The following is a 67593-nucleotide window of genomic DNA, read 5'->3' on the forward strand; positions in this document are numbered from 1 at the left end:
TTTCCTGTACTTTTGTTTGTGTTTAAATTTGATTGGGTGGACAAATGTATTAGTGTACGTGTTATGTACTAAAAAATCTGTGCTTCATCTCCTTGTTGAAGATGGCTCTAATCTTTTCATTTTTAAAAAATGTGACTTGGTAAATGAATGTTGGCCAATGCTGAAATTTTTGGTCTTCCTCGGCTTCGGGAGAGGAGGGTTCGTGCGTAGCTTATTGATGTTATAGTAAATTAAATTTGATCATAGTTCAAAATTCTCGTAAATACTTGTAGTACAAAGTTCTCGTAAATATTCTTTGTGCAAGTTCTCGTAAATTTCATAGTACGAGATATTCATAGGATAAAAATCTCGTAAATATTTATACAGTATAAAATTCTCGTAAACATTTACCGTACAAAATTCTCGTAAATATTTACAGTTTAAAATTCTCATAAATATTTACAGTATAAAACCCTCGTGCTAATTATTTGCGTGCTAGTTAATAACTAGAGTAACCAGAATATGTGCGAATTATCGTAACAAGATCATTTGCGTGTGCCTGGAACATTTAGGTGCTAATTATAGTAACTAGAATATATTTTGTACTATTATACATACTCTCGTAATCTTTGCATGCGCATGAATGTGTTCTCGTAATCCTTGTTAGCTTTTCATGCATACCGCAGGGACAACTAGAGTTGCCAAAATGAACGTCAGCAAATCAAGGAGATAAAGTAGTAACTCGACATCCTAATTACCATACTAGCACGTGCATGTATGCCTCCTGTTACCATACTAGGAAAATGAAGTTACGAGAACCATATGGTACCCCAGCGTGCAGCACGGAGGCTAGCACCGACGGTTAATTTTTTCCATTATCATAACTATTTAACTATGCAATTAATTCCGGCTAGCTCGCTCCATTTATGAGCTTGGCTGGCTCGCACGTGAAATCAGCATCACGCAATTACGGGAACCCACCAGCGCAGGATCTCAAACTGAGTGCGAGCCCGGTGCGGTCCGACGGCCTGGCTACAGAATAACCTATTCTATAGCCAGCTACAGAGTATACTCTCTCTCTATATATGGCGATCTTCAAATAAAGCTATAGCTAGCTAAGAAATAACTAAAACGAGCTAGTATTTGTTGATATGTTTATTCTACATATGCAAATTATCCAATGTAAGGTACACTTCAGTAGTAGGTGTGGGACATATATATCCATCTTGTGAAAAAATTCCTACAATATATCGGACCACCATGACCCTAAGTGAAACCAATGTTATATGTAAAAAAAGTCCTAGCTACCAATATGGGGACACAGCCGAGAGGAGTGATGATGTGAATAAGAAATACCCGATCTACTCACCTCATTTCTAAATTATATATGCCATTTTAGCTATGTTCTAAGTTAAATTTCTCTAACTTTGACCATATTTTAGAACATATATTTATGCATTATGAATGTAAGGAGAATAGACCCTAGGCCCATTTACTTTGAATTTTGGTGTTTGATGACCAACACAACTAAATTGGACTAATGAATTTGCAAGTAATTGTTTTGTAGTTTAATAGTGTCGGGTACCATAAAACGGGGTACCCCGAGCGTACACCAAAAGAGGCATTAAAATCCTGTCAACGGCAAAGTTAGAGGGAAAGCCATGGGCTCATAATCGGCCCCGTCCGAGCCCACCCGGCTCTTTGCATCGCCTCAGGCCTCTCACGGGAGGTCTCGGCAAGGAGACGCAATCTCCACCTCGCGCGAGACCTCTTGCGGAAGGCCACGGCAAGGAGACGCAATCTCCGCCTCGCGCGAGACCTCTTGCGGAAGGCCTCGGCAAGGAGACCAATCTCCGTCTCACGCGAGGCCTTATTCTCCGTCTCGCACGAGGCCAGCTTATCCATAGCCCGTCGCCCCCGCCTCGGCCGGTCTTCCCGACAGCACGTCATGTCCCATTAATACGTCAACCACTCCCGCAATCTCAGCCGGACAACGGCTCGACACCGCGGAATGGCCGACGGGACATGTGGTCGCATCGGCGCCATACCGGCTGAGACAGGGCACGGCGGGGATTACCGGTCACTGTATTCTGACGCTATGCCCACGATCAGCGCCCGCACTACACTGTGCCCCGCGATCCCCGCCTCGAAAACAACACGACATGGACGGCCTGGCCCGGGTCATCACCGCCTCCGAGCCAGAGCACCAAATCAACCACTCTCTCAGGGCCTCGGCACTATGCACAAAGGTCTCGGCTATCTCGGGATTCGTGTCCGCCGAGACCCCCCCTGCGGTGCAGCCTCGGCACCGACCTAGCCTCGGCCTCGTGCACAGTCAGTCCACAGTGACTCGCACGCTGACCGCCGCACCCACTTCGAGGCAGCCCTGGAGCTCCCATGACGCACAGGATCGGATGTGACCAGCACGCCACCCCAGTGCTCCAAGGACGGACCACTCCGACGACTACGCCGCCACAGGGCTCGGACGCGCCACCTCTGTTTGCACGACGCCGTATAGTTAGCACATGTACTGTCCTTGTCCTCCCTTCAACTATAAAAGGAGAGGACTTGGGCCATTTAGGGGGGAGGGACGAAGAAGAACACCCTGTAACACACACATTTCCCTGCCGCCTGAGAGCAACGACTCAGGCAGCCCACATCACACCACGCTGAGACCTAGGACTGGCTCCCTCTCTCACCTAGCTTGTATCCCCCTACTACAAGCATTTCGGTGCAAGAAATACAAGATCGATCCCCCAGACTGGACGTAGGGCTCGAATTGCCCGAACCAGTATAATCCTTGTGTCTCTTTGCATCACCATCTAGAATCGGGAACACGTAGGATAAATTCACTAGTTGGTTGAGGACCTTCCGGTCCGAAACACCGACAGTTGGCGCGCCAGGTAGGGGCCTCTGCATGTCAGCGTCATCATCCCAACAGGTTCCGGATGGCAGACCCCGTACGACCGCTGCGTCTCGGCACGGTGGTGTGGTTCGGGAGCCTAGAGTTCATGTCTCTAGGGCACGAATACGACATGGTACTTCTCACACCCCGAGCCCCTCCTGCCAATGACGACGTCACGCATCGGCTGCCCAGGCGCAGGCGACGCCCGGGCGGTCGTTCTCGCCGCGCTCGCCAGGCACGACGCGAGCAAGATCATCCTGATGCCACACAAACCCAAGGCGACTCGCTGCTCTCCGCCGGCACCCCATGACCAGCTGTTGGCGCAGGGTCCCTGGTTAGGGATTTGTCTAGCCTGAGCATGGACAAGGAAAAAACGCCGGTGGCACCTGACGACGCCCCGACATCAAGCTCCGCTCCACCAATCCTTGAGGAGCTAACTCCGGCAGAACAGAGCCCGGCGACGGCACTATCTCCATACCCCTTCGGGTTGAGGAATGCCGCCGCATCTTATGCTTACGCCTACGCTTCCGCTCACGCGGATCTCTCAGAGCGCCGCCAGCGCTTCGCTCTCAACTTTGATACCACCGCGTCGACCCACACCCACACCGACTCCTCGGAGGAGGACGAGGCATGGGCTGGAGCGGATTTCTCCGACCTCCACGACCACGAGACCATGCGCCACTTCCTGACCGCTAGCGACTATTGCTTTGGCTACTCCAATTCCGACGGTGAAAGTACTTACGATCCCACTCGTGAGTGCTTCCACGCCGGGCTTGGGATGCCAAGCACGGGCGACGAGGACGAGGGGGCAGATAACCACACTCCGCTTCATTAGGGAACGGGCGATGCTACGCCTTCATGTATTGTCCCACCGGCGGCACGGAACGAGAACCTTGCCCTCGGACAATTCCAGCACCCGGACCTGGAACAACTCCGCGAGCTTCAAGCCAAGGTCGAGCAAGATCGACTCCTTCTGCAACAGCTCCGAAGCACTCTCGAGCAGGAGCAGCAAGGCCGCGGTGACGGCGGAGGAGCCCGGCGACGGGCTCGTGACGTGCACCATCGCATCAATGACGACGAGGGGGACGATCGTCCCCCAATCTTCAATCGCGCTAGCCAGAATGTCGTGACTGCGGCAATGCTAGTGCGCGTGATGCCCGAGCCCTCCACCACGGAAGGATGGTGGGTTCGCGGTGAGCTCTGGGATCTCCTCGAGACCGCCGCGGTGCAGCAGGCCGAGAGTTCCGCCTCCCGGCGGTGCGATGCCGTCTCGGACCTCCCCTCAGCACCGCATCGGCAGGATAGGGAGGCCTCGGTTCGTCCTGAACCCGTTCGGGTGCCGGCAATTGGAAGGGTCCCCCTGGTCCACGACCACCTCGATAATCGACGTGAGGCACAGGGTGACCACGAGGTGGTCGGCCGACGACAACGCCACGACAGCGAGGGGCCCGCCCGAGGCTACCATCCACATCGGGGCGGCCGCTACAACAGTGGAGAGGACCGTAGTCCTTCTCCTGAACCACCTGGCCCTCGAGTCTTTAGTAGAGCCATCCGCAATGCTCAGTTTCTAGCCCGGTTTCGCCAGCCAGCCAACCTCACCAAGTATAGCGGTGAGACCAACCCCGAGCTCTGGCTCACTGATTACCGCCTGGCTTGTCAGCTAGGCGGCACCGACGATGACCGGCTCATCATCCGCAACCTTCCATTGCTCTTATCAGACTCAGCGCGAGCCTGGCTCGAGCACCTTCCTCCCTCTCAGATCCATGATTGGCGTGACTTGGTTCGGATCTTCGTCGGGAATTTCTAGGGCACATACGTGCGCCCTGGAAACTCCTGGGACCTTAAGAGTTGTCGCTAGAAACCAGACGAGTCTCTCCGAGACTTCATCCGGTGCTTCTCGAAACAATGCACCGAATTGGCCAGCGTCGGCGACTCAGAGATTGTCCAGGCCTTTCTCTCTGGCACCACCTGCCGAGACTTGGTCCGAGAATTAGGCCAGAATGTGCCGCGTTCGGCCGCCGCGCTCCTCGACATCGCCACCAACTTCGCCTCAGACGAGGAGACTGTAGGGGCCATCTTCCCCACGGACGACGCCAAAGGGAAGCGGAGGGACGAGGCCCCCGAGGCCTCGGTTCCTCGCCTCCCCAAAAGGAAGAAGAAGGATCACCAGGGGAAGCGGGCCATCCTCGAGACTGATATGGTCACAACCACAGAACGCAAGAATCTCCGAGGCCCTAGGGGCCCCAGACCCTTCGACGACATGCTTAAGAAACCCTACCTTTACCACCAAGGCCCGGTCAAGCATGCCCTTGAGGATTGCTCCATGCTGCGGCGTTACTACGCCAGGCTCAGGCTCCCCGACAACGACGCCAAGCAGAAGGGCGTCGGCGACCGGGACGATGACAAGGACGACGGGTTCCCCGAGGTACATAACGCCTTCATGATCTTCGGCGGACCCTCGGCGTGCCTTACGGCATGGCAGCGAAAGAGGGAACGCCGAGAGGTCTTCTCGGTCAAGGTGGCCACTCCCTAGTACCTCGACTAGTCTCGGGAGGCGATCACCTTTGATCGAGATGACCACCCCGACCATGTTCTAAATCCCGGGCAGTACCCACTTGTTGTCGACCCGATCATCGGCAACACCCGACTCTCCAAGGTGTTGATGGACGGAGGCAGTAGCCTCAATATCCTATACGCCAACACCCTGGAGCTCTTGGAGATCGACCGATCGAGGCTCCGAGGCGACGCCGCACCCTTCCATGGCATCGTGCTAGGGAAACGCACGCGACCCCTCGGGCGCATCGACCTTCCCGTCTACTTCGGCACCCCCTCCAACTACCGCAAGGAAGTCCTTACCTTCGAGGTAGTCGGGTTTGGAGGAACCTACCACGCCATCCTGGGGCGGCCGTGCTACGCCAAGTTCATGGCAGTTCCCAACTATACCTACCTCAAGCTCAAGATGCTAGGTCCCAGCGGTATCATCATGATTGAGTCCACATATGAACATGCATACGACTGTGACGTCGAGTGCATCGAGTACGCCGAGGCTCTCACCGAGGCTGAGACCCTCATCGCCAACCTCGACCAATTCAGTGGCGAGGCACCGGACTCCAAGCGTCGTGCAGGGATGTTCGAGCCCGCGGAGGCCATCAAGCTCGTCCCGGTCGACCCCGCCTGCCCCGACGATCGGGCGCTGAGGATCAGCGCCACCCTCGACATCAAATAGGAAGCCGTGCTCGTCGACTTCCTCCATGCGAATGCCGACATATTCGCATGGAGTCCCTCGGACATGCCAGGCATACCGAGGGAGGTCGCCGAGCACACCTTGGATATCCGGGCCGGCTCTAGACCGGTGAAGCAATGCCTACGCTGCTTCGACGAGGAAAAGCGTAGGGCCATCGGTGAAGAGGTGCAGAAGCTCTTGGCGGCCGGGTTCATCAAGGAAGTGTCCCACCTAGAGTGGTTGGCTAACCCCATGTTAGTTAGGAAGAAAAATGGGAAATAGAGGATGTGCGTAGACTACACCGGTTTGAACAAAGCCTGTCCAAAAGTCCCCTTCCCATTACCCCAAATCGATCAGATCGTCGACTCCACTGCTGGGTGCGAGACCCTGTCTTTCCTTGATGCGTATTCTGGTTACCATCAAATCAAGATGAAAGAGTCCGACCAGCTCGTGACTTCTTTCATCACCCCATTCAGCATGTACTGCTACGTGACTATGCCTTTCGGCCTCAGAAACGCAGGGGCCACATACCAGTGGTGCATGACCCAGGTCTTTGGCGACCACATTGGGCGGACCGTCAAGGCCTATGTGGATGACATCGTGGTCAAGACCAGAAAGGCCGAGGATCTCGTCGATGACTTAAGGATAGCCTTCAAATGCCTTAGGGAGAAGGGCATCAAGCTCAATCCCGAGAAGTGTGTGTTCGGGGTCCCCCGAGGCATGCTCTTGGGATTCATAGTCTCAGAGCGCGGCATCGAAGCTAACCCAGAGAAGGTCTCGGCCATAACCAGCATGGGACCAATCAGAGACCTCAAGGGAGTACAGAGGGTCATGGGATGCCTTGCGGCCCTGAGCCGCTTCATCTCGCGCCTCAGCGAAAAAGGCTTGCCTCTGTACCGACTCTTGAGAAAATCCGAGCATTTTTCTTGGACCCTCGAGTCCGAAGAAGCCCTCGACAGACTCAAAGCGCTGCTCACAAATCCTCCCATCCTGGTACCCCCAGCTAGGGATGAGGCTCTCTTACTCTACGTCGCCGCAACAACCCAAGTGGTCAGCGCTGTCGTGGTAGTAGAAAGGTAGGAAGAGGGGCATGCTCTACCCACCCAATGACCTGTTTACTTCATCAGCGAAGTGCTCTCCGAGACCAAAACGTGTTACCCCCACATCCAGAAGCTGGTCTACGCCGTAGTCCTAGCCCGGCGCAAGCTGCGTCACTACTTCGAGTCTCACCCAGTGACCGTGGTATCGTCTTTCCCCTTGGGAGAGATAGTCCATAACCGAGAGGCCTCGGGCAGGATAGCCAAGTGGGCCGTCAAGCTTATGGGGGAAACCTTGACTTTTGTGCCTCGGAAAGCGATTAAGTCTTAGGTCTTGGCCGATTTTGTGGCTGAATGGACTGACACCCAATCACCACCTACCCAAGTCCAGACAGAATATTGGACCATGTACTTCGATGGGTCCCTGATGAAGATCGGGGCAGGCGTGGGACTCCTCTTCGTCTCGCCCCTCTGAGTACACATGCGCTACATAGTGCGGCTCCACTTCGCCGCCTCCAACAATGTGGCCGAATACGAGGCCCTCGTCAACGGCTTGCAAGTCGCCATCGAACTTGGGGTACGGCGTCTCGACGTCCGGGGCGACTCGCAGCTCATCGTCGATCAAGTCATGAAGGAGTCAAATTGCATCGACCCCAAAATGGAGGCTTACTGCAAGTTGGTTCATCGCCTAGAAGACAAGTTCGACGGTCTCGAACTAAACCACATCACGCGGAAGTACAACGAGGCCACCGATGAACTGGCAAAGATGGCCTCGGCACGGGCTCCGGTCCCCCCGAACGTATTTGCCAGGGACCTTCACAAACCTTCCATTGACTACACCTTGGTAACGGAGGAGCGCCCACCTGCGGAAACCACAGCAGGGCTCGACGCCCCCTCTACTGCCAAGACCCCCTCGACTGAGCCCGAGGTCACAGAAGTCAACACCGAGCCTCCGCAGACCGACCAGGACGTGGATTGGCGAATCACGTTCCTCGATTGGCTTGATCAGGGGGAGCTTCCTAGCGACAGGACCGAAGCCCGATGGCTTGCGCGCCGAGCCAAGACTTACGTCCTCTACAATGATGAATTATACAGGCGAAGTCCCTCCGGTGTCCTCCAACGATGTATCATTGCTGAGGCAGGCCGAGCCCTGCTTTGGGACTTGCACGCAGGCGCCTGTGGGCACCATGCGGCGCCTCGGACGCTCGTAGGAAATGCTTTCCGCCAAGGGTTTTACTGGCCGATGGCGGTCGCCGATGCCACCAAGCTAGTACGCTCCTACGAAGGATGTCAGTACTATGCTCAACAAACACATCTCCCGGCCCTGGCCCTCCAAACCATCCCCATCACGTGGCCGTTTGCCGTATGGGGGCTCAACATGGTCAGGCCTCTGCAAAAGGCCCCCGGAGGCTACACCTATCTACTGGTATCAATCGACAAGTTCTCCAAATGGATCGAGGCTCGTCCGATCAATTGAATCAAATCCGAGTAGGCAGTGCTGTTCTTCACTGACATTATCCATAGGTTTGGGGTTCCTAACACCATCATCACCGACAACGGGACACAGTTCACCGGCAAAAAGTTCCTGATGTTTTGCGACGACCACCACATCCGGGTGGCCTGGTCGACCGTAGGGCACCCAAGAACCAACGGCCAAGTAGAACGTGCCAACGGCATGATCCTACAAGGCCTCAAGCCGAGAATTTACAACCGGTTGAAAAAGTTTGGCAAGAAATGGCTCGCCGAACTCCCATCGGTCATCTGGAGCCTGAGGAACACTCCAAGCTGAGCCACGGGGTTCACGCCTTTCTTCCTAGTCTATGGGGCCGAGGCCATCCTCCCCACTAACTTGGAATATGGTTCCCTAAGGCTACAAGCCTATAACGAACAAAGTAACCGCACCACTCGAGAGGACGCCCTCGACCAACTGGAGGAAGCCCGAGACGTCGCGCTACTACACTCGACTAAATACCAGCAGACCCTACGGCGCTATCAGGCCCGGCGCGTCCGAGGCCAAGACTTGAAGGTAGGTGACCTGGTGTTGAGGCTAGCACAGAACAACAAGGGCTGCCACAAGCTGACCCCGCCATGGGAAGGACCATACATCATCGCCCAAGTACTGAAGCCCGGGACCTACAAGCTGGCCAACGAGAAGGGCGAAATCTTCACCAATGCTTGGAACATAGAACAGCTACATCGCTTTTATCCTTAAATTTCCAAGCATTGTATATATTATTTCTCGGAATACAATTAAAAAGCGTTCTTTAGTTGGTCTAATTTTTCAAGAAACCCCCCGAGCCCATCGTGGGTCTCAACAATACAATAACACGGTAAGGGAGACTCGGCTCTGCCTCGGCAGAACCAAGCCTCCCTCGGGGGCTAGATGGGGGACTCCCCCTAAGTCCCACGCACCATTCTTCAGTCATTTTTCGAAAAAATTCCTACGCCAAGTCTCCAGCACGCTCTGACGAATCGGTTGTAAAAACCCCTCAGACTAAAGTCTGTTTCCTAAGCAAGAGGCCGGTAGAGTCGCGAGACAGCCCACGCCTCCGGGCTACGGCACTCCCTCACTACCTCTCGCCCAAGAGACGGCTTAGGCTCTAAGGAGGCATTTTGTAAAAGAAATCTGATCAGAAGCGACAGAGGGCAGAGGCTTAGAAACACGAGAAAAACAACTAAGAAACACAAATACTTCAAAAAGAAAGGCCTCGACGGCCACAAGCGTTACAATACAAAGATAATTCCTACTCTATTTTTACATGGCCCCTTGGGCCCAGGTCAAGGCTCAGGGCCTCCAGCATCGGCAGATGGTAGGGGAGGGACCACCTCCTCTTTGAAGAGCGTCGCCAGCGCCGTGCCAGGGCCTTCTGCCGCCTCCATCAGCTTCATGACTGCCACGTCGGCCTCCTCGTCGTCATCAGGCAGGACATAGCCATCACTGATGGCCGGGAGGTCGACGCCAACGTAGTGAGAGGAGATGACAGCCAACGCGCGCTTGACACCTGTGTGCAGCGCTCCTCGGAGCCGCTCGCGCATCTGGCTACTCAGCGCGATCAAATGGCTCCCAAGGGAGCTGCCTGATTGAACCCCTTCCACCTCCAAGGCCTCGCAGGTGGAAAGGGCGGCACGTTTTAGTGCCTCGTGCTCCCTGATCTCAGTCTCGAGCACCGTCTGCACCGCACTGGAAGCCTCGGCTGCCTGAGTAACCTCCGCCTCTAACTCTGCACCACGGAGAATGGAATGAGGTTGAGCGAGGGGAAAAACAACCTAAATTAGGGGCGGAAGCCCACGGAACTCACCCTTGGCCTTCTGCTCCCAGCGTCGGGTCTCGACCTAGCAGGCCTCGGCATTCTCCTTCTAGCGTAGGGCCTTGGCCCGGGAAGCCTCGACCTTCTCCTTCAAGCGCTGGGCCTCGACCCGGGAAGCCTCGGCCGCCCTGGAAGCTTCACTCCCCAGCTCTGCGTCACACAAGGAAGTTAGGGAGCGAACATAAGGAAAAGAAAACAAGACAAGGGGACTAAAACTCACCCTCGACCGTCCCCCTCCAAACCACAGCCTCAGTTTGCAAGGCCTCAGCTGTAGCAAGGGCCTCATCTAAGGCACCTTTCGTCAGCTGGTGCGCATTCTGTTCCGCCCCTAGCTGCCCCGCGAGAGCGGTGGCCGAGGCCGTAGCTTCAATGGCTCGAGCCCTGAAGGCATCCCGCTCACTGGCCGCACGGGTGAGCTCCTCCTCCAACTCCTTGACCCGCGCTGCTAGAGGGGCAAGCTGCTCCTAGGCTATGGCCGCCTCGACCTTCACGTCGGCACAACGAAGGCGGAGGTCCTCCACCTCCACGCTCTACGCCGCCAGGAGCTCGTTCGCACCCGCAAGCAGGCCCTTTTGCCGCTGGAGCTGGTCCCAGACGTCCCTCTCCCACCGAAGAAAGACCAACTTCCCAAGGGACCGGGTCTCAAGCTCCTGGGGAAGCAGAACAGGGGTCATTGATTGCAACAAAACCTAGAAAAAAACAACATCGCGCGAGAAAAGAAAACGCGAACCTGGGTGACTCTGGGCAGTTCGTCGGCCACCACGGACAGCGCTATCCATAGCGACCACTCCGCCAGTTGGCGGTATTGCTCGAAGGTGCCCCAGCGCCCGCCCTCGGCTGCATCCTCAAGGGCGAACAGAGGCTCCCCCTCAGGGTTGTCCTGGCTCCGCCACAGTACCCGCGGGTGATCCCACCCGCGAGGCCCGGGTCACGCCCGCACGAGGGCCGAGCTTCCCTCGCCCAAGATCAGAGCTGGCTGTTCCACAGCACCGGTCTCCTCGACGTCGACCACCTCCCGTGCCCGGGAAGTATCGTCGAAAGAGATCAGATAGACCTCCGCCTCCCGAGCGCTCTCTCGTAACAACGGCGGGCCCTGAACCAAGGGCGCCACCAAGGCCTCCGCCGCCTTCATCTCCGCCTCCTGGACAGACGGCCTCACCGCCATCATGTCAGCCTTGGCGATCTCGGGGGCTCCGGCCTCCGCAATTATGGCCTCGACAGTCTCGGGGCTCCGACCTCCGCCATCGTGGCCTCGGTGGTCGCGGAAGCACCGACCTCCACCGCTGCAGTCTCAGCGGTCTTGGGCGCCCCGGCCTTCGTCGCCTCAGCCTCAAAGACCCCGAGGGCCTCGACAATCAAGGGCACTCGGCCCCATCCGACTCGTGAGCCTCGCCCTTGCGGGGTGGAAGCACTCCCTCCCCCGTCTGTGTCGGGGTTGCCTCGGCAGCCCATCCTTAGGTGGCCGGCTCCTTCGAGTCGGCCCTCGCCGACGCCGCGCCGCGTTGTATAGCGGCTTGCACCTCCGCCACCTAGTGGGCGGAGGAGCCAGGGCTCGCCTTGAGCGCCTTAAGGGGCGCCAAGGGAAGCTCGTCCGCAGGCCGCTTCCGACTAAGGAAAAATCACCTACAGGGTCAGCACAAGACAAAAGAGCGAACGGAAGGCACTGTGACCCCACCAAAAATACACCTACCTCGAACGGGGCGGCAACCGCTTCGCCACGGCGACCCTCATCCGCAAAGGCGGTGGCGGCGGTAGAGGCATTGCCTCTGTGTCCATCGGCGCCGACCGGTCCTCAAAGGACCCTGGCGCCCCGTCAGTCCTCTGCGGGGGCGGTTGCGTCGCCTCAGCCGCCCCTTGTTCCACCACCGCCGTCGAGCCCACCGGGCTGACGGCACGTTTGCCCAACGCCCGCGCCCCGGGCATGTCGGCCTAGGCCCCAGAGCGGGCAATCGCCGACCCCAGGTCTGCTTCTCCTTCTCCTCCCAGGAGTGCCGGGCTGCTTGCCGACACCTCGGGCACCACCTCCACTACGTCAGGGAGATGGTCCAGGTGACCTTGCCCCACCTCACCCTCGTCATCCCCGTTCGAGGCCTCCGTCGACAGTGACAGCGATGGGGATTCCTCCAACGGGAGGCCATCCTTCCTCTATTGATGGCGGCGCTTGTCTAGCTCCTCGCGCACAAGGATCTTCTTTGTGTGCTTCGCCGCCTTGGCGTCTTTTCGTTTTTTCTGCGCGTTGGTGTGCGCCCGGTTGATCGCCCGCCGCCTCGCATCCTTAGGAACGGGCGGTGGAGAGGAGCGCACGTCCCTCATCCCCTATAGGAACAACGAACGTGCATAAGGGAACAAGAGTTAAGGGGAAACGGAGGAGGCTCGGGGGCTACGACGGCACACGACTTACCAGTGAGAGGATCCCCCGCGACGGTCGCATCGTGATGGGGGTCAAGTTGCTGCCCCTCAGCTTCGCCTCTACCGTCTCCCCCACCCGATGAACAATTTCCTCGTCGGAAAGGGCGGAGGAGGACATCCGGATGCCCTCAATGGGCTCACCCGGCTTCATCTCGAACAGCCACCATCGCCGAGCAATCAGCGGCAGCACCCTCCGGTGGTGGAAGGCAGCCACGACCACAGCCACAGTAAGGCCATGGCCCTGTAGCCTCTCTAGCCCCTCCAGAAGCAGCTGCAGCTTGGGCTGGTCGTCCTTCGGGACACCGTACTTCCATCTCTCCGAGCAGCTCCCCACGATCCGCCCAGTGTAGGGGGGAAGTCCTCCGTCGTCGTTACGAAGGTAGAACCAGCTCGTGTACCATCGGTGGTTGGAGGACGTGAGCTGGGCCGGGATGTAGAGGTGTTGGCGGTCCTGGCGCACTTGGAGAGTGCAGCCGCCGGCCCTCGTCGCCTTCCTCGTACCCGACGTGCCCGTCGGCTTGGTGGTGTGCCCCACCCAGAATAGATGGAGCCACAACTCCCAATGGGGAGCAATCCCCAAGTACCCCTCATAGACGGCAACAAAGATAGCTGCCTGTGCGATGGAGTTGGGGTTGAAGTTGTGGAGCTCCACGCCATAGTAGTGCTGGAGCACCCGCATGAACCGATCTGTCGGGATGCCGAGGCTGCGCTCGTGAAAGGAGACGAAGCTCACGATGTAGCCGTCACGAGGCCTTGGCTCTGGCTCGTCGTACAGAGCAATCCACTCTGGCCTGGTGGGGTCCATCACCGGGCGAAGGAGTCCGCCGTCGACGAGCGACTGGAGTGTCTCCACGGTAACATCGGAAGGATCCCAGGGGTCCGCCTCGACAACGACGATGTCGCCGGCCATGAGTGCGATGGAAGGATCAGATGCGGTTGTGAGTTTTTCTCTCTCTCCCATGCTCTCGCTTTTTCTCGCTTTCTCCCTGGCTCGCTCTTCTCCCTTCTTCTTCCCGGCACCCGCTGCTCTAGCGACGGCTCGATGGAGGCAGAGCTAACGCAGGCAAGGCAAGGTGAGGAGGGTCGAGACTCTTCGTGTATTTATGTAGGGGGAAGGCGAAATGAACGGGCGATGAAACCGGGGAAGTTTGCCCCCGATCCGGCACGGTTAACCACGAGCCGATTTCACCACCCACGTGCCCACTTCTTTCCCATTAATTGTGGGAACAGTTACGTCCCATCCACCACGTCACGCTCGGCCACTACGGCAGTAGGCGTTGTTTCGCCACCCCAGGAAACCGCCTCAAAAGGCGCGCCACCTGTTGCCAAGCCAATGGGGAAGACATTCCCCTGGCCTATTCCTTTCAGATGAAGGAACCAGTCTCTGAGCCTATTACGGTCCAAGGGTTCGAAGGCTAGGCCCCAAGGGGTTTCGACAGCCGCCCTAGGACAACAGAGTCAGGGACGACCGTGGGCGAGCCTATACGGGGCCGAGGCCCAAGCAAGCAAAACGCTTGGGACGCCCTAAGTCATGTCCGAGACCGGCAAGGAAGTCTCCGAATGGGATCCCACTGAAGAGAGGCATCGAGCCACCGAGGCCCAGCGAATGGCCTCGGTACCCACTAGAGAAACCCTCTGGTACTCTTGGAGTGTGTCTCTGGACCGCTAGCCGTCCCCTAGCGAACGGGGCACGGGCCTCCACTCGGACTTACCCGATAACAGCTCACCGGAAGTGCCAACGCTCGTGCCCACCGAGGGTAGCCTGGCACATTCCACCCCTCCTTCTGAGCGAAAAGGAAGCGTGAGGTTCGTACAAAAAAGTCAGGGGAACCCCCGATGGACCTCTCGCCCCATGCAGAGGCTAGGGGGCTCTTCTTGCAATCTTGCCGAGACCTAGTGACCCTGGTTCGCACTCGAGGGGCCTTGGCAAAACAACCCCTCCTTCCGAACGAAAAGGAAGCGCGAGGGTCGTACAAAAAGCCAGGGGAGCTCCTGACGGCCCTCTGCTCCGTGCAGAGGCTAGGGAGCCCTTCCTACAACCTCGCCGAGACCCCGCGACCAAGGCTTGCACCCAAAGGGGCCTCGGCAAACAAACCCTCAAGCGCGAGGGGCGTATAAAAAGCCAGGGGAGCTCCCGATGGCCCTCTCGCCCCGTGTAGAGGCTAGGATGCTCTCCCTGTAACCCTGTCGAGACCCAGCGGCTCCGGCTCGCACCCGAATGGGCTCGACAAACAAACCTTCCGTCCGAACAAAAAGGATATGTGAGGGTCAAATAAAAAATCCAGGGGTCCCCCGACCGCCCTCTTGCTCCAAGCGGAGGCTCGGGGGCTCCTCCTGCACCCTAGACAAAGACAAACGGTCTAAGTCCGCGCTGGAAGTTTCGTTGCAAATACAATAAAGGGCACCAAGCCCGTTATGGTCTAGGGGTTCGAAGGCTGGGCCCCAAGGGGTTTCGACAGCCGCCCCAGGGCAACAGAGTCAGGGATGACTTTGGGGCAAGCCTACGAATGGTCGAGGCCCGAGCGAACAATCACTCAGGGCGTCCTAAGTTGTGTTCGAGACTGGTAGGGAAGTCTCCGAATGGGATCCCACCGCAGGGAGGCACCGAGCCACCAAGGCCCAATGAACGGCCTCGGCACCCACTAGAGAAACCCGCTGGTACTCTTGGAGTGCGTCTCTAGACCGCTAGCCGTCCCCTAGCGAATGGGGCATGGGCCTCCACTCGGACTCACCAGCTCACCGGAAGTGCCAACGCTCATGCTCATCGAGGGTAGCCTGGCACATTCCACCCCTCCTTCCGAGCGAAAAGGAAGCATGACGGTCGTACCAAAAGCCAGGGGAACCCCTGACAGACCTCTCGCTCTGTGCGGAGGCTAAAGGGCTCTTCCTGCAACCTCGCCGAGACCCCCGCGACCCGAACTCGCACTTGTAGGCTCGGCAAATACGATAAAAACTCCTCATTCAAACACGAAAAACAAAAAAAGCCCCTAGAGGATTAACTCCACTCCCCTAGGGCCTCGGGGGCTACACCCGGCGGGTGCGCTCGCGCGCACCCACCGAAACCTCAAGAAACAAAACACAATCCCTACAGGAGCGACTGCAAATCAAGTCCCGATAAACCCTTAGGGAGAATGCACTCACCCTCCCTAAGGCTCGGGGGCTACTGTCGGGTACCATAAAACGGGGTACCCTGAGCGTACACCAAAAGAGGCATTAAAATCCCGTCAACGGCAAAGTTAGAGGGAAAGCCATGGGCTCATTACCGGCCCCGTCCGAGCCCACCTGGCACTTTGCATCGCCTCAGGCCTCTCACGGGAGGTCTCAGCAAGGAGACGCAATCTCCGCCTCACGCGAGACCTCTTACGGAAGGCCTCAGCAAGGATACGCAATCTTCGCCTCGCGCGAGACCTCTTGCGGAAGGCCTCGGCAAGGAGACCAATCTCCGTCTCACGCGAGGCCTTATTCTTCATCTCGCATGAGGCCTTATTCTCTGTCTCGCGCGAGGCTGGCTTATCCATAGCCCATTGCCCCCGCCTCGGCCGGTCTTCCCGACAGCACGTCATGTCCCATTAATACGTCAACCACTCCCGCAATCTCAGCCGGACAACGACTCGACATCGTGGAATGGCCGACGGGACATGAGGTCGCATCGGCGCCATATCGGCTGAGATAGGGCACGGCGGGGATTACCGGTCACTGTATTCTGACGCTGTGCCCACGATCAGTGCCCGCACTACACTGTGCCCTGCGATCCTCGCCTCGAAAACAACACGACATGGATGGCCTGGCCCGGGTCATCATCGCCTCCGAGCCAGAGCACCAGATCAACCGCTCTCTTAGGGCCTCGGCACTATGCACCAAGGTCTTGGCTATCTCGGGATTCGTGTCTGTCGAGACCCCCCCTGTGGTGCAGCCTCGGCACCGACCCAGCCTCGGCCTCGTGCACAGTCAGTCCACAGCGACTCGCACGCTGACCGCCGCACCCACTCCGAGGCAGCCCTGGAGCTCCCATGACGCACAGGATCGGATGTGACCAGCACGCCGCCCCAGTGCTCCAAGGATGGACCACTCCGACGACTATGCCGCCATAGGGCTCGGACGCGCCACCTCTATTTGCACGACGCCGTATAGTTAGCACATGTACTGTCCTTATCCTCCCTTCAACTATAAAAGGAGAGGACTTGGGCCATTTAGGGGGGAGGGACGAAGAAGAACACCCTGTAACACATACATTTCCCTACCGCCTGAGAGCAACGACTCAGGCAGCCCACATCACACCACGCCGAGACCTGGGACTGGCTCCCTCTCTCACCTAGCTTGTATCCCCCTACTACAAGCATTTCGGTGCAAGGAATACAAGATCGATCCCCTAGACTAGACGTAGGGCTCGAATTGCCCAAACCAGTATAATCCTTGTGTCTCTTTGCATCACCATCTGGAATCAGGAACACGTAGGATAAATTCACTAGTTGGTTGAGGACCTCCTAGTCTGAAACACCGACAAATAGGGCGCAAGACGTGACTTGGACGAAGGCGACATGATGATCCCATGATCAACACTATAAGCAAGACCCTAGAAGCACAAGAGAAGACCCAAGATATCAAGCAAAGTCCAAGCACGAAGATGGAAACCAAGCCGGACGCAAGATCGCAAAGAAACGAGCTCGGCAAAAGTGACCGGACGCGGCTCTATGAGGACCGGACACCTTCGATCAGTTGCTCGGCAACAGCAGGCGTCAGCAGCAGCGACCGGACTCTGAGCAAGGCAGTGACCGGATGCATGGACTTCACTGTTCATCATCGCGGCAACAACTCAGTGAGGACCGGACGCGCCAGGTAGTGGCGTCCAATCGAGTCCAGAGAGGTTCTAGAATGGCAAAACGTCGACCAAACACGTCAGATGGTAAGTGACCAGACTCGCTAGAGAGTCAAATCAACAGTGAGTGCCAATGGTCGGCTTTAACGGTCGGGACGACCGGACGCGTCCGATCAGGACGACCTGCGCGTCCGGTCAATGGCAGAAAGTTGGGTTTTATCCCCCCCAATGACTACTTTCTCCGTGGGACTTATAAATAAACCCCCCAACCGGCCATTTGAGAAGTGGAGAGCTGAGGAAACATACCAAGGGTGTTAATACACTATTTTAGTGATCTCCACTTGCATAGTACTTAGTGATTCATTAGGTGATTAGCGTAGGTGCTTTGCGAAGTGCTTAGATTGATTAGACCACCGCTTATGCGCTTGCTCTAGGTTTAGGCCTAGTGTTTAGTGAGGTTTTCACACCTCTTATCACTCGGTGCTTGCGCACACCATTGTTATACATCGGAGGGGCTTATAGTCTTACGAGATCACACCAACCGTGTTTGTGGTGTGACCGCCACCATGTACCAAAGGGAACAAGACCTGTGATGGTTCGGCCAGAAGCTTGATAGTGAAGACGGTAGGGAGTGGTCCAGGAGAGGCTTGCCGAAAGGCACACCGGAGACTCACTTGCGCGTGGGGAAGGCCCGGGGCTATCTATGGAGTTACCCGACCGGGAGCTTGGCCCTTGTGAGGGATTCCTTACGAGGGGCTTCAACGAGGACTAGGGGGAAGCTTGAGCGCTTCTTGATACCTCGATAAAAATACCGGAGTCGTCGACGGGAGTTTGCACTTCTACCTCATCTTTACCTTCTGCATTTACATTGCTACCTTAGATGTGTGCTTTACTTCCCTAGCTTAGTTGATAGGCTAGTTGATAGGATTAGAACCTAGGTTGCATCACTCTTTTATAGTAGAGATAGCAGCACACCAAGCAAAACCATAGTTGCACATTTAGATAGATTACTTTCTTGCATAGGTTTTGACTAGATGAAATTAGAGGCCTTAGTTAGAAGTAGAATATTAAGTTTCCTAATTCACCCCCCCTCTTAGGCATCACGGTCTCTTACAATGAAGACATATTCAGCGAGAATTTAGTAAAGCTAATTTGAAGTTATAGATGTTGGTATATTTTTCCATAAATTTGGTCAAGCTGGAGAAATTTGACTTAGGATGAAGCTATAATGACCTAGTATATTGTTTTAATTGTTGCCTCGAAGTTTTAGTTTGGGGATGGATCCTTAATTTTTATCACTGGACCCACTCCTTTGTCTTAGGACTAAGATTTTCTTATCATGTTAGACATCCTAAGCGAGGGGCAGATCTTAATTGGGGCCAAAGGTGGCCACGGCCCCTTGCTATTAGAAAGCTTCTTTACTATGTCTAGAATGAGTTTTGAGCTTCATCTCTTAGCTTGGCCCCCTCTTTTTTATTCTTCTTTTTTATATATAGAAATTTGAGCATAGGACAAGCAAGTCTGCTCTCACCTTCTTCAACGGGACTCCACAATTCTGCTTAGAGAGAGAGTGTACATACAGAACTGCTCAAAATTATTAGAACATAGTCTATTGTTAGGGACCGTGACGCCTAAGAGGGGGTGAATTAGGTAACTTAAAACTCTAACTCAAAACTATGACTTCTTTTTCTACCCTTAGCAAAACATATGCAAAAAATAAACTATCTAAATGTGCAACTATGGTTTTGCTAGTATGTTGCTATCTCTACCGTAAAAGGAGTTATGCAACCTAGGTTCCAAACCTATCAACTAGCCTATCACTAAGCTAGAAAAATAAAGCACACACCAAGATTGTAATGTAAATGCGGAAGCTAAAGAGTAAGGTAGAGATATGCAAACTTCGGTCGATGACTCTGGTATTTTTACTGAGGTATCAAGAAGCGCGCAAGCTTCCCCCTAGTCCTCATTAGAGCCCCTCGCAAGGAATTTCTCGCAAGGGCCAAGCTCCTAGTCGGGTAACTCCGTGATAGCCCCGGGCGTTCCCCACGCACAAGTGGGTCTCTGGTGTGCCTTCATGCATGTCTCTCCCGGACCGCTCCCCGCCGTCTTCACTATCAAGCTTCATGTCGAACCACCGCGGGCTTTGTTCCCTTCGGTACACGGTGGCGGCCACACCACAAATGTGGTTGGTGTGATCTCGCAAGACTACAAACCCCTCCGATGTACAACAATGGTGAGCGCAAGCGCTGAGTGATAAGAGGTGTGCAAACCTCACTAAACACTAGGCCTAAACCTAGAGCAAGTGCATAAGCAGTGGTCTAATCAACCTAAGCACTTCGCAAAGCACCTATGCTAATCACCTAATGAATCACTAAGCACTATACAAGTGAAGATCACTAAAATAGTGTATCAACACCCTTGGTATATTTTCTCAGTTCTCCACATCTCAAATGGCCGTTTGGTTGGTCTATTTATAAGCCCCATAGAGAAAGTAGTCGTTGGGGGCGAAACCCAGCTTTCTGCTATTGATCGGACGCTGCTTTCGTCCTGACCAGACGCGTCCGGTCGTCCTGACCGTTGAGCGCGCGCATTGATCGATCTCTGGGCTGAGTCCGGTCATCATCGACCGAACGCGTCCGGTCGTATTTGCGCAGCTCTAGAACCTCTCTGGACATGATCAGACGCTACTGTTCCTGCGTCTGGTCGATCCAGTGCCACTGAGTTGTTGCCGCGATGATGAACAGTGTCACCTGTGCGTTAGGTCACTGCTTTGCTCAGCGTCCGGTCACTGCTGCTGACGCCTGCTGTTGCTGAACAACTGATCGGATGCGTCCGATCCTTATATGGCCACGTCCAGTCACCTTTGTGGAGCTTGTTTCTTCGCGATCTTGCGTCCGGCTTGGTTTCTATCTTTGTGCTTGGACTTTGTTTGATATCTTGGGTCTTCTCTTGTGCTTCTAGGGTCTTGCTTATGGTATTGATCATGGGATCATCATGTCGCCTTCGTCCAAGTCACGTCTTACACTCTATTGTACTACAAAACAACTACTTGCAAATTCATTAGTCCAATTTGATTGTGTTAGTCATCAAACACCAAAATCCAAAGTAAATGGGCCTAGGGTCCATTTTTCTTACAATCTCCCTCTTTTTGGTGATTGATGACAACACGACCAAAGCAAGCAAATAATAAAAATTTTGGAATTTAAAAACTATTTACTTGCTAGGATGCAATGCAAAGGGCAAGGTTATATGATGTTAAAGGATACCACATGTAAACATCTTTGGAAACTTATCTTGCCCTTGCAAATGTCCCCATGATGAATTATGGTTTTAAGCCTCCTCCTAACTCCATAATCCACTATCCTCCCTTTCTCGGACCATTACCACTTGTAAATTATTATGATCGGCCTTGCTTTTGGTCCTACAAATTCTCCCTCTTTGGAATCAAACACCAAAAAGGAAGACATTAGTAGCACAAAGGAGGGTCAAACTTTGTGATCCTTTGTATGTGGAGTGGAATAGGTCACAAAATTTGACTCTCATATTACATAGATTAAGCTCCTCCTAAATATATGCATACATATGATGGAGAATATAGTTTATGCATAATTGGTAAATTAATGCTCAAGGAAGTTTAATCTATATAATGCATGGAGAAAGCATATAAATACCAAAGTGAAATCAACATGATAATATCGGTTTAGAAATACCACATATGAAAATTAATTTGATTTATACCACTTGCAATAGGTGGTGGATATTTGAAGTATGATGCTTAACTCCGGGGACTCCATTTTCCTTGCAATGAGACTACTACACATATGATAAGCTTGAAAATATGTTAGTCTCAAAGCATCCAACTTATAGAGTAACCTCCCCCTAAATTTGTGCACACAAGTATGGAATACTTGTAGGAGACATGCACATTGATTTTAGAATAAAAATACCACTTGAAAGATGACATCACATGAATGTGAGAATCATTTTCAAAAGTGATATTCAGAAGAAATTATCTACAATTTGGACTTTGGCACATATTAGATGAACAATTGTAAAACAAGCTATGTGATGTGCTCCTAAACAATTTAAACCGTGTAGGTTTGCTCCAAGCGTCTATGCATTCGTAGTAACGTGTAGAACGTCTTTAAAACCTTTTCACTTGTTGTTTCATATGTTTGGTGTACTGTTCTAATGTAGTTCTATTATTTGCTTCGTGTATGATTGCATAGATGCTTGTGTGGTGCTTTATGATCATGTCCAGTCGGTGAGCTATACGTGGTGAATCAAGAAGCAGATCTTTGAAGGTTTGGAATAGAAGAAGGATCCAAGTTTAAGGCAAGTATAGCATGGGACCATCCTTATTACCTATTCACCTTTAACCATTTAATTCATCTTGCATGCGTCTACCTTGTTGCCAATAAGGATATCCTAGATACTTGATATCTTGTACCTTGATTCCTATGGGTTTATGCATTGGGTAGTATGATGCTAGTGCTCAACTACAACCATGATCTTGTAACTTGACTAATGGTATATGCAATAAATATTAAAAGATGCTTTTGAGCAACATGGAACAAGGGGCTAGAGCATTGGGCTATTTTTATGGTGCTCTAGATTCCTCTCCCTAAGGACTTATCTGCAAGCGAACATCCGGGATTTACAGTATAGCTGTGAGGGCTACATGGCTCTGGCTTTAGCTCAGTATGATGACCTTTTCTAGCTTGTTAGAGGTTACCTTTATTTACGTAAGAATGACTTGACGAATCAGATACAGTGCGGCATCTGTCCCCTTGAGTATAGGCTATGCGTCATTGTGCCATCGAGAAGGGGGGCTCTATATCTGTTTGCCGAGTGAATCTAATGGCCCTAACTTGTTAGACGATCCTTTAAAAGGCTTCATAGTGAACCCTGCCGACCTTCTTTGGTAGTGGATCAAGAGGCAGATCACCTCGGGCGAAAGAGTAAATCACGACTCATAGTGAAAGTGTACAACCTCTACAGAGTATAAACCTCGTATATCAGCCGTGCTCACGGTCACGAGCGGCCTTGGATCCTTACGGAATAGATGATGAACACTGATGATAAAGATGCTCATTAATGATTACTGTTTATGTTATTCATTATTTATGTTTATCTGATCATGTGTTTATTTGGGCTTGTGAATAAATTTGTTGCCACCCAATTGCTAAAAGATGACTTATTAAAAGCTAATCGCAGTTAAACCTGTGTCAACCTTTTGAGCCTCATGAACCCTATGTTATATTTATTGAGTACGACATGTACTTACGCTTGCTTTATTTTTCAAATATTTGGATAAAAATTCCGGATAGGTACCAGATTGCTAGAGTTTGGAGGAATTAGGCTTGTGATCAAACATTTAGTTGTTCCGGTAGAATTGGAGTCTTCACCCGAAGATCGGAGTTGTCTTTTCGCTGTTTGCTATCTATGGTTATATTCTCTATACTAAGTACGTTATATATTGAGCATTGCCTATTGATATTACCCTTATTTGTAGTTATTTGTGAGATTTGACTTTCTGGGCTCACATATGGTGCGTATCTGGTTTTGTTCTTAAAACCAGGTGCTACAGTTTATGATCGGAGGAAGTATCATCAATTGCTACAAAATCTATATCATATTTATTTATTTTTAAACATGACTCTTTAGGAGTTGATTTTTGGATATGAATATGTTCACATTTTGGCCCCGTTCGGCTTGCTGAAACTTGACTGAAACTGGCTGAAAACACTGTTCTGGCTGAATTGTTGTGAGAGAAAAATATTGTTTCAGCTGAAAAAACAAGCCGAAAAGCCGGTTTCTGGGTAAGCCGAACGGTGTTTAAGACAAGTCCCCCCTGCCCTTTATTATTCTCTCTTAATTGGGAAAAAAATTGAATGCTGGGGATGTATAACCTGGCAAACTAGCTCATGTTTAGGTGCCTGCAAACATATAGTAGTAGTGTATAGTACACACGTGCATGTACAATACGCACATGATATGTAAAACCTTGAGTTTGCTGTTCCAGATCAGATAATAAGGATCTTATTAACAGCTGACGGTGTGCATCATCAGCTCGATCGTCGATCTAAGCTAGGTCGAGCAATCGAGCTACAAGCTTAGCTTGTACACACTCTTATTGGAATGCATGTACACGTGTCCAGCATATATTGGGTGTGTGTAGGTTGTGCTCGTTGGCCTGGCTCCAACAAATACTAGTTCAGATGCACGTTTTTTTTTTTTTAAAAAAAAGGGTAGTTTAGATGCACGTTGGATCCGGTGGGCGGCAGGCCCCTGATGGGAGTTTAATCATCATATTCTCACCTATAATAGCTAGCTCCTCTGGGCCTTATAACTTGAAGCAGGTTTAGCTAGGGCCCAGTTTAGATGCAAAATTTTTTGCAAAATGAACACCGTAGCATTTCGTTGTTATTTGGCAATTAGTGTTCAATCATAGTCTAATTAGGTTTAAAAGATTCGTCTCGTGAATTTCGTCTAAACTGTGTAATTAATTTTATTTTTTATTTATATTTAATGCTTCATGCATACGTCCAAAGATTCGATGTGACGGAGAATCTTGAAAAATTTGGCAAAACGAAGTGGAGGAGCTAGGCTAGTTCAACCACGTTCGTACTCCTACTGCCCTACACGCGTTGGTTGCACCTACGATCGAAATGCATGCATTAGCGTAGCATGGGCAGCATCGGAAATGGAGTACTATTGCTAGCTAGTAGCATGCAGATTACATGCCCAGGCCGGCCATGCATCACATAGAGTGGCTATAGTATATGTTATTTTGTAGTCAGCTAATGGTAGCATATATATATATATATATATATATATAGATAGGTTTCTTCCCGAAAGATTTGGGATTTTACTACGATCTGAGAAAAGCAGGTACTGTACTAGTAGATTTTTATACGCCCAATAACAATCAGACGTGTGCGTGTGCTGTGTGGTGCACATCTAGTCCTGGCAGGAAATGATGGTTCGTGTATGTGCGTGTCCTTGCACGTTGCAGAGGGAGATGGTCCGCCGGTCGGAGCTGCGTGCGCTGGCCAGACGTCGTGTTGTCGTCGTCTCCGCTGCTCTCGATGATCGGCGGATATGTGTGCATGGCTAATCATGATCTCATAGCAAGTTGCGGCCGGCCGGCCGGAACCGGCCGATCCATGGACCGGCATACCATGCATGTGCCTCTGCACCAGGTAGAGGGGTGAGGTCGGAACTGTTCTCGTCCCGTTCCCGTATGTGCTGCATGCACGTACGGGCCAGCGATATGCATGATAATGATAATGGCTTCCATCTGTCACCAATCTATCTAGTCTCTAGCTTAGTACAATGGCTCACCCTGCCAGTGGCATTATATTTGTCTATAACAGCCTCCCCGTCTCTAAACAAATTGATTTTTATAAGTTTGACTAAAATTATAAAAATATTTAAAGTATGACACGAGACATATACCATGAAATATACTTTCACAGTATGCTTATTTTCACTGCCAGGTGTGCAAGCCACTACTATAGAAATCTACTGGCTGCCTCTGCTTTTGCCATCAAATCAACACGCCACCTCAACACTCACACGTTCCTCCCTTAACCACTCCACCCATAGAACACTTGTGTTTATTTGGGATATTTCGTCCTTCTCATTTTATCTTCATCTGATTTTCAAATGAACATTTCAGACCCTAAATGGATTCAAATGGAAGCCTCAACTTTAAAGTGAACTCAAGTTCAATATCAATATATATTCACATTTGAGGTATTTCAATTTGTAGTCTAATTAAATTGCAATTGGGCTACCTCAGACTATAATATAGATTGAACTCCTCTTGACTTAAATGTCTAGTTGTGCATAGTGCCTTTTTACTTCTTATTACACACTACGCGCTAGTGTTGCCTCGCACTCGCCAGTCACCATGGAGATGGAGAAGGAAAACGAGGCCGTCGAGGTGCAGGAGCGAAGTCCATCGCCGCCGACAAGGTTGGAGTCTTGAAGCAAAATTGGCAAGAAGGCTTCCTCGTCGGTGTGGATTGCCCAAGGTCAAGCGACAAAACATCCCACATCTTCACCTACTCTATCGTCATGCCCTGCTATTGCCTTTGTATCTATGGTTTATTACTTCATTTTAGTGCTAAATTGATCACTAGTACAGAAAAGCTTTTTAGAGGCGGTTAAAATAAGTTGTCAATGGCGGTTTGAAAAACCGCTACGATGCCACCGATGGTAAAGATAGAGCGTTTCTAGCATCGTCGGACATTTAACCGTCCCTAAAAAGTATTTCTAGGGGTGGTTCTGTTATGATATCCGCCCCGAATGGTTGCTCGTAGGAGAACCACCCTTCAGGGACTAGTTTCAGTAAGCACATCGACCTTGTAAACATATTTTCAATGGCGGTTACTGCACTGCAACCGTCCTTGAAACTATTTTTTCAAGGACGGCTTGTGCCAATGCAACCGCCCCTAAAAATGTATTTACAAGGCGGTCACCGAAGCGCCTCTGAAAATCAGTTCCAAACATTTGGAATTTGGAAATTTTCCCGCCATATTTAAAATCACGTTTTCCTCACCAAATTTCAGAGCCAAATGCAATTGATTCAAATTAACTTCATATATAAATAGTGGTGAACTAGTTAACTAATACACACATGATCAACAACAACAAAGTATTTGTGGCATAATTTAATTTACATTACAAACAACTAATTTTGAAGGAATTGTCTATTTATTTTACAAATATTATATTATTCTAGACCTGGACCTTAAAAATGATATAAAAAAGCTATGTACCAAAAATGACAAAGTAAATATACAAATTAAATAGAGTTCATGTGAGCCAAGTGAGTTGGGTAAAAATGAGTCTAAATTGCTAGGAAAATAAAAAAAATCAAACATCATGCATGTCTCTCTAGATCTACATGAGAACAAAAGATTAGTGAAAGAAATGTATAGGTAAAGTTTGAAAAGAGTTTAGGGATGCCATAAGCTCACCTCTCAAACCCAACTCCTTCAAAAGTTCAAAGGGCAAAACCTCTCCCTCTATTTTTGCTATTTCTCACCTCCAACTGAGCCCAACAATGGTGCGGAGCAGCACTGTCCCGCGAAGGGGAAGAAGGAAATTTAGGGGGGTTATTTTTTGGGGCGGCTGACTAAGAGCACCGCCCCTGATATTAGATTTGAGATGCAGTTCTCTTAAGAGAACCGTCTTTGATAATCGGCTTCTTCCAGAGACAGTTCTGTAAAGGCGACCGTGTCCCAAAAAATCATATTTTCAAGGGAGATAGTGTTAACAGAACCGCCTCTAAAAATGGACACTATTTCTAGGGGCGGTTTTTTCTTAATAGAACCATCCTTGAAAATTGAATTCTAGCAACGGTCATGAAGCTACAGTATCTCCCACGAAGGTTAGATGGCGTCCTCAGCCACAGACCGGACTAAGGGTTGACAGTTGGGCAGAGTTCACCTGACCTCAAAGCTAACGATTGAACATGGATTTTTCTTCATCTTGATTAAGATGGTCCAGTTTGACTTTGATCCCTATTTTAGTCTGCAGCATTCAACTTCGGCCACATAGATGCTGGTGCAGCCCTCTGATCAGGACCCTTAGATGGACATTGTACATTGGCTCCGAGGGCACACAAGGACGGGAAGGGGCGCCACATACTATGGCAGCCGATTAAAGTGGCAGACAGCGTGACAAAGCGGGTACTAGATGCACGACGCACCTACCTGGAAGCGGGTACTAGATGTCACTACTGCAGACAGTCTGTTCAAAGATTGAAAAAATAATAAACTAAAGGATCTGACAAACTTCATGGGGCTTGGGCCCGGCTACTTGAATTCATGCTTCTCTCGTTTCTGAAACTCGCAAATCGTTGAGGGGCAGCTTACTCCACCTCTTCCAGAAAATCCTTGATCTCTGCGGGGCTCAGAACCCATGTGTTTTGCATGGTAAAAAAAATTGTATCAGCAAACCATTTTATTGCAGGAACGAGACACCTACTCCCAGTAAACAGCTTTAGGGTGCAAGGAGTGCAACAGCAGAAAACTGGGAGCGCACTTAATGAATCCAATTCTAATGGAACGGAGAACATATGCAGGAACCTTTTTTTCCAGCATCTATTCAGAATAAAGGGACTAGTCACAAGCATAGAAGATCGAAGAGCTCAAAGACCCTAAACTGACTGACAATGTTTGAGAGTTGGGTTAAGGTGAAACAAATCTCCTTGACACAACCGTGAGGAACCAGGTGCCAAATCAGGGAGTGACATACCTGAACTCACGGTCAGATCGAATGATCCCGATCTCAATATTGTTGGAAGAGATCTGCCCTTCATATCTGCAAGCCGGTAAGCCCAGAGTTTTGTCAGTGACGATGTTCGCAAAGTAACATAGTAACAGAGGCAATATAGATATCAGATACCCTTCTTTCAGAGTCAAAATTGCAGTATGGATGGCATCATCAAGCTCCATATCTTCTGTGTACCTTTAAAGAAATGACAAATAAAGGTCATATGATACTGTACTCGCACGACTCAGGAAAGAGATCGACCTGTATTAGTTGTCACTTAAGCAGATATGACAATAAAATTATGGGCGATTCAGGATCTGCTCCAACATTCAAGGATCTATCAGTGAGACAATGTGTGGGAAACCTTAAAGCAACAACATATGGGTGTCAAATCAAAAAAATTCCTAAAGTTCATGCACAACATTTTAATGACCAAAATGAAAAAAAAATACAACTAACAACAGTGTCTACTAAAGTATTATAGGCCAGCATATTATTTCAAGTAAATGTGAATGGAAGCAGACAACCAGCTTGCCATGTTTTAAAGTTTCCAAAGAAAGATTATGTACAACAGCATATGGCTAACACGTGTGGTCGATCTTCTACATACCTCTTCTCAAGAAATGTCTTTGCATTGGACACGTTTTTCCCCATAGCTGATGCTTTCCAGGAGAAGTATGATCCTGAAGGGTCTACCTACAAAAAACATATTGACTATATCAAAATTCTAGAGTACAAAAATTTAATAACAAGCAGCGGATGAAAGATTCAGTAAATGGTCGGAGCAAAATAGTTCAACTTAGAAAGTTTCCATTTCCAACTCTTCTAAGTCAACAGTCAGCACAAATAATCATGACAAAATCTCACTAATTGAAAAATGAGATAATATCACTTGTTGAGCAATGTAAAATGACCCTCCTCTATTTAGTATTTCTCTGTACATACCTGGTACAACTGGGGGCCATTGTCATCATACCCAGCAATCAACAAAGATACACCAAATGGTCTTACACCACTGCAACAAACAAGGTCATAATAAAAATATATCCAAGAACATGCTTTATTTCTCATCTGTTTTAAAATCGCGCTGTTGCTCAAGTAGTGCTCGAGTAGTTTGGGGTGGTGTTGCGTATGTTTTGGAGCTAATGACATTCCTAGAAATCTTGCCCAAGCCTGGGTGTGGGTCTAAAAATGGTTGCAAAATGGAACCGAAGTGCATGCTTTTGGGGTTGCAGCTTTATGTTGGGTAATCTAGAAGACAAGGAATAAAGCGTGTTTTGATGGAAAATATATCTAGTGCCCTTCTGAGATTGTTTTTTTATGCCTGTGCTCTTTATGCAATACCGGGCAGGTCTCTACTCCGGGGAGATGCAGGAACTGGTCATTGAAGGTGTCTGGGTTATGATGCAGACAGCAACAACTGGAGTACCAATTCCTTCAAAAAAATTAACTGGAGTACCAAGGATTGAAGGAAGACAGGAGGCACAACCGGACGATGAAGATTGACTACCTGCTACCGCTAGATGGTGCTGGTTGTTCTGCTGACTTTAGTTTCATTTGGTTGAGTAGTCTCATTTTGGTTAAATTGTATGTAGTATGGTATTGTGCTTGTTAAACTCATGTCTGTAATAAGGTTGCTAGAATGTGGTTTGCCTTGCTTCCCCCCAGGAACGCATACTCTGAAGCAGAGGTGTGGTTACTGTTTGGGAAGTCTGGCCTTCCTTTTTCATCATATACTATTCTCCCTTCTTCCCAGTTTCTGGTCTGAACTCGTTGTATTTCCGTTGATGATAATGGAAATGGGGACAACCTCAATTTGAGAAAAATTATCCAGGAACAAAAAGAGTGATTTTCACTTCTTCAGGTCTCACCAATCAGAATAACTAGGCATCATTAGAGACCAACTTTTGGTAAGAGCAAGGATCCAAAAACTGGATTACTAAGATTAACTAGTGCGATCTGCAACTGGCCTGTTACCCGTATTTTTTGGGTCTATTCTGGATAACAATATGCATTTGTTCCTTGTACACAGATTTTCCTCGCAATCGCAATATTATGTTTGTTTGGTCTTTCATAATCATTATAGCAGTAAATCAATACCAGCATTGCATCAACCATTCCAGGTTGGACGCTGGTAAAGAACCACCAGGTTACCACTGGTATTTTGTTTCCTGAGTAAGAGTATTGTATAAATTATCATAAAAAAGAGAGTATTGCAAAACTAGGGCATCTTGTGTGGATCTTAATTTCTATGAGGTGAACTTTCTATTAGAATGTTGAACTGTTTGAAAAAGAAATTATGCCACTTATCAGCGTCCATTAATAGTTTACATTGAACTTGTTAAGTGGTACAACATAGCATAATATTTTAGTGCATCATGTTGAACAGTGATGCAGAGTTATATTATGTTATGCATCCACAATATCGAGAAATCTCGATACAGAAATCGGACATAGCTTGTCCATAGATTAACAGTTTCAACAGAGCAATGAAAGTGAACACATGTGTCAACTTATCGTACCCAGACTGTGTGAACTCCTGCATAACAGCAGCTGTTTCTCTGACAAGCTGTGTAACAGGTATAGTTTCCTGCAGTGGGATGGAAATTTTAACAATTAGACAGCACAAATTATTAGTTTCACTTCAAAACAACAAACGTATGTGATAATAACGTTTAACAAATCATTTACAAAAACAAAAGGTAATTTGATAACGCATCCAGACTGAGAACCTGCACAGATTTAAATGCAAAGATAAGGTGAAGGAGGATGAGATCCGACATCGATGGCAAGAGTATTTTGACAAATTGTTCAATGGTGAGAATACGGATACAACCTTTCAGTTGGATGACTCTTTTGATGACACTAATAGGCGCTTTGTGTGGAGAATCCAAGAATCTAAGGTCAGAGAGGCGTTGAAAAGGATGAAAGGAGGTAAGGCGATGGGACCGGAAGGTATCCCAATCGAGGTGTGGAGATGACTTGGGGACATAGCTATAGTATGGCTAACCAAGCTGTTTAACCATATTTTTCAATCGAACAAGAAACCTGACGAGTGGAGGAGAAGTATATTGGTGCCGATCTACAAGAATAAAGGGGATATTCAAAGTTGTACTAATTATCGGGAAATTAAGTTGATGAGTCATACTATGAAGCTATGAGAGAGAGTTATCGAGCATCGCTTGAGAGCAATAACGCGGGTCTCTATGAACCAATTTGGTTTCATGCCCGGAAGGTCAACCATGGAAGCCATTTTCTTAATAAGACAAGTTATGGAGCGGTATAGGGAGAAGAAGAAGGACCTACACATGGTTTTTATTGACTTGGAGAAGGCTTATGATAAAATACCAAGGAATGTTATGTGGTGGGCTTTGGACAAACATAAAGTACCAACGAAGTACGTCGGGCTCATTAAGGACATGTACAACAATATTGTGACTAGTAGTTCGAACAAGTGATGGAGACACAGGATGACTTTCCGATTAGGATAGGACTACATCAAGGGTCAGCTTTGAGCCCGTATCTGTTTGCCTTAGTGATGGATGAGGTCACAAGGGACATACAAGGGGACATCCCTTGGTGTATGCTTTTTCGCGGACGATGTAGTGCTACTTGATGAAAGTCGGACATGAGTGAATTAGAAACTTGTAGTTATGGCAGGAGACTTTGGAGTCCTAAAGGTTTTAGACTCAGTAGAACTAAAACTGAGTATATGAGATGTGACTTCGAAACTACTACTCGGGAGGAGGAAGATATTAGTTTGGAAGGACAAGTAGTGCCTAGGAAGGATACCTTTCGATATTTAGGATCAATGCTACAGAGAGACGGGGATATTGATGAAGATGTTAGCCATAGAATCAAAGCAGAGTGGATGAAGTGGCGCCAAGTATCTGGTGTCCTATGTGACAAAAGGGTACCACAGAAGCTAAAAGGCAAGTTTTATAGGACGGACGATTAGACCTGCTATGTTATGGTGCAGAATGTTGGCTTACGAAAAGACGACATGTTCAACAGATAAGTGTCGCGGAAATGCGTAAGTTGCGTTAGATTTGCGGTCATATAAGAAGGGATCAAGTTCGGAACGATGATATACGTGATAGATTAGGGGTAGCACCAATTGAAGAAAAGCTTGTCCAACACCAGTTGAGATGGTTTAGACATGTCCAACGGAGACCTCCAGAGGCACCGGTGCGTAGTGGAATCCTAAGCCAGGATAGTAACGTAAAGAAGAGGCAGAGGAAGACCGAAGTTGACTTAGGGTAGAGGCAATAAAAGGAGACTTGAAAGGATGGAATATACCCAAAGACTTAGCCTTAGATAGGAGTGCTTGGAAAACAGTTATTCACGTGCCTGAACCTTGATTGCTTCTGCTGGGTTTCAACTCTAGCCTACCCCAACTTGTTTGGGACTTCAAGGCTTTGTTGTTGTTGTTGTTGTAATGTACACAAAATGAACTGTCACAAATACCTTATACAACTGGTAATACTGTTGTGCTTGTTTCCGGCTTTTCCTCACTAGAACGCGAAAATCCGGACCCATCCCACTGAAAAATAACACAAGGTAAGCACGTGGAAATGCGACAAAAAAACAGTGAGAGTTCATTGTCATAGGTCTTCTCAATGATCAGTAATGTACATGTCACTGAGTTAAACTGTTAAACCTTAATACCTTATATTGATGCTAGGAAGCTAAAAGAAGCAAGAGGGAACTTGAATTGAAGTATATTTTGGCTTAACTTAGTTTGTACACAATTGTTTAAAAACAAATTCCCCATAGGCATATAAGAACTTGTCCTTTCAACATATCTCTTTTGGTAAGCATAGTGCGTTTTACTTTTTATTACACCATCTCATTAGTGATAAGTGCAAATCAGATGTGACAGCTCTAAGGAGCTAACACTAAAACCCTACATCAGCCATGTTGAAAGATTATGATTTGTGATCTACTGATCTTATACATTATTAAGTTCAGAAATGTGAGGCAAATGTATAGAGAAAGGCTGTCAGCACCAGAACATAAGATGTGAACAGCAAAGCAACCCATAGGTCCAAATAGCGTAGGAAAGTACCTGTAAACAACTCCAATATTTGGAGTCAATGCTTGAATCTTTTGCACCTACAGGTTAGGAATTGGAGGGCCTTTTAATGCATTTACGAGAAGCACAAATTATGCGATTTGACTGAGAGAGAAAGCAAAAGATAATGATGATGTTACACATACAGATGTTTCATCCACTAAAATAGACGGCAATTTCTTCTCAGTGGCAATAACAACTCCATTAGAAGCTGTAATATGGCATGTATCAGAATAAATAATAAAGAGACAAAAGGTAGTGAAATGGTTACAGACTGCCAGATCCCAGGTATAAATACAGAGTAGCAATATCTGAAAGAGCACATATACTATCAATAAACTCATAATAATGTAATAGCTTACTATATCAGCAGAAGCAATTATGTCAGAAATACAAGTCAAATAGTAGTTCCATTCAGCAATTTGAGTTCAGACACAAATTGATAACGAGAGTGACATATCCAAATATTGAACTTGCTTCCAGAACACAGCTGCTGAGTGGCAGCAATTAGAAGAGACCATCAGTATGATGGATATTGGATATCAACGACAACAAAAATAAATGAAGGAATGAAGAAAAAAAAAAATGTCCACGACTTGGAATTTTAGCAAACCCCTTCCAAGGGACCATGCCACCATTCTATCACTATGGAAGGTATTAACAGTCCCCCATGACTCCAAGATAAAGAAAGGTCCAACTTTATGAGATTTGTTAACTACAGTGCATTTCTTAGGCATTAAATTGACTCCTGAACCACTTGGGATTTTGCACTTGTATGTGAGTCCGCAGTGCACATTGTATCAGCAAACAACCAGAACCACACAGAAAGCATAAAAAGTCATGTTGATCATCAAAACCAAAATAACAAGTCACAACTGCTACTATTAGACAGGGCTTAGTTAAGGAGATACCACTTGTCTCCACGAAATTTGCTGATATTGTGCAGCCTAACAGCGCCCATGGTATATCTTGAGGTAAGAGAGGAAGCAAATTAAGACTACGTGCAGTCTCAGATTGGGCACGCGCTACCAGTGCCACCAGGGAATCACAAATTCACCACAATGGCCACCAACGCCCATAGCCATCTCAAAACTCGGAGAGCCCACACGTTATGAATCAAATGTAAAATTTCAAGATGCTAAGAAATAAACCAGCCAAACCAGATTAGAGCGGCGTGGACACACGGTTACACTTAGCCAAACCCTAATCCCCAAATTCCAGGAACACACAGAAACCCGCAGCGGCAGCCCCAAACCCTCGTCCGCGACTCCGCATTGGCCCTAACACTGACGAAAGAGAGTAGGAAAGGGATTACTGCAGGGGATAGGGATCGCACCTTTAATCCCCAAGGAGGTCTGGCCGGAGCCCACCGCCGTCAGGGCGTGCTCGATCTGCACCAGCTTCCCCGACGGGCTGCAAGGCACCAAGACCCATTTAAAGTCAGCTTGACGCCAAGTCTACGCAGCGAGAGAGAGCGAGAGAGAGTTCAGTTGGGACCTGAAGGTGGTAAGAGAGAAGGAGTACTGGCTGTCCCCCATAGCCGAGCTCGACTGTTACCTCGCCGGCCGCCGCCTTAGTTTCCTTTCTTGGGGGGAAAGAAAGAGTTGGACGAATTTGTTGCCAATTTGCCGTGGGATTGGGAACAAGAGATGAGGGGCGGGGATCTGCCTCGCGGGCCCTATCCGGCTCCTTTACGACTCGCGCCGTTGGATGCTACACTCCGTAGTACCTTGCATCGTACTCACCTCAAGTTGCCAAACTCTCTCTACTACCATCTCCTCGAGTTGCCAAACTCTCTACTGCCATCTCTTTTTCAAGACGCGTATACCGTGTGTACGTGTAGCCCAGTTTTCGATCCACGACACGACCAGTAAGCGACTTTTTTTTTTGAGGAGCAACGTGAGTGGAGTGGTGCTCAAAAGAATCTTTGGTCCCGACTTTCTTATAAGTAAAGTAAAACCTCAAATTGTCAGGAGAAAAATTGCTAGACAAAAGATGCAGTTAGCTCAAACTTATGACAACCTTTCTCTTGGTCACATTTGGCCTGATAGATTTATATTAGTTGCCATATGATAGCTGTAGACCAATAAGGTCTATCAAATCTGCAAAAATCTAATGCTTGTGCCAAAATTACAATATAGTCCATCAAGTAATACAAAAGCAACGTTCCAGCTGTGTCATGCTACGGGGACAACTATAGATGGAACTTGTGCACGCTAAATTAAAGGCCCGGGGAACTCATTAAGCTGTTGAGAAGCTGCACATGGCCTCTGATATCTGAGTGATTCAGACAAACTGCCAAAAAAATCTCTACAGTTTACACTATTGAACACATGTGGGATACATGGAGACGCCGTTGGTTGGAAGAAAAGGAACATTTTCCAGCATAGCATGGCCAAGATGGTAGCGAACAACCTTCACCATCATTAACCGCAGCAACATAGGCCATCATATGTCAATCTTGATTCCGCCCACACGGCTACACCTCTTGTGTGGCATGTTATCAGCCTTCATCTGTGGTAACACAGTTGAATATATGATGTTCCAAATCAAGATCTGTGGCTGGACAGCACAAGTCTACCTCTATTTCAAAACTGGCTACACCACCAAGTCACTCTTCATCCATCTTGTCCTTCGGATCAGAATTTGCTTCCTCTGTCTTGTCCGTCGACGTGGCATTTGCTTCCTCCGTCTTGTCCATCGACATGGCATTTGCTTCCTCCATCTTGTCCGCTGACATGGCATTTGCTTCCTCCATCTTGTCCGTCGACGTGGCATTTGCTTCCTCCATCTTGTCATTTGTACTCGCTTGTGCTTCCCCTTGTGTATCCTCTGTAGCCATGTGACCCACGCCACTCCCTTCACCCTTGTTCCCTTCTTGTGTCATGTCATCCTTTGCCTCAACACCATCTTCGTCCATCCTATTACCGGTCACTGCGTCATTCACACCACCATTTTCTTCCACTGCCATGTGCTCGTTTGCATCATTTAGAGCACTACCAGCATTCCCATTTTCAGAAGGGATTGCATCAGCAATATTTTCTGGCACTGCTTGAGGCAGTTCATTTGCCGGAGGAGCATAATACTGCATGTATTGCATCTATTGCACAGAGAAATTGTAGTTTTGGCTTAGGTTTTTTTTTTTTGAAATACCAAAAATAACAACTATTTATTTCAGAGATATACTGGACAACATACCTGATGAAGATGTTCCAGCCTGAACTTCACTAGGTGATCAATGTCTTCAATACCAGTAATGTAATGGATGTTTCCAGTTTCCTCCAAAGGTCGCTCGGTAAAAGGAGTGCACTCCTCGAGATTCAGGGCAAGCTTATCAGGTCTTTGGAGGAGCAGCTGGAATGTCGGTTGCAATTCATAACATTGTTCAAACAGTGAACGACGGCAGAACACATACAAGCCCAGACGAGCACGGGACATAGCTACAATAAGTCTTCTGACATCACGAAGATGACCCACAAAACGGGTACGGACAAGAGAGAGTAAAATGAAATCATTTTGCTGGCCCTGAACTTGTCCACAGTGGTAACCTAGATATGATATGCCAATGGATGTCAGTACCCAAAAAAAACGGAAGCCAACAAACTGTTAGCAAACACCGTACTCATTGCAAATTACCTTGTTAGGGGGCTCAATATTCCATGGCTTGCATCTTTTGTTGATAACATCCCGAATAAGAAGCTTCTGACCATTGTAGGTGGTTAATATTGAAATCTTATTGGCAGGGTAACCAATCAGGCGCATATAGATATACACACTAACAATATACTCAGCCTCCCCTTCATTCTGGTAGAACCAAGGAGAAGGCGCTGACTCGCCTTTTCCCTTATAATCAGGAACATCAACTAACTGATACTCAAAAGAGAACCCAGCATTAGCTTTATGGAAGATTGCTTGCTCACGGACATAAGGCAGATCTCCCAGCTCTCTGTATCTCCAGTTATAAAGTTCAGCGATACTAGGTCTTGCACGACCCTGAGCATTGAGCTCAATATAAGGGACACCAAGTCGAACAAACCTTGTAAAGAGACTCTGGTCCATGTGGCTGTACTTCTGAAAAGCCATGTTCTTCACAACAGGGGGTAACTGATGGTGGTCACCAATTAAAATGCAACGTTTAAGACGAGCATGGCCATCTTCCTGCCGCTGCAGCAGCATCGGTATAAAAGTTTCTATCTCCAATATCTGTGCACTTTCTTCCATCAGCAAATTGTCAAATTTGAAACCTAATTGAAGAAAGTCTCTCCTCTTCAATGCTGCATGAGTACAAGTCATAGCAACTATCTTGGCCTGTTTAGTCATTAGATAGTTTGCTCGCTCCACTGTTGACTTAAGTAGTTCAAAAGCCCTACACTCTTCCAGCTCTTGGAATATTGTAGAAAGATGTTTGAAACAACCTTTCGCTGCATGCATATCCATCTCAAATGACTCACCAGTAAAAATAGGCTGTGGAGTATCTGAAAAGAACTCTGAAAATGGGAAGCGATCTTTGACGAAAGAGGGTTTGTCTTGATTTTGAGAACAGGCAGCTAAGAATAGTTCCCAACGGGCATAAACATGTAATAGCCAAAAATATGCAGCAGTTTCACATGTGTAGCCCACATCTTCTGGAAGACGAAGAGATCTCGCCAATTTAGAAACTTCACCGAGCAGCTCTAGCCGCCGGACCAGCATAGCATTGACACGTCCTTGACGACTAAAATCAAGATCAGTGGCCAGTTCTTGCTCACCCTGACCAAGGCGGAGAAGGTACCTAGCAGGCACATCCCTCTGGCAGAAAAATAAAGTATCAGATGTCCTGTAGCAAACTAACATGCAACAGATAGTCATATTAAAAATATTCTGCAATTATACGAAAAGCATCTAGCAAACATATATCACCCATCATGAAGTGAATAAAATGAGTCATGCCACCAGTCAAAATACAAGGAAAATAAAAAATATAAACTGTAGTGTTTAGGCATGTTAAGCAACAATGTATGGAAGCATGAGGTTCAAATCCCTCACTCCCTCAGAACATGTACCCTTTTACCTTTGGATTCTATTAACAGAACAGATCAGAATCAACAAGGAGTAAAACAAGCATGTTGCAATTATACATGGAAGAGCAGGGAAATGTTCGACTAATTTTCAGTCAGGTGCACCAACAGTAACAAGTCACTCACATTAATGTACAGCACAGCATTGACACACCATATATCTTGAAAAAGTACTGATGTAAGGTAAGAGGTAAAAGTTTAGATCATATATTGCACAAAAACGGTACCTGCATTATCTTCTCAAATAAGTCATTCAAAGCCTGATTGGAATGGGTTATAATCAGTGTTCTTTGTGAAGGACAGTTGTGATATAGAACATTTAATATCTGCACAGCTGTATCTGTTTTCCCCGTACCAGGAGGACCAACAACCATCGTCAACCCAGGTTGAATACCAGATATTATAGCACCAATCTACAAATAAATAATATTATCACGGTCAGAATTTTTAAGGTGAATAAGATCCACACTCATCATGAAAGCAAAGACACTAGCAGATCACACAGATTGAGCCTACACACATGTCAGGTGTAGGCTTATTCTATATACTTAAGAGAGCAAATATGTTATGTACTCAAGTTCCAGTCAGATAACCATTGCATGTACACTTAGATAAAAATAATGATTCTTGACCAGAGACAGTATCGTATCTTCGATGTTGGAAGAAGCATCTAATATGCACAAAAAATGCTCTAAATGTGCCTCAATGCACCAATTGAAACTATTGGATTGTCTGATAGTCTGAAGAGTACCTGAGTGGGTGTGAACCTCACTGAGTTCTGTTTAGGTTTATCTTGAGGATACGGCCCAGGATCAGCTGGAATGTAACTCTCAACAATTAGTTTCTCTTTCTGAGGCTCCCCATCAGCAATATTATTACTGCTCTTAACAGTCAAATTGGAGTTCACGTTGCCAGGTAGAGCATGACTGCTTTCCCTCATTTTCTTGGATAGCCTAATCTTAAAAGGGGGACTTGGATGCAGGTTTTCTGTACCATCAGAATTGATAAATGTAACCTGAAAAATTCAAGCATTAGAAGCTTGGAGATTGAAGATGAAAATGAGAATAGATACACTCCAAGAAAGCAATTGTTTTAGTCAAAATACATACCTGGTAATCTGGAAAACTTTGCTGAACATGGTTGGCATCAAGAAAAGTGTCCTTGAAATCTATAACTTCCAGAAGATCAGGCATATTCATCCACTGTGCGGCAGAAGGATTTCCATAACCCAAGAATATGTTATGCAACCATTCTGGAACTACACATGTTTCGTTCATTAGATCACGTATAGATTCCAAGATTGCTTTGAAATTATTCTCCTTGGGTTTCCTTCTCATTAGAATATTAAATGTTCCATACACATTTTCTGCGCCCTTCTCTGCTGTCTCAGTAACATCAATGTGGTACTGTGCTGTATCTAAGGCAACTCGGACAGTACGAATCTCACCTTTGGGTGGTTTCCACTCTTCTCGCTTTATCCTTCCTGTGAAGTCATTCATGAGTGTTCCTTCCTCATCATGAATTTCAATAACCTCACATCCACGTACATATTGCAATCCTAACCTTTCTGGCACAGTTGATTTTGCAGCCTCTTCAGGGCTAAGAGGTTCAAAAGAAGGGCGGATTGACAGCAAAAATAGAACATCATGCTCCTTCAGAGCATCCCATTCAGATTTTATCTGATGCCTGTAGCTTGATATGCTGAAAGTAACATCAGCAGTTACAGTAGAAGGCTTAACTTCTCCAATGTTTGGCTGCTTCACTTCTGTAATCTTAAATTCCTTAATCGGAACAGCCATTCTAGACCATCCACGGAAGGCAGTCTCTCCTTCATTGTTGATATAAGCATGTAGATGAGGAGCAGCTTCCTGAATGTCTTCACGAATTTCATAAGTTGATTCAAGACGAAACAGATTGAAATTTCTTAACAAATAATCATGAAGCGTCAGGAATTGGAGATTGAGCTTTGGGAGGGCAAGACAACCTTCTCCAGAGTAATTAATGCTAGGAACAAGGCTTTCATCCCACATGATCTGCTCATTTGGATACAGAGGAAGTGCGTTTACTGCATCTTTTTGGGATTGCCGCTTCTCAAAAAAAGCAACTAGAACTTCGATAAGAAAATCACGCCTTCCACTGCATGAATCTTTCGCTGAGATTAACTTAAGCTGCTTAAAAAGGACATATTAGCACCTCAAAAGCATGCATTCAGTTATACAGGTAAAAAAAATCACTAATAAGCAATTAGGAAATAATAAGCTATAAACCATGAGAACAACTTTTAAGCCAACTCCAGTATGGAACTAATTTGCTGTTTGGGTGAAAATACAAAATAAATGGTGAGCAATCATTGTCATCAGAGATAACTTCTCGGACCTTTGATTGGTAGCAGACAGTTCCATATTTGCTCACCATTGATGTCATTTAACCACTAATGACAATGCACAGGACATGCTAGGAAATAAGAATGAGAAGTATTTATTTGGTGGATTAACATATAACCAAGTGGGAAATGCATTTGCTGCTTATTTTGAGACGGTGTTTACTGCTTTTGAACATATAATTTCTTGAAAATCGTTTCTTGCTCCACACATTTAAAGGCCTAAGGAAGTCGGTGCATGTCAGATCTCAGTGCTGTTTGTAAGGTGTATATCATGTGCAGATTCTAATGTCCAGTGATTCCCAAATGCAACTACATGGGAAGCAATTTTATTTGAAACCTGCAGCTAAGATCACCTAATATCACCGAGGTAAAAGGGACTCAATGTAAGTCTCACCTCTTCAGATTGCAGCCTCATTGACAAGGGGGAGAAGAAGTAGAAGCTAGACAGCTCAATCTAAGAGGATATATACGGCCTATCCAGCATATTTAAGTGCTCCTGTACACCCAACCTCAAAAAACATACAATGTGTGTGGAAATTTCCAACAAACTACAATCAGATCAGTCATTGAATGGTCAATTATCCAAATGACCAATTGTATGCATGTGATTTTCATGCTATTTTATTAATTTAAGTCTGGATATTGGAGCACCATCGAACTTTGAAAGATAGACTACCCATGACAAGCAAGAAGCATATCCAGCTGACACATGTCAGGGAATCCGGAATCCATTTACAAACAACAAAAGAGTCTGACATAATTTATAGACAACAAGCACAAACTAAAATGTGAAAATTTTCACCTTGTTACAAACCAGATCTTGCAGTTCCACATCTGACAAGACAAGCAGCTTTTTTGTTAAGTCAGCTCGCTTATGGAGTGAACCAATACTAGACAAGGCAAAATCTCGCAACTGCAATAATTAAAACAAAAAATAATAAGTCTTCCATGTTACTACTAGCGTACAAGAAATTGAACTGCAAAATAGAAATCAAATTAGACAAGACAACAAGGTGGACACCTTAGGCACTTGTTTAAATGCTAGCAGCTGAAAAGCTTGGAAACGGGAATAATGCGCCTGCAGGACATCATCATCACCGAGCTGTGTCCCAGAGTGATCATTAATCTCAAAACCTTCATAAAACTGCAGCAAGTCAACCAACTGTGCAAAAAGGCGTCCCTTTTCATGAGAATAGAGTGCACTTAAGTGGCACTTGGCAACAACAGCAACATCAGCAACTAGGGGCCTCAAAAATCTGCAGATTATAACCAACATAAGTGGGCAAAGATAAGACATAAGCAAATGCAAGCTAAGGTTTGTTAGCAATGCCACTTGTAAACAATATTTAACTGAATCAAGATATTCCTTTGCTTAGGAATATAGATGTGTTTCTTGAATAGACTAAAGAAATCTAGGTAAAAATACAATGGAAAAATGTGATGTGGGCATGATACGATCTTATAGAAACAACCAGGTCACATAATTGACATGATACGAACTTATACAGACAACCAGATCACAGAACTGATGTCCCGTTATGAAAATGAGAGATTCTGACAGCAGAAAGTAAACACCCTTGAATGGAGGGAAATACACTGGTTTATGGCTTCATGATTTGAATTGCTCAGGGTGGACAGAGCCAGGTACTCACAATTTGTTTCTATGATTATTTGATGTGCAAGAACATTGAGAACTGCATGGTCAAAAAAGGCAGTTGCTCTGTATATAACTCTATCCCAGGTTTCCATTTGGACCCATGAATGAACTGGAGAATTATAAGCATTCAAGCCCCTAAAGGCTCTATATGTGTATGGGTGTTTATATCATGAGGAACTCCTACTTGCACTAACGACATAATTGCAAAAATAGCAGAGCAGGATGTTAAGTTCTCAGGTTCTTGGATCTAAGTGGAGTGTGCGTGTAAAATTGAATGACTTATTAGGTAAATCTACTCTTATAAAGGTGCTGCATACAAGATTAGTAATTACATACCGTCTAGTAGGAAGCTGGCTTAACATGTCAATCAAAAATTCCATAAATCTCTCACAATATAGGACACAAGAATCATCGATCTGCCCACTGAGCGACTCGTTCAATACAGATTCTTCACCAGCATCTTGATTGGATAGTATGACCTTTGAATCAAGAATCTACAAAGAAGTTCCACAGGAGTTAAGCAAGATTCATATCTAGCAACAACTGAGTAAGAAGAATAGTTTCAAAGGTGCACCTCCAAGAATTCTTCAATTAGATTCCTAAGGAACTTATTCTTGAGCATTTCAGAAGGGTCAATAGGTTGGTCAGCCTTTTTTGCTTCCTTTGCCTCTCTTCTTTTGATTTTGGTCCACTTCTTAATCAATTCAGGGTTAAGGCAGAGTTCCATCTGTACATGTTTGAAACAAAGATAAGAACCCAAAAGTTAGCACATAAAAAAACTATTCATAGGGAAGAAAACCTAAAATTACCTGAAGTCGTCCAAAAGAAAGAGTATTCCACAGCTTTAGGCTTACTAACTGAAGTATCGTTTCTCGGACAAGCTCGTCCTCCAAACTCTGCAGCGAAGCATAAAATACATGTCATTGTATGATCCCAATGTGTATACACAAGAGTAAGCCTTGGATAACTAAATCTGAAGTTATTAGGGCAACCTGACGTTTGCTCATAATCTTGAAAATTATAAATAAATATCAGTGCACATATCAATTCAATAAAGAACTTATATCTCCATTTAACCTCAAGATCAAGTATGTAGTGGTTGTCTAGTTGAACAGAGGTTATTAAACAAAGTATATTGAGAAAATGAAGCATCCGCATGTGATGCAAATACTGCCCCAAGGAAAATATATTGAGTACCTGAAATGAATTTATCATGAACAGGAGGTAATTTGTTTTCTCTGCCATATTAAGAGCCCTTTCCTGCATGATAGCATAAGAAGAAAATTTCAGAATAAGCATCATAATATCAAAATATTTTCATAAGGAAACCATCCAGAAGCCACAGATACCATACTGTCATAAGCAGATAAGTTTTGAGCTGGAGATGGACAAACAACCAAACTATTTGTATATGAAAACAAGCTGGTATGCACAACAAAAAACAAAAAGAATGCAAGCAACACACGACCAGTATCCCCTGATGCCTCTCAACTCTATGACCCAGCCTGTAAGAAATGACAACCAAGGCACCTGGACTACTTGAGATTGAGAAGAATTGTACCAGAGCATCTGAGAAAGAAATGCTCTGCGCAAGCTCTTCAACTGGAGCTCAAAACAACTGAACAATGAAGTGGGGAAACCATCGTCTGTGCAACAGAATCAATTCAAACCACCAAACTTAAGCTTTGGTAATCAAATCTGATGTTCTCAATTCACGACCAACTATAGTGACTACATCTCACTACATCTTACATTTTGTCTAAAGTGAAATACATACAATTGCCAACACCCAGATTTATCCATGCTCTAGAAAAATTATTTAAAGTAGGCGCGTAAATGAACTTCAAAATCAACTGTATCATAAATTAGGTCTCACATGAAACAAAATTTGAATGGCAAAGCAAAATCAACACAAACCTCTTCCTTGAGCTTGAGAACCCGCCACAGGAACCCCTTGAATGCATCCTTCCGATCATGGAAACATGTCCAAGCCGCCACATTCTCCCGAAACTGCACACAAGGCCCAAACCATGTCAGAAACCCTAGAAATTGCCCGAGCTAGCAGCAGGCAGCAAGCTCTCCAATCCAATTCGGGGCAGAGGCTGACCTTCTCGTTGACCATGAGGATGATGGACATTACGTGCTCGAAGGAAGCGTCCGCCGGGTCGAAGTGCGGCCACAGGTAGTTCTCGAGGTACTGGCTGACCTCGAGGATCATGACACGCTGCAGAGGCACGGTCTTCCGGCCCCGCCCCTCGACGCGGAGCTCGGTGGCATAGATCTTCCTGACAAGGTCCGCGTCGAAGGCCGACGCAGCGGCGGGCGTGCCCCAATGCTCGGTGGCGACGCGGGTGAGGCGGTCCCGCTGGATGTCGAGGAGCGTGATGGAGCCGCCGCCGGTGGATGCGGGGACTTTGTCGGGCGCCGCTGGCCGTAGCGGGGGCGGCGTCCCCGGGGAGCGGGTACTCGGCCGCTCGGGGGTGCCGGAACTCGAAGACGCCGGTGCCAAAGACCTTCGGCATGGCTGGGGCTGCGGCTCGACGAGGTTTAGGGTTTGGGCGAGGCTTGCGGGGTTTAAGGTTCGGGTGGTGGGTTGGACAGTGGGAGCGGGAGTGGGAGCGGGACGGGGAGGGGAGGGGAGGCGGCGGCGGCGGCGGCGGCGAGAGGGAGATGAGATTTGAAAGAGGAAAGGGGGTTTAGCCGGTCGTCACCATTTTTTCGGCTGAAGCTGCAGGGGTCCCGCTACAGCAGAGTCCCGTTTCGTTCAGGTCCAGTTTAGTTGCTTTCCAAAATGTCAAATTTTTCAAGATTTTTCGTCACATCAAATCTTTGAAACATACATGAAGCATTAAATATAAATAAAAAATAAAACTAATTACACAGTTTAGACGAAATTCACTAGACGAATCTTTTAAACCTAAATAGACTATGATTGAACAATAATTGTTAAATAACAACGAAAATGCTACAGTATCATTTTGTAAAAATTTTCGCTATGTAAACAGGCCCTTAGCTCAAGCCCACGGACTATGGACCACGCCCCGTGACCGTGAGATCGTTCGACTTCGAGGATAGTCGGTTCTCGCTTGATTTGCTCGTCCTGCACTACTCCTTGCTACCATCGCACGAAAATTTGAACAATTTTCCCCCTCTTCATTAGGGATTCCATTTCAAGTTAAAAATAATAATGGGCACCAAGCACAAATTTTAGTTGAACCAGGAATGTCTGACATTATAAAAAAAGAAGTCGAGTAATATAGCGGTAGAAAGGGGCTGTTTTTGGTAAGCTGATAGTCTGATGGCTCCTAGAGCATCTCTCCAATAGTTTTCTAAAAAGAAAATTAGTAATCTGTTATCAGAAAAAAAAGAATTAGTAATCAAGGAATTTTTATATTACTAATTGCTAAAATTGAAGGATGCATATTTTTTTATATTTTTCAACCATTTTTATTATCCCATTCTAAAAACAGTTGTACATCAGGAAACCTATACTATTTTTAAATCGGCCCAGATGTTTTTATACTTTTTTTCTCTTATATATTTGCATTAGACCCTGTCCAAACCACTCAGCCATAGGAGCGCTTAGCATCCGTATATTTCTGCGCACGGAGCGATCTTTTTTCCAAGTGTGGGTAGACGTTACTGGAGGGAGATTTTTCTTTATTTTACCAAAAAAATCGAGATTAGAGTTGTTTTACTGCTCGAGCGTGTGTTGTGGCTCGCGCGAGAGAGAGACAGCAGGTACAACAGCAGGCAACGGCGTGTTCGGCTGCTCTAATTAGCTGGATTATGAGTCGACTTATCAGTTATGATATAGTATTTTTCTCTCTCGATAAATTAATTGTACAAATCAGTCCAAGTGGCTTATAGACCAGCTGAACACGCCCAAACAACTGATGCACTTATCCTATGTATTTATTTAGTCAACCAAACATCAGTCTTATATACAGTAGGACTGTCCTGGCTTGACCTGGCTGCTAGAAGCGAGCCAGGCTCTTCTCGTCATCAAACCAACTACGCTGTAAGTATTTACATTATGAAATTTTGAGTTTTATTCAAGATTTATGCAAAAAGAAACAAAAGAGAGAAATCAACATATGGATAGTTGCAGATTGCAAGTCGGACATGAATAGTTGTATATTCACCCTTCTTAATGATTTTTATGCACATTTAGATGTGCTACCAAACAGAACTCTTTAGAAAGAACTACCATGATTCTACTTGCAACACTATATACTTTATGTCCACAATTTGAATCTTCACAAAGTGGACTTCAAATTTCAATTTAAACAATTCGTGATGTGTGGCTGGTCAATTTCTAGCACTTTACTAATCTGCGCTTATGCACTTCCGGCCTAAGAAAATAAATAGTGTCGGTGTTTCAAGTTACCAACTAGTAAATTTCTAGTATTGCGCGTCTGGCTCGGATAGTGCGCTCAGAGGACATGGGGTTTATACTGGTTCGGGCAGAAAGTCCCTACGTCCAGTTCGTCGCTGCTGCTCGTGTTACTAGCACTGAAAGTTTGTAGTAGGGGTTACAAACGAGCGAGAGAGGGACAAGTCCCAAGTATCTGATGTGCGTGTGCCCCTAAGGCGTGTTAGGGCGTGTGTTTTGATGTCTGTAGCCCTATAGAGTGGTGAACCGCTCTCTTCCCTCCTGGGGCGTCCTGCTTCCCCTTTTATAGATGAAGGGGAAGAGCAGGTTACACAGAGAGAAAGAGGGAGAAGAGCCAAGGAGAGGAAGGCTTCCAGGACCGCCGGACCTTTCTTCTCCTTTACGCGGGTCCCGCCGACACTGTAAATGGTGACAGGGATGTCTCCACGCCGAGCGCCTGTTCGCCGCTGATGCCACGCCCAACGTTGTCAGCGGGTCATGACGTCCCATTCTGTCCCGACGGGCGACGCGGCGAACCAGCCTGCTGGTCAGCGACCGTACAAGGAGTAGGTAGCATAGTGACCATGCGTCCGTCACTGTTGGTGATGTGAGTTCCCTGGAGTGACATATCGCGGGCACGGGTCATGCTGAGATGTGCCCGCTCCCTGCACGATGCCAGAAAGTTTGACCTTGGATTGTACTTTCTGGCTCGTAGTGGTTGGTGGTGGTATGGGCTTCCGCCAGGAGCCATGCCTAAGAGGTCGGGCAAGACGGAGCCCCCGACCCAGAGGCCGAGCGAGGCGAAGCCACCGACCTAGAGGTTGGGCGAGGTGGGGCCCCTGACCCAGAGGTTGGGCGAGGCAGAGCCCACCCCCAGAGGTTAGACGAGGTGGGGCCCCTGACCCAGAGGTCGGGCGAGGCGAAGCCCACGTACCTAGGGGTTGGTTCGAACTGTAGTCGCGCTCTTGACTGCTCAGATGAATAAATGTTGATGACCATTAGCTCCTCCTCTTCGGGTACCCTAGTTTTGGTCCTCGACAGTAGCCCCCGAGCCTGCGGAGGAGTAGAATACTCCTTCAGATGCTTTTCCGAACAGGAGGACTCTGAGGGCATTGGTCTTCTTTTCGTCATGATCGGACCCCTCAGGAGTATAGCCGTGAGATTTGGTGGGTCGAAAAAGGTATTTCTTGATTCCAACCCCTACGGGGGTCTGTCGTTCTGTGACCACGCGTTCGGTCTCCTTGCAAGTTCAACTTTTCTTGAGCCCCCACGCGTAGCGGGGGTCCGATCAAGGGTCGGCTCGTCTTTGTGATCGTCACCCCGTCTGTGGTTTCCGCAACTGGAGGGGTTGAGCTAACATCACTTGCCTCGATGGCTCGAGTGTCACGCTCGGTGAGCTCGCTAACGGGCATATCCGAGTGGAATCCGGGTCCATCGTTCGTAACGGGGTCGGCATAGCCCTCATGTGGCATTCCACTGCTCCTTAACCCGCCTCTCGGCAGATGCCTGAGTGGTTTCAGAAACTGACTCAGGTGGCCCACTAGCCTCCCCTCGATGGAGAATCTATGGGCAGCGTTCATCATTGCCCCAAAAGTCTGATAGTTCAAAGTGTACAACTTCTTCTGAAGGATATAAGAGAGGTCGCGAAAGAATCGGTTCTTCTTCTTCTTGTCAGTGTCCACATGAATGTCAGCATACTGGGACAAGTGATTGAACTTATTCACATAGTCCATCACTGTCATACTCTCCTGTCGCAGCTCTAGGAACTCGATCAGCTTTCGATTGATGACACCAGTAGGAATATATAACTCTCTGAATGATGTGGTGAACTCCTGCTAGGTTGCCAGATGATCTGGCTGCTGCATGGCATGGAAGGTATCCCACCATGCACTTGCAGACCCCAATAGTTGATGAGCTATAAAGCGCACTTTCTGCTCGTCAGCTACATTGAGCAACAGAAACTTCTGCTCCAGAATGTGAAGCTAGTGCTCCGTATCCAGAGGCTCATCTATCGGCGTGAAAGTGGGTGGGTGGGTCTTGAGAAAGTCTTGGTAAGAGGAGGGTCCCTCAGGATGGCGGGCACCACCCCCGTTCCCATCATTTCCCCCGTGGCCTCCGTGGGCGAAGCCAGCGATAGCTTGTGCCATATCTCCATGGCATGGGTTGACTCTTGACGAGCGGCCAATAGTTCCGCCATCATCTCTGTGTGAGTCATCGAAGGCGGTGGTGGCGGAGGAGGAGGAGCTAGAAGTGGAGCCCCATGGCTCTCCCTGTTGTGCTCATGGGCCTGGCCACTCTCGCCTTGGCCCTCGCCAAGACCGTGAGAAGCCCCAGCACTGGTGCTCCTGTGTCCGGACCTTAGATTCATCTGTAAGAGATAGGAACCATCTATTTAGAACAACCTTCCCGATCAGAAGCAATGGATAGAGAAATGATAGCACACTTAATTAAAGCATTCTTTTAATTAATCCTATCACTTTACTAATCCAATTATACGTGTAGGGGGATTTTAGTTTAAGCAAGATGCTATTATCATGATGCATGCTTCAGCCTATACGTTCACTCAATTTTTGGCACATCGCACACTCACTTTTCATATGCTAGATGATTTCTTACGCAACATAAGTCAGGGTACCTGTAGAAAACTGATTAGATAAAACTAGTGCCGCTATCCTAGATAGACCATATTGCTAGGCCTTATACTTATTTAACTAACTTAATCGCATCCTACTTTTCGCAAAACTTTTGTTGGTCAAATTTTTAAGTTTTAAAAAAGAGTGATGAAACTCATAACCATTATTGGCTCTGGTACCAGCTGTGGCAGAACCCCCCGAAATAACACGCTTACGGAAGTGCTCGCCTTCCACCAGACGCTAAGCACCCCGAAAGCAAGCTACAGCGGACGGTATCCATCGGGCACACCCTAAGGGAAAACCCAAAAGATCTACATTTTTCCCAAGGATCCAATAATGAGAGCGAGTTACAATACTTATCCATTTCATACATCAGAAGTTCTTAAAAAGTACATTATTACATTAACAAATGTCAGAGTGCGGAATAATAAACAACATAATTTAAAATAAGCATCTAACGATAAGAATGAGGATCCGTCTGAGCCCACCAGAAGAATCCTCCAAACAACGGCACTTCTCAAGCATCACCTGCAACAGGGGTAAATAAACCCTAAGTACACAATGTACTTGCAAGACTTATCTGACTAGTGGGAATAATTTCCCGGCTTCAAGGAATATAAGAAGCTTTATGGTTTATTGGTTTTCTTTTAGCAGAAAGCAATACCAATAGTGAGTCCTTATTTATGTTATTATTATCAGCCATATTAAGTTATTATCTGTCCAGTCTATATAAGCACCTGTTCTACTTTCAAGCAAGAGTTGAGCAATCAGTTCTATTTCTTCTTCTTTCAACTTTTAGTTCTTACTACGATGCTAGAGGTAAGACAAGTCGTACCGACTCGGCGGTGATTCGCGAACCAATGTGGCTAGCTAGGTGCCCCAAAAACACACGCCCTGCTTGTACCCTAGGCACAAGCAGGACCAACCCATCACCCTTCTGTCCTGGGTGTCCAGGTCCCCATCCAAACTTGGACTCCAAGCCCCCACTCCTAAGTCCCGGACTCAGGGCGGTGCAAGGACCTCCACCATCTCCGCCTCCAATCAGTCGGTCCCAAAAGAGCCAAATCCACGACAAGAGGGCAACAAGTCTTCTCTGCGCCTATACCCAAGTATGTGCTCAAGACAATACATCTGTGACTTGCCTCGCGTTCATTGCAACGACCAATCCTTAACCGATCAAACAGGGAAAAAGTGTAACCAAGCTATGCCCCATTGACCACAGGACACAACCTCTTACACCCACCAGTACCCAAACCAAATCCCCGCCCGATCACCATTTTTCCTTTCCACTATTTTATCATGAGTGATCATATTTATCACCTATTTGTGAGTAACGATAGGTTACCCACACTACCGTCATCCTGAGCATAGCAGCTACTCGACCTATACTAATAGGACTCATGGGTGGATATATTTATGCACGTAGTTTTCATAAAATGTCTGTTACTTAACTGCACATCATATATATACATTTAGTGATCATAAAATAAGGGTTATGCACCGGGGCTTGTCTTGGGCAGTCGATGTAACAAAACCGACCAATTATACGAAATTAAGTAAGAAAATCATCCGCCAGAGCAGACGATTTAGCAAACTTAAGCCCGTATAACCCGGTAGTCCGTGAAATCACGAAGGATTTCAAACCAACTTCCATTCCTGCCAAGATCGTAATAAGTTTAGCGGTCACCATCACATATTACATAAAAGTTCGCAATCTCAGATACATCAGAGTTTCAACATAGTTATTACAAAACAAGTTCGAATAAAAATAGCGGAAGTCATTTGTTCAAACCACACACACTCACACGGAGTTTAAATACAGTGCCAGCGAATGATCATCTCCAACAAAAGCATCAGACGAGACGTAAGGAATGACCATGCCCATGGTCCTAAGCATCACCCATCGCAGGATACAGGCAGTTGATACAGTAGCCGTAATACATCTGCCCATCTACAACAAGTGGGAATAAAACCCTGAGTACGAGAAGGTACTCAGCTAGACTTACCCGACATAACCGAAAATAAGTGACACCAAGGATTATGAAGGGCTTTATAGTAGGGTAGCTGACTCATTTGCAAAAAAAGCATTTTTAGCATTTCAAGACCCTTTTTAAAAGCATTATTGTCAAGTTAATTGTTATTAACCTGTCGACTAGATTTGCACCTATACTAGAGTAAACATGTGATTAAGCAAATAATGATAACCAATGATCATTAAACAACTTCCATACTGTCATATCCATTATAACTATCCAAGTGTTCCATAAACATTTACTACGATGAAGTAACTCAAGTCAAGTGCTCACTATCTAGGAGCGATGGCGATTCAAATCGATTCCTAACCAGCTGGTGATTTATTCCTTACACAAACCTCACTCACCCGCTAAAGTGAGATATTGATCACCGAGTCAACTATCTAGGAATCTCGAGTTTGCCAGGAACCACATGTACTCGGGGGCCGATCGACTGCACTTTTGTCTTATCATCTCGCCCCCGTGTCCTACCACACCTGCTCCGGCACAGTGCGCTACGGGCAATCTACTCGGCCTGAATAATCTCCCAGCTTCGCGATCGGAAGGTACTTTATCCGGCCAGCTAAATGTAAGGCATGCGTTCAACATGACTCGAGGCCCAACAACGGTCGGTCCTTAATCGACACAGACGGAAACACTATAGTCCAAAACTCTGCAAGTCTCCATCCGGTCTCAATTTCATTTAACACTTAGTTATACCATGACTTCATAGTCATCCAAGCAGATCCAAGTAACCACCTATAGCTCACAGGTGATAGGAAATCACCTGACTTCTACCGGTCTAAGCCAGCTAAGCATTGACTCGACTGCGGATACCCGGGTAATAAGGATATAGTATAACAAAGGTAGACAAGGTATAATGCAGCAACGGTTGCAAACAACTCCTGAACGTAATGCATCAATTAAAGTAAAGCATTTAATTAAATAATTGCAAACTAGGAGAAAATGCTCCAGGGCTTGCCTCTCTCGAAGGAGCTCGGACGGTGATCGGGGCACTCCGAAAGTTCCTCAACGTCCTCCTCGTCGGCTTCGAGCACTTCCTGCGGCTGCACCTCGAACTGCTCCTCGGACTCCTCGGGTATGACGACTGGGTTCTCGGTTTGCGATCCTGTATGATGCAATGTGCGTAAGTGCTTATGCAATCGGTGCATCGGATGAGATGAAGACAATGGATATGTTTGAATGCAAGGTAGTCAACATCATCCAAGAAAATATACTACAAGCACATGTCATCTACTGCATTCTCTTCTACTACTAATATGTTAATTCAACACATTTTATTAAATGCTTCAAAGATACACCAAAGCTTTACTCATTTCTTAATCCCACAAAAAGCAACACTTAATTAAAACCTAATTAATAATAGGTTTGAATAGCAATATCTATTTTTCTTGCTTAGAAAAATCTTAGAAAATTACTACAGCAAAGTACTACCCTAAGTAGTCTACTATCAAATTTTCATGGTATTTGAATGAGTGGATTAGCCTACACAAAAATAACAAGCTATAGCATGATTATGAACATAAAAATACTTTGAACTATGAAAAGTGTCAAACAGCAGAGTTAGTATTTTTCCTAGGTTCTTCATAGCATACAATGACTGTACAAAAATTATCACATGCGTGTTTTATACAAAGTTTGCTCTCTAGCTAAATTAACAAAAATCAGCCATTAAAGGTACTTGAACTACACCTCAAAATGTTCCCACAGCACATGTATGAAACATATTTTTCCTAGGAAGTACATTACATAAGAAGATTAACAAACTTAGAATCATATTTTTCTAAAGTCTATAGATTTTTCTACATAATTTTCAAGTTATCAGCAATATACATGATTAAATAAAATTCTACAGAAAAGTATCAAAAAATGACATGCAAAAATTTTCCCAAGTAGATCTGATGATAAGGAACCTAGAAAAATTTATTTCAATAGTTTTGGAGCAAATTTGAGTAGCCAAACATTTTCCAAACCATTTCTATTTTCAAATAATAAAGAAAAATCGAAATCGAATACTCCTATTGCTACTGGGCCAGCCTGCTGGAAGCACTTGGCCCACTGCCACTTTTGGCCTGCGCGGCCCGAGCAAAGGGAAGGGGGAGATGACCCGGCAGGGCGTCGGCCCACGGCCTCTCGGCCTGGCTCGGCCGAGGCGAATGCCACGCCGGCGCTACGACGTCGCGGCGGCGCGGCTCGGCCATGAGGCCGGCGGCCATTGCCGGCCGTGACAGGGCGAGCTAGCGGGAGCATGAGGTTCAGGAGAGGCTGGCGAAGGCGGGAAGGTAGCTAGGCAGGGTTGGAGAAGAGGAGGAAGGTGCCTTCCATGGCGGCCGAGCACGGTGGCGCCATGGCCGACGGTGGCGAGGCTCGAGACGGTGCTACCTGAGCTCAATCAGTCGGCATAGGCACGAGCACGACGTACCGGAGAGCGAGGTGGAGCTACGGGCGCATGGTCACTGGCCGAGGTGGAGAAGGCGCGGTGGATTTGGCAAGCGAGTGCGGTGGCGTGGCGAGGGGAAGAGTGGGGGTGCTCGGTGCTTGCGGGAGGAGAGGCAGCGCGAGAGTGAGCAAGCGAGCGCACCGGCTTCAGCAGGAGTAGGCAGGCGCGTGGGCGCGGGTGCAGGCCGGCTACGACGCGCGGCGGCGTCGACGGCGCATGGCCAACACGCGGCGGGCGAGCTCTGCCGCGGTCGGGCGCGGCGCGGCGCGTCAGCGGGCAGGCGAGCGCGGAGGCAGGCCAGGCACGGCACTGGGCTAGGCTTGGCCAAGGCGAGGCGCGCGGCGCGGCGGGAGGCTGGCTGGGCCGGCTTCGGCCGTGGGCCAGAAGCGAGGCGGCGGCCCGCGAATGAGAAAAAACCCTTTTTTATTTATATTTTCAAGAAATTTTTAAATGCCAGCTTTCAAATATTATTTTGAGCAAGAAAATGACATCTTTTGAAAATGTACCAAAAATGAAAGTTGATTAGAATTTAATTCTCTACAACTTTGCTTTTATGACCAAAGCCAAATTCTTTCTAGATTTTGAATTGTAAAATCAAAGTCCATGTTTAACTCAAAACCCTAATTTTTGGGAAATTACTTTGGAAGCAAAATTTTGAATTAATTTGAATACAAACCTTGCTCCAAAAATTGAACTAAATAATCCTAGATGATTTAAATAGTAGCCAAACATGATTTACTAACCTAGCAAGCAAAATCAGGGCAAAACAATTCTAACAAAGGTATGCAACATTAAGGTTTCACAACTTGTTTCAAATGTTTCGAAGCAGTGTTTCAATTGTTATTTACATGATTAGGCATGTATGATTAGGATGCTTGATGATGCATGATATGTATGATTTGCAGTGCCTAAATGCCGGCATAACACCGGGGTGTTACAGCCCTCCCCCCTTATAAAAATCTCGTCCCAAGATTTAGGTTACGAACCATTTGTTATAAAAATCTTCATAAGCTTTTTGTAGATACTCTCCCGTTTCCCAAGTTGTATCTCCTCTCATTATGATGATCCCACTGTATCTTATATGTTTTCACCACGCTATTCCGAGTAGCACATTCCTTAGTGTCTAACACCCGGACTGATTGCTCACGATACACCAAATCTGATTTGAGTTGGATACCTCGAGGTTCTATTCTTTCCTCCGGAACACGTAAACATTTCTTGAGATGTGATACATGGAAAACTAGGAAAACGGTACTCATTGTCTCAGGTAACTCTAACTTGTAGGCTACCGGACCTCTTTGTTCCAAGATCTTGTATGGTCCTACGAATCTCACGGCAAGCTTTCTTTGGACTCTGAACCTTTTCTTCTTCATTGGCGTGACTTTCAGATAAACATAGTCACCAACTTCAAACATAAGGGGTCTCCTTCTGTCTGCATAACTTTTCTGTCGTGATTGGGCCGCTTTCATATTCTGCTGAATAATATGAACTTTCTTCTTGGCTTCTTCTACAAAGTTAATGCCATAATACCTTCTATCTCCAGGCTCGACCCAATTCAATGGTGTTCTACATTTTCTGCCATATAAAGCTTCGAATGGGGCCATCTTGATGCTTTCTTGATAACTATTATTATAAGAAAACTCAGCTAACGGTAACCATGACTCCCATGATCCCTTAGAAGACAATACACATGCTCTTAACATATCCTCCAAAACAGCATTCACTCGTTCAGTCTGACCATCTGTCTGAGGATGATAAGCGGTACTATGAATCAAACTAGTTCCTAAGCCTTTGTGTAAATGTTCCCAAAAGTGAGCCATGAACTGTGAGCCTCTATCAGATACTATGGTCTTTGGTATACCATGCAACCTCATAATTTCTGCGATATACTTCTCGGCATATTGAGGTGGTCGATATTCTGTTTTGACAGGCAAGAAATGAGCGGTCTTGGTAAGACGGTCCACAATTACCCAAATCGAATCATGTCCTTTTTGAGTAGGGGGCAAACCCATGATAAAATCCATACTTATATCGTCCCACTTCCAACTAGGGACTGATAAGGGTTGCAACATACCGGTAGGTTTCATGTGAATGGCTTTCACTCGACAACATGTGTCACATCTGACAACATATGCTGTAATTTCTTTCTTCATTTTGGTCCACCAATAACGAGATCTTAGTTCTTGATACATCTTACTACTTCCGGGATGGATAGATAGCTTAGAAAGGTGAGCTTCATCCATGAGTTTATTCCTAAGCTCTCGATCCTTGGGAACCACAAGACGGTCGTCAAACCACAACACGCCCTGTTCATCCACTTTAAAGTGTTGAGACGACTTTTCTTTTATTTTCTCTTTGATGTGGAATATCCCCTTGTCAGTTTTCTGGCCTTCTATTATCTTACTCTCCAAAGAGCAACTAATCTAATACTATGTAACACAGCAGGATGCATTAGATCGAACCCATCTTCAAGTAATGGCTGCACATTCAAGTAATGTGACTTTCTGCTCAAAGCATCTACCACTACATTGGCTTTTCCAGGATGATATTGCACATTCAAGTTGTAATCCTTGATCAATTCCAACCATCTGTGCTGTCTCATGTTTAACTCTGGTTGGGTAAAGATGTACTTAAGACTCTTGTGATCTGTGAAAATGTTGCACACATTACCAAGTAGATAATGTCTCCAAATTTTTAGGGCGTGCACAACTACAGCAAGTTCAAGATCATGTGTTGGATAGTTGACCTCGTGCTTTCTTCAATTGACGTGATGCATAAGCAATGACTCTCCTTTCTTGCATAAGAACACAGCCCAATCCAGTCTTTGATGCATCGCAAAACACATCAAATGGTTTCTCGATATCTGGTTGTGCTAGAACAGGAGCAGTGGTCAACAATTTCTGCAAAGTGTGGAAAGCTGCTTCACACTCCTCTATCCACACAAACTTGTGATCCTTTCTGTAGGAGACTTGTCATCGGTTTGGCAATCTTCGAAAAGTCTGGTATAAAGCGACGGTAATAACCGGCTAGTCCTAAGAAACTTCTAATCTCAGGAACTGTGGTCGGTGCTTTCCAATTCATAACTTCTTGCACCTTACTTGGATCGACTGAAACTCCATTCTCTGACAGAATGTGACCAAGGAAAGGAACTTTCCTCAACCAGAATTCAGCATTTGCTAAACTTAGCATACAGTTGATGATCCCTAAGTCTGGTCAAGACAGTTCTCAGATGCTCTTCATGATCTTTCTCGTTCTCGGAGTACACCAGAATGTCATCGATGAACACCTACCACAAACTTATCCAATTCTGGCATGAAAACTGTATTCATCAAAAACATAAAGTATGCAGGAGCATTTGTCAAGCCAAAGGACATGACAAGATACTCATACAACCCGTATCTGGTGGAAAATGCAGTTTTCGGTATATCCTGTGGCCTAATCTTGATCTGATGATAACCGGATCTCAAATCTATTTTTGAAAACACCTTGGCCTTGGCTAACTGGTCGAACAGAACATCAATATGAGGCAAGGGATACTTATTCTTTATGATTACAGCATTGAGTGGCCTATAATCTACGCACATTCTCAACGTGTCCTCTTTCTTCTTCTTCACAAACAAGGCGGGACATCCCCATTCAGACTTGCTTGGCCGAATAAACCCCTTTTTTAATAAATCTTCTAATTGCTTCTTCAGCTCAGCTAACTCATCTGGAGGTATCTGATAGGGTCTCCTTGAAATTGGAGCTATTCCGGGGACTAACTCAATTCCAAACTCAATCTCCCTATCCGGCAGAAGACTAGGTAGCTCATCCGGGAATACATCCGGAAATTCACACACTACCGGAATCTGATGAATAGGAATGACTGCCATAGCACATGTAACACTTATAAGGTCTGTTTTTGAGGCAATGGTACTTGGAAAGTACCCTCACCTAGGGGATCCTTAAGGGTAAGTACTCGACTTCTAGTATCTATGACTGCTCCCCAATCCTTCATCCAATTCATCCCTATAATGACATCCAAAACTAATCCAGGCATAACTATCAAGTTCACTCAGAACTTCCTGCTACCTAATTCAAGGGTTGCCCCTCGAACCATCCGGTTGGTCAAAACATCAGCCCCTGCTGAACTTATACGGTAACCATAACCCAATTCTGTGCATAGTTGTTCATGTTTCTGTGCAAATGCTTGACTCATAAAAGAATGCGATGATCCAGAATCAAATAGAACAACTGCAGGGTTTTCAGTTGACAGGAAACTTACCAGCAGTGACGGGCTCTCCCTCAGGAATTTCATCCACTGTCATACTATGCACTCTAGCATTATAAGTCTGCTGCTTCTTCTTGGGTGGGTATGGACAAAACCTCGAAAAATGGTCGGGTTGATCACAGTTATAGCAGGGTCCCCTCACTGTCCCTGGCAGATCCCACAGCTCCCTTGGAACTGCCTTGTACCGCAGTTGTGGCTGCTTTGTTGGGCTGTACTGCCATCTTGTAAGGCTTCTGGGGTCCACGGAAATTCTGACTTCTTTGCTGAGGTGGCCTGAACCTAGCGCCAGGTGCCGATGGGCGATATGGAGGACGACCTCCCATAGGTGCTCTAGCTTGCGACTGACCACCTTCAAGGGCTCTCTTGCGTGTCTTGGCTGCGGTGCTGGCGTTGTTATTCTTCTCCTGCTTCAGACAGTCGCTGATGAAGTCATTGAATCTGACGCGGTTGTTGGTACCAACATGCTTCATCATTTTTGGATTGAGTCCCCTCTTGAAACTGGCTATTCTTTTAGCATCTGTGTCAACCATGTCGGGAGCATAGCGACACAAGTTGTTGAAGGCATGCAAATATTGCGTCACGGTCTTGGTGCCCTGGTTCAACGCCAGAAACTCTCCCAACTTCATCTCGGTCAGCCAGGGTGGAATATAGACTCCACGGAAGGCCTCAGCAAACTCTCTCCAAGAAATCTGAGCATTTGGAGGGAAGGTGGTGCGATGGTGCTTCCACCACATTCCCTGCTGGTCCTTGCAACTGAAGTGCAGCATACTCCGTTTTCAACTACCTCAGTCATCCTCAACACACGGAATTTATCTTCCATCGTGTTGATCCATTCCTCAGCATCGAGTGGCTCTGTTGCTTCCTTAAATACTGGCGGCCTAGTGTCCATAAAATCTTTGAAGCTGCTATATTGGTTCACACCCATGCCACCGCCCTGATTGTTACCGCGTTGAACGTTGTTGGCGATGGTACGCAGAAAATCCTCCATGTTCTTCTGGGATTGTTCCGCGTTGCGCTGACTCCCGAGCAACTATGCGAGGAACATCTCGGGGGTAAACGGGGGAGGAGGTGGCAAATGCGGTTCATGGGGAGGTTCATTGTTGTTGCCGTGGTTTCCACCACCACCACCACCGGTCCCCGCACCGTTAGCACCGGTCTCAGTGGCCTCATACGTGGTTCGGCGAGTGTTTGTCATCTGCATATTTCAGCAACAAGTAATGATTGAGTGAAGCTGTAATAATTGCGAGTGAAGGAAAAATTATGCCGTACTGAATTTACTGGAGAGAATAAATTCATACAATAAAACAGAGGCACAACAATCGCATCCCAATTAAAACAACAGCACTTAATCAAATTACTTCAACTGGCAAACATCGCGTCCATACAACCAATTTGCCAGCATACATACACTGGACTTTTATGCGTTCAGATATCGCATTCGAAAATCAAGTTCCAACCACATGCCAAGTCTCATACGTTCGAAGCAACATACAATAGGTTACATGCCAACAAAAGAAAGGTCATCGCGACAGGACCTAGATACTAGCGCAAGGCAACTAGCCTACTCCTCGGGGCCATCGTCGGGATCGGAGACAGTCACCATCGCCCCCAGGTGAAACTACAGGCTCGTCCTCGTTGTCGTCGTCGATATCCATGCCAGCGGCGTCCGGTGGAGCATATGGGCCAACCCCATTGTAGAGCGCGTGAAACTCCTCGTGCAGGTTGCCGTTGTATTCCTCTAGCTCATCGACCCTCTGCAGCAGAAGGTCCCTCTCGTCCCTAGGCTTCATTCCTTTCCTGAACCAACTGTCCAATCATGCGGTCTGCATTGTTGTTGGCTTGAGTCAACGTATGCACCCGCTGCATAGCTCTATCACCTCTCTCAACCGCCTGATCTCGCTGTAAGTTCATATCAGCCAACTGCTCCTGCAAGCTAGCTATAGCACGTGCCTGTCTCTTCTTCTGCTTTCTCCCCTTGAGCTTATCCTCACCACGCAAGCCAGTCAAAGTCCAGTAGGTACTCTCGAGACCCTCATACGCTCTGATGGCGGCGAACATAGCACTCATTGCCTGGTTGTCGCTAGCCTGTCCTTCAGCTGGACCTCTGACCAAGGCGCTTCCCTGAGGCTGAACCCAAATGGCATCACGAGGATCATCCCTAGGAAAAGTGCCAGCTAGAGCTGCTGCAAGCTCACTGGGAAATCTGCTCATAATGTCCCTGATGACACGGAAGGCTGCTCCCTCTGCACCCTCAGCGGGAGTGCGACCTTCAAACTCCAAGTGCCAACCATCCCAATCTGGAGCATCACCGAGAGCAGGAACCGTGATCTCCACCACTGCGAGTCCATCCTCTGCTAACTGGCTCTCATTCCAAGAGTACACCGGCTCTTGACCCTCTGGGTACCCCACATCATGGAGCACTCTCCAAAGCAAGGTCAGCATGCCAAACTCGCTCAAGAAGGTGTCCGTGGTGCGGTGCTCCCTCAGGGCCAACGGACGTCGAGGTGCTCTTCCTCCGGTGGACTTACGGGCGGTCTGCTTCGTGCGGGCCATCTGTAGCAAAAGTTCTTTTATTACCTCGGGAGAAACATATTTTAGGTGATACAACTTTTATCAAAATGAGATAATCAATTTATAAGGGGAGGAATGCATGACATGAATGAAATGCACAAGTAATATGATGTATGTACGTGCCGTACGTTCTCACAAACTTATGAAATAAATAATTTCTAACGACGAATTCGGTGGCATACAAACGATCTCTCAAATACGTAGCTAATACGTTCTACACGATAGCGTTGTTATGTACCTGCAGAAGATTCATTTCAGCCCAATTCCCAATGAATGCATAAAAGCAGTAAATTTTATCTACACGCTCTACATGAATCCCCAGATACGTGTACAACGGTAGTAACTACCCGAACCATCGTCCTATTGACGGCATCGCCTCAACAGACGGAAGACCCATACATGAGATGCCTTTGTAAAACATGCGTAGAACATGTAATTACTCCAGCATCATATAAGCATTCACCCTAGATCGGCGGTGTATCCGATCATGCTCTCACAACTCACACTTACCGAGGCGTAGAGGCAAATGATCCATACATTACCACTCAAACAAGTGGCACTCATACAATAGCATGCCGTATGAGCGACGAAAGAGAAATATGATGCAAGAACCCCAGTCAGTACTTAATTAAGCCACCTAAAGTCCTTAACTGGGCATAAAGGATATGATCACTGGCACACCTTTATATTTTGAAAATCACGTTTTCCAAATGCCTTTTTGTTTTAAATACACTTGTGAACAGTAACACGCTAAACCATGCTCTGATACCAGCTGTAACAGAACCGACCAATTATACGAAATTAAGTAAGAAAATCATCCGCCAGAGCAGACGATTTAGCAAACTTAAGCCCGTATAACCCGGTAGTCCGTGAAATCACGAAGGATTTCAAACCAACTTCCATTCCAGCCAAGATCGTAATAAGTTTAGCGGTCACCATCACATATTACATAAAAGTTCGCAATCTCAGATACATCAGAGTTTCAACATAGTTATTACAAAACAAGTTCGAATAAAAGTAGCGGAAGTCATTTGTTCAAACCACACACACACTCACACGGAGTTTAAATACAGTGCCAGCGAATGATCATCTCCAACAAAAGCATCAGACGAGACGTAAGGAATGACCATGCCCATGGTCCTAAGCATCACCCATCGCAGGATAAAGGCAGTTGATACAGTAGCCGTAATACATCTGCCCATCTGCAACAAGTGGGAATAAAACCCTGAGTACGAGAAGGTACTCAGCTAGACTTACCCGACATAACCGAAAATAAGTGACACCAAGGATTATGAAGGGCTTTATAGTAGGGTAGCTGACTCATTTGCAAAAAGAAGCATTTTTAGCATTTCAAGACCCTTTTTAAAAGCATTATTGTCAAGTTAATTGTTATTAACCTGTCGACTAGATTTGCACCTATACTAGAGTAAACATGTGATTAAGCAGATAATGATAACCAATGATCATTAAACAACTTCCATACTGTCATATTCATTATAACTGTCCAAGTGTTCCATAAACATTTACTACGATGAAGTAACTCAAGTCAAGTGCTCACTATCCAGGAGCGATGGCGATTCGAATCGATTCCTAACCAGCTGGTGATTTATTCCTTACACAAACCTCACTCACCCGCTAAAGTGAGATATTGATCACCGAGTCAACTATCTAGGAATCTCGAGTTTGCCAGGAACCACATGTACCCGGGGGCCGACCGACTGCACTTTGGTCTTATCATCTCGCCCCCGTGTCCTACCACACCTGCTCCGGCACAGTGCGCTGCGGGCAATCTACTCGGCCCGAATAATCTCCCAGCTTCGCGGTCGGAAGGTACTTTATCCGGCCAGCTAAATGTAAGGCATGCGTTCAACATGACTCGAGGCCCAACAACGGTCGGTCCTTAATCGACACAGACGGAAACACTACAGTCCAAAACTCTGCAAGTCTCCGTCCGGTCTCAACTTCATTTAACACTTAGTTATACCATGACTTCATAGTCATCCAAGCAGATCCAGGTAACCACCTATAGCTCGCAGGTGACAGGAAATCACCCGACTTCTACCGGTCTAAGCCAGCTAAGCATTGACTCGACTGCGGATACCCGGGTAACAAGGATATAGTATAACAAAGGTAGACAAGGTATAATGCAGCAACGGTTGCAAACAACTCCTGAACGTAATGCATCAATTAAAGTAAAGCATTTAATTAAATAATTGCAAACCGGGAGAAAATGCTCTGGGGCTTGCCTCTCTCGAAGGAGCTCGGACGGTGATCGGGGCACTCCGAAGTTCCTCAACATCCTCCTCGTCGGCTTCGGGCACTTCCTGCGGCTGCACCTCGAACTGCTCCTCGGGCTCCTCGGGTATGACGACTGGGTTCTCGGTTTGCGATCCTGTATGATGCAATGTGCGTAAGTGCTTATGCAATCGGTGCATCGGATGAGATGAATACAATGGATATGTTTGAATGCAAGGTAGTCAACATCATCCAAGAAAATATACTACAAGCACATGTCATCTACTGCATTCTCTTCTACTACTAATATGTTAATTCAACACATTTTATTAAATGCTTCAAAGATACACCAAAGCTTTACTAATTTCTTAATCCCACAAAAAGCAACACTTAATTAAAACCTAATTAATAATAGGTTTGAATAGCAATATCTATTTTTCTTGCTTAGAAAAATCTTAGAAAATTACTACAGCAAAGTACTACCCTAAGTAGTCTACTATCAGATTTTCATGGTATTTGAATGAGTGGATTAGCCTACACAAAAATAACAAGCTATGGCATGATTATGAACATAAAAATACTTTGAACTGTGAAAAGTGTCAAACAGCAGAGTTAGTATTTTTCCTAGGTTCTTCATAGCATACAATGACTGTACAAAAATTATCACATGCATGTTTTATACAAAGTTTGCTCTCTAGCTAAAATAACAAAAATCAGCCATTAAAGGTACTTGAACTACACCTCAAAATTTTCCCACAGCACATGCATGAAACATATTTTTCCTAGGAAGTACATTACATAAGAAGATTAACAAACTTAGAATCATATTTTTCTGAAGTCCTATAGATTTTTCTACATATTTTTCAAGTTATCAGCAATATACATGATTAAATAAAATTCTACAGAAAAGTATCTCAAAAATGACATGCAATAATTTTCCCAAGTAGATCTGATGATAAGGAACCTAGACAAATTTATTTCAATAGATTTGGAGCAAATTTGAGTATCCAAACATTTTCCAAACCATTTCTATTTTCAAATAATAAAGAAAAATTGAAAATCAATTCATCCTATCGCTACTGGGCCAGCCTGCTGGAAGCACTCGGCCCACTGCCACATTTGGCCTACGCGGCCCGAGCGAAGGGAAGGGGGAGACGGCCCGGCAGGGCGTCGGCCCACGGCCTCTCGGCCTGGCTCGGCCGAGGCGAATGCCACGCCGGCGCTGCGACGTCGCGGCGGCTCGGCCACGAGGCCGGCGGCCATTGCCGGCCGTGACAGGGCGAGCTAGCGGGAGCATGAGGTTCGCGAGAGGCTGGCGAAGGCGGGAAGGTAGCTAGGCAGGGTTGGAGAAGAGGAGGAAGGTGCCTTCCATGGCGGCCGAGCACGGCGGTGCCATGGCCGATGGTGGCGAGGCTCGAGACTGGCGCTACCTGAGCTCAATCAGTCGGCACAGGCGTGAGCACGATGTGCCGAAGAGCGAGGCGGAGCTACGAGCGCACGGTCGCTGGCCGAGGTGGAGAAGGCGCGGTGGATTGGCCGGCGGGTGTGGTGGCACGGCGAAGGGAAGAGTGGGGGGCGCTCGGTGCTTGCGGGAGGAGAGGCAGCGCGGGAGTGAGCAAGCGAGCGCACCGGCTTCAGCAGGAGTAGGGCGGGCGCGTGGGCGCGGGCGCAGGCCAGCTGTGACGCGCGGCGGCATCGACGGCGCATGGCCGCCACGCGGCGGGCGAGCTCTGCCGTGGTGGGGCAACGGCGCGGCGCGTCAGCGGCAGGCGAGCGCGGAGGCAGGCCAGGCACGCGCTGGGCTGGGCTAGGCCAAGGCGAGGCGCGCGGTGCGGTGGGAGGCTGGCTGGGCCGGCTTCGGCCGTGGGCCAGAAGCGAGGCGGCGGCCGCGCGAATGAAAAAAACCCTTTTTCATTTATATTTTCAAGAAATTTTTAAATGCCAGCTTTCAAATATTATTTTGAGCAAGAAAATGACATCTTTTGAAAATGTACCAAAAATGAAAGTTGATTAGAATTTAATTCTCTACAACTTTGCTTTTATGACCAAAGCCAAATTCTTTCTAAGATTTTGAATTGTAAAATCAAAGTCCATGTTTAACTCAAAACCCTAATTTTTAGGGAAATTACTTTGGAAGCAAAATTTTGAATTAATTTGAATACAAACCTTGCTCCAAAAATTGAACTAAATAATCCTAGATGATTTAAATAGTAGCCAAACATGTTTTACTAACCTAGCAAGCAAAATCAGGGCAAAACAATTCTAACAAAGGTATACAACATTCAGGTTTCACAACATGTTTCAAATGTTTCGAAGCAGTGTTTCAATTGTTATTTACATGATTAGGCATGTATGATTAGGATGCTTGATGATGCATGATATGTATTATTTGCAGTGCCTAAATGCAGGCATAACACCGGGGTGTTACAGCCCTCCCCCTTATAAAAATCTCGTCCTGAGATTTGGGTTACGAACCATTTGTTATAAAAATCTTCATAAGCTTTTTGTAGATACTCTCCCGTTTCCCAAGTTGCATCTCCCTCATCATGATGATCCCACTGTATCTTGTATGTTTTCACCACGCTATTTCGAGTAGCACGTTCCTTAGTGTCTAACACCCAGACTGGTTGCTCATGATACACCAAATCTGATTTGAGTTGGATACCTCGAGGTTCTATTCTTTCCTCCGGAACACGCAAACATTTCTTGAAATGTGATACATGGAAAACTGGGAAAACGGTACTCATTGTCTCAGGTAACTCTAACTTGTAGGCTACCGGACCTCTTTGTTCCAAGATCTTGTATGGTCCTACGAATCTCGCGGCAAGCTTTCTTCGGACTCCGAACCTTTTCTTCTTTATTGGCGTGACTTTCAGATAAACATAGTCACCAACTTCAAACATAAGGGGTCTCCTTCTGTCTGCATAACTTTTCTGTCGTGATTGGGCCGCTTTCATATTCTGCTGAATAATATGAACTTTCTTCTCGGCTTCTTCTACAAAGTCAATGCCATAATACCTTCTATCTCTAGGCTCGACCCAATTCAATGGTGTTCTACATTTTCTGCCATATAAAGCTTCGAATGGGGCCATCTTGATGCTTTCTTGATAACTATTATTATAAAAAAACTCAGCTAACGGTAACCATGACTCCCATGATCCCTTAGAAGACAATACACAGGCTCTTAACATATCCTCCAAAATAGTATTCACTCGTTCAGTCTGACCATCTGTCTGAGGATGATAAGTTGTACTACGAATTAAACTAGTTCCTAAGCCTTTGTGTAAATGTTCCCAAAAGTGAGCCATGAACTATGAGCCTCTATCAGATACTATGGTCTTTGGTATACCATGCAACCTCACAATTTCTGCGATATACTTCTCGGCATATTGAGGTGGTCGATATTCTGTTTTGACAGGCAAGAAATGAGCGGTCTTGGTAAGACGGTCCATAATTACCCAAATCGAATCATGTCCTTTTTAAGTAGGGGGCAAACCCATGATAAAATCCATACTTATATCGTCCCACTTCCAACTAGGGACTGATAAGGGTTGCAACATACCGGCAGGTTTCATGTAAATGGCTTTCACTCGACAACATGTGTCACATCTAACAACATATGCTATAATTTCTTTCTTCATTTTGGTCCACCAATAACGAGATCTTAGTTCTTGATACATCTTACTACTTCCGGGATGGATAGATAGCTTAGAAAGGTGAGCTTCATCCATGAGTTTATTCCTAAGCTCTTGATCCTTGGGAACCACAAGACGGTCGTCAAACCACAACACGCCCTGTTCATCCACTTTAAAGTGTTGAGACGACTTTTCTTTTATTTTCTCTTTGATGTGGAATATCCCCTTATCGGTTTTCTGGCCTTCTATTATCTTACTCTCCAAAGAGCAACTAATCTGAATACTATGTAACACAGCAGGATGCATTAGATCGAACCCATCTTCAAGTAATGGCTGCACATTTAAGTAATGTGACTTTCTGCTCAAAGCATCTACCACTACATTGGCTTTTCCAGGATGATATTGCACATTCAAGTTATAATCCTTGATCAATTCCAACCATCTACGCTGTCTCATGTTTAACTCTGGTTGGGTAAAGATGTACTTAAGACTCTTGTGATCTGTGAAAATGTTGCACACATTACCAAGTAGATAATGTCTCCAAATTTTTAGGGCGTGCACAACTACAGCAAGTTCAAGATCATGTGTTGGATAGTTGACCTCGTGCTTTCTCAATTGACGTGATGCATAAGCAATGACTCTCCTTTCTTGCATAAGAACATAGCCCAATCCAGTCTTCGATGCGTCGCAAAACACTGCATAAGAACTAAAATAATCCTAGATGATTTACAATAGTAGCCAAACATGTTTTACTAATCTAGCAAGCAAAATCAGGGCAAAACAATTCTAACAAAGGTATGCAACATTCAGGTTTCACAACATGTTTCAAATGTTTCGAAGCAGTGTTTCAATTGTTATTTACATGATTAGGCATGTATGATTAGGATGCTTGATGATGCATGATATGTATGATTTGCAGTGCCTAAATGCAGGCATAACACCGGGGTGTTACAGTCAACGGGTCAGTAAGGTCAGCACCAAAAGGCTCTAGGGCTCCCTCCTACACGAGGATCTCCTCCTCGTGCTCCTCAATAACTTTATCGTACTCCTGTTCATCGACGGGCACGAATTCTACCAGCTCGTGATCTACATGCATAAAATGATGATGCAATGCTTAGTAATATAGCAACAGCAACTCTTAAAATAAAAGTACATTTATTTAACTACTAAGCTAGTGTTACTGACCACAGTACTAAGCTATTTATTGTTACCGATAACAAGTTTGAAGTATGGCATACATTATTATAGTAACTACATGTATTC

The 67593-nt window shown here is 46.7% G+C and overlaps 1 protein-coding gene, 1 long non-coding RNA gene and 1 pseudogene across 3 annotated transcripts in view; 1 reads left to right on the plus strand and 2 right to left on the minus strand.

Annotated features, from left to right (window-relative positions):
- LOC136498103 (uncharacterized) overlaps nt 1–87 on the plus strand; it is a 1745-nt gene extending 1658 nt beyond the window's left edge. The window contains exon 2 of the long non-coding RNA XR_010769517.1: nt 1–87. This exon is cut by the window's left edge and continues 164 nt beyond it. This is a non-coding gene — a long non-coding RNA (uncharacterized lncRNA).
- A 27229-nt stretch (nt 88–27316) lies between these two features.
- LOC136544275 (proteasome subunit alpha type-2) lies at nt 27317–34696 on the minus strand. Of its 2 annotated transcripts, none has more exons than XM_066536501.1 (11): nt 34539–34696; nt 34378–34454; nt 33188–33252; nt 33036–33082; nt 32435–32510; nt 30490–30557; nt 28913–28982; nt 28578–28663; nt 28100–28162; nt 27949–28015; nt 27317–27611 (listed from the first exon to the last, which is right to left on the minus strand). In XM_066536501.1, exons 1-11 carry the CDS (start codon nt 34577–34579, stop codon nt 27564–27566), a joined length of 708 nt encoding a protein of 235 aa, XP_066392598.1. In that variant the 5' UTR covers nt 34580–34696; the 3' UTR covers nt 27317–27563. The 2 variants fall into 2 exon arrangements, with proteins under 2 accessions (XP_066392598.1, XP_066392593.1); XM_066536496.1 differs by having other exon boundaries at nt 27317–27595; nt 27950–28015; nt 34539–34695.
- Nucleotides 34697–35072: 376 nt separating this feature from the next.
- LOC136544267 (uncharacterized) lies at nt 35073–44878 on the minus strand (annotated as a pseudogene).
- Between the last annotated feature and the right edge of the window lie 22715 nt (nt 44879–67593).

This window comes from Miscanthus floridulus, chromosome 1 (genome assembly GCF_019320115.1).
Source record: "Miscanthus floridulus cultivar M001 chromosome 1, ASM1932011v1, whole genome shotgun sequence".
In the NCBI taxonomy this organism is placed as follows: Eukaryota; Viridiplantae; Streptophyta; class Magnoliopsida; order Poales; family Poaceae; genus Miscanthus; species Miscanthus floridulus.

Bases quoted from the DNA above. Each gene is read 5' to 3' on its own strand.
- LOC136544275 (XM_066536496.1), bottom strand. From the start codon at position 34,579: ATGGGGGACAGCCAGTACTCCTTCTCTCTTACCACCTTCAG. The intron at 32,511-33,035 runs GTACTTTCCTAC...GTTATTTTTCAG, and splicing joins AATATTGGAGTTGTTTACAG to TGGGATGGGTCCGGATTTTC. The intron at 30,558-32,434 runs GTATTTGTGACA...ATCCCACTGCAG, and splicing joins AGTATTACCAGTTGTATAAG to GAAACTATACCTGTTACACA.